This window comes from Rhinatrema bivittatum, chromosome 3 (genome assembly GCF_901001135.1).
Source record: "Rhinatrema bivittatum chromosome 3, aRhiBiv1.1, whole genome shotgun sequence".
NCBI lineage: Eukaryota > Metazoa > Chordata > Amphibia > Gymnophiona > Rhinatrematidae > Rhinatrema > Rhinatrema bivittatum.
Window position 1 is genome coordinate 69342412 of NC_042617.1, and position 72089 is coordinate 69414500.

Consider the following 72089-nt stretch of genomic DNA (forward strand, 5'->3'; position numbering starts at 1 on the left):
CTCCTACCATGTGACAGCCAATGGAACCGATAACCCCTGTCACATGGTAAGGGCAAAGGGCCATGGCACCATTTTGTTTACTGGCAGCTGACAGCCCGAGAGTGGGAGATTGCTCCCGGAACCCCCGCTGGACCACCAGGGACTTTAGGCAAGTTTTGGGGGGGTCGGGAAGGTGAGGGATTGTAATTAATTACATCTGAAGGGTTGGGGTTGGGAGTTTTTCTTTCAGATCAGGACAGCTGAAAAAAAATCGGCCCAAACCGCGGAAAATGAAATTCCCACAGCGGGCCAATAACAAAGACTGAAGCATAAGGTTCGGCCGAATCACATCTCTAGAAAAGGATAGAGATGCCTGGAAAGAGCTGCATGGCAAGCTACATGCAAGTCATTGAGTGGGTGAGAGAGAATGGATGTAACAGGCTGTTCTGAAAGGAGCTTTATTGGGAGTATAAAAGGACCAAATCTTGCATCAAATAAGAGACACACAGAAATGTAACAAATTATAAACATTATTAATAATAATAATAATAATAATAATAATGATAAAAGCTTTAAACATTATTTATAATAAAAGCAAATTTTGGGAAAAGGGCAGGACAAACTAGGGGCTAAACTATTTACTAGAGATGTGCATTCGTTTTTGCAGAATTGGAAAACTTCAATGAAATTGTCCAATTTGGCATGTTTCAGGGAGCCCGAAAAACGATCGGGATCGGGTTAGTGCGCACTAACAAAAACCAACAAAATCTAACTTTTTTTGTTAGTGTGCACTAACGGGAGTTAGCACGCACTAACGGGAGTTAGCACGTACTAACTCCCGTTAGTGCGCACTAACCCAAAAAACGATTTTTCGCGAAAAAAAAACCTGAACCGCAAAAAAACGACATTTCCTGCTGCCGCCGAAAAATGAAGTACGACACGCACACAAAAAATTATTCACATCTCTATTATTTACATAAAAAAGGGCCCAAGAACCTTGGGAGGCCAGGACCTGATTGGCCTAGGGGGCTGGTAGCTGTGGTAATCACCTGATAGCCATCGCTCAGGAGCAGCTATGAAGCCTTTTGGGTATGAGCTAGTTGCTCCACCATCTTGACCAGCTTTCTGAGGTTGGCTCTGATCCTGCTTATCTCCTCCCCCATATTCTGAATAGCTAGGCACATAGCTGTATGAGACTCTGCCTTTTAGCCTGGAAAAGATGCTCTAGCCACTGAGGCAACCTCTTTAGCCAATGAATGCTGTGCAGAATCAAGTGGGAGGTTGAGAGCTAGGTCTTTGCCTCCCTCACCCAGAAATGACTGGGCAGCCTCAGGACCTGCATCCCGAGGTCCCGGGGAAGAAATAGCAGAAGGCCCTACAAGGAGGGGACGATGGATTGGTGGGGCTATTGGCCTGGGGCCTTCCATGTGGGGAGATGAGGGGAGTGGCTGTAGTGCTACCACTGGGTCCACCACAGCTGGTGGTGGTTGTGGTGGAAGCTGCTGCAGCTGCAGAAGGGGCAGAGAGCTTGGCTTCCTCTTCCTCCTCCTCTAGCCTGGTGCTTTCTGTGAAAAAAGCAAAAAGTGTATGTGTCAATCCATCAGCTCAAATGCTCCAGGGTGTGATGTGCCTCATCATACAAGCAGTTAGAGGGCATTGCATTAGTAGGAGAGGATTCCTAGTAATGAGACACTCCCCTTCTTTATGTGTCAGGTCCTGGACCTTCTTCTTGAGGCTCTCAATCTATACAAAGAAAAAGTAACACAAAGTAGTTAGTTCAATGTAGCAGAATCAGAGATCTCAAGAAAGGTATGTTTCTATTTTTTCATTTGAATCCTTGAGTCTGTTTGATGGCTCTTAGCTCTCCCTGCAGGCTAATATAAGTGGTCTCCCACCACATGCCCAGAAATTAAACCAGAGCTGGGACAATACCAGAATAGCCAAGGTACCTTGTAGCAGGCAGTGCAGTCTTTCGGACAACCCCATTCAGATGCATTATGGTTTCAAAGGGATGAATCAGCACAGCAGATACTACACAGGATGCAAGTTTACAAGTAAGACTGTTCCAGATGCCTCCCTTCCAGAAGAGAGGCACAGGCCAGCAGTGCAAGAGGGGCCAGCAACAAAACCTCAGTTGTATCTCTGAGGATATTTCTCTTTCTTGGATCTTTACTATACTTAGGACCTTTATAATTGTCCCTATTTTTCCCAACCTTTTATTAAAGTTGTTCAAGCCTATACATTTGCTATACATGTACATAGGTCATGCCATTAATGTAATATGAAACCGTTTCAGTATCCATATTTTCCTATTGCCTCATTTCCTACCACAAGCCCATAAACCTACCCCATGACCTCCATGCCCCCAACCCACACCTACCACCCCCTATTGACACCCAACCCACAATTGCCCCACCAATAGCCCCCATTGCCCTGTCCCACCCCTAATACCCACTACCAACAAGTGCCCTACCAATTGCCTTCTTTACCCTAACCCACCCCTAACACCCTTACCTATACCCCAAACCACAATTGTCCCACCAATTGCCCCCGTTTTCCCAACCACCCCAACACCCCCTTCCCGCATTCCAAACCACAATTACCCCAATTTCTCCCTCATATCTCCTATTCATACCCATACCCCATTACTCCCAACCATCTTCCTAGTTCCCACAATTTACTTACCCACGAGGATAGGAAGACAGCCAATTAAATCAGGCCTGCAGGTCCCTCCAGGCCTGCCTCATTCACCGATTATAGCAACGAATCCCCCCAAATGAGGAAAAGCTAATGCTCTTCTCCCCCCACCAGGGTGGTGACGTTTGGCTGCTTTGCCGTGGGGGCCATCTTGGAATGAGCCTGCTCCGGAAGAACCGGAAGATTGTGTGCGCTATGAAAAAACATATGCATGTATATGGGGCCATGTGCATTTCTTTGAAAGTTATCCTCACTATATACAAAAATCTAAATAGCTAAGATCATTTGATTTTTGATGTGCTCTTTTAGTGGGGAATTTTCAAACACCCAGCATAAGGAAGTTGGCAAAAACAGGTGCACAAGTTACATCAGTTTTCAAAGCGGACTTACGTGTGTAAGTTACCTTCGAAAATTAACCTACCAAAACTACCCTAGCACATGTTACATCTGCTTTTTGGTGCACAGAGACTTTTTCCTGAAAAGTTACACGCAGACTGACAAATTATATAAAGTATATGCGTGAATCCAAATCCCTCCCTCAGTTCCACCCCAAGCAGCACCTCTGCTCAATCTGGCTGAATTTACATTGAACATGACATGTGTGGAAAGGTTTACTCTGCATGTCAATCAGGCAATTTTATTAAAGGTCATTTGAAATCTATTTGAAAATTCTCCTCTTAACTAGGACAGAGTACAGTTATAACTCCAGGACAGCAAGCTTGTCACAAGATGCTGTCTTTAATGTGTCAGCAACTGCTTTCTATGCAGAGGAGACAGGCTGCTTTTACAGAAATAGAACTAGATAACTCTGCACCAATCCTTGTTTTCGTGTTAATGAACATTTTGATAACTGCATTAAATACGTATTTATGTTTGTGGAAGAAAACCATAAAGAAAAAAAAAATCTTATTATGTATGAAGAAACAAAATGAAGTGCAAGGTCAAATTCAGCAGTTTCCCCTTTCATTAATGTTTTTGGAAAGAGTCTTTAGAATTGTGGGCTGTGGCTGGCACGATGGGGGTTTGATATGGAGATGTGACACCTCATCTCAAATCCTTTAGCCACATTTCCAAAGCTGACAAGAATGTCAGGGAGTGTGGCTGATAAGCCTCAGTCTCCTCTCCAAGCTGACTAATCATACTTGAAGGCTTGGCAAGAGATAACCAGGTTACAGAAGAGCCAAAATGACATCACATCAACTGAATTTCATATCCTATAGACACTGATGCCCATCACTATTCCAGGTTGCCAACATCCTTGAAAAACAAATGGCATTTTTAGGCTCCCATGTCTCCCCTTTTTACCCTGCACCTGTCACTCTGAGGGCAAATCAGAAAAAAAAATTGCTACTAAATGTAAAATACTATTAAATCGTGGGCACTTTGTCAGATGATGCCTTTCCCTTCTCACTACTCCCCAATCTTAAAATCCTAGTATTTGCACAACATTTCACTTCTGCGAGCCTATGATACAGGACAGTGCTGCAATTTGTCAAAATTTCATCTGACTCTGACTGCATAACATGGACTGGTGCTTTCGGTCATGGAGAGTTTTTCACATCCATAATGAATTTCAAATAATTTATTTATTCACTTCAGGAGTAAGTGGCTGGTATACAAGCCTTACAGCTGGTTTGTTGAGATAATTGATTTCCATATAGTTTAAAGATAGGGAAAAGAACATATGACAACTACAGTGGGTTTTGAGGCCATTTTGTATGCCATATCAGTTTAATTATAGCTTCAGCCTCAGCTGACATGGGTTCTTTCCTACTGGAATTAAAATACCCAAGCAATTTGAAATGTAACATTGATGAATTTTTCATGTTCCTTCCTCTTACCTTGTATCCTAGCTCAAGGCACTTTTATAGGCACACTTCTAGAGGTTTTTTTTCTCTCTCAATGGAGAGTTAACATGACATGCAAGACTATTCTGCATGACACAGATAACTCAGGGGAATAGCCACCAAGTAAATGAGATGCATTAATATCTGGGATGTGAGCTGATGCTATAAGTTCTCAGAACTTCTTGTTTAATTTATAGAAACAGATTTTTTTTCCTGAGCATAAGATTTCAAAATAGTAATCATATTCAGGAAATGAGATGTTCCCACTTCAGGTACTAATATCAATATGCAAAGGAAAATCATTAACTTAAATGTACTGCTCAACAGTGTCTCAAGCCTGTCAACAAGTTAACTTGGGTGATAAACCATGAGCTGGTTTAACTGTTGAGCTCTTAGAAACTTATATGTATTCCATTTACATAGGCATCATGGCAGTCTGGATTTTTACTATTTAATAGCAATAAAATATTTGTTTCTGCCAAATTTGGACGTATACAACAAATTCATGCACAGGGATAATCAGGGATAAACCTGTAATTAACAATCAACACCTTACTTGCTGAGAAATAGGATTGCAGGAAAGTCACACATTTGAGCCATCTTATATAAATGGAGTTTAAGGAATTGTTAAGCCTTGTTCCTGTTCTCTGCTTCAGAATGTGTTATTCATTTTTTGATGTATTTCCCTATCAAATCACATCATACACATCTGCCCATGGACAACTTTTTTTTTTTTTTTAATTTCTGCTAGTAACCCAGATGCATTAAGTCATGGGAGCACATTCTTAAGGCATGACAGCTTTTTCCATGTACATTAATTATGTCTTTGTCCAGGAAAATGCCTCCTGGAATCCCACCACACCCTTCAAATGGTCTCAAATGCTGGACTTATATTTTGAAATCATGTTAAAGGGCCCTAGAAGCCAACTTGGTCAAGTATGGAGCGCCAAAGATTTCTGATTCTATTCTTGTATCTCTTAGACACTTTCTTCCAAATCTATGCTCAAGATGCTGATCTCCATCTCACCTTTCTCCCACCTTTCTGCCAAAAGGAAACATATTCTTCTTCTTTTCTTCTCAATACTCCTGTGGAAGTATTGATTAGAGAAGAAGATTTTATTGGTGACTGAAGAGAATCTGTGATTATTGCTTTGGGAAAGATGAAATAGTGGGGTATATTCTTTAGTGGTGTGTGCCTGAAATAAAAAGCACAAGCATAAGATAGGTAATTCGAGTGTCTGTATTTCCATCCCTCCCACTCCAGCTCATTCTTTGATTTATAGGCAAGAGACAATTTCACATTAAAAATTAAGCAGGGTTTTATATAAAACACAGGATTGACCCAGCCCTTATCAAGAATTAATTATCCCCTTAGAGGTCACTACCAGATTAACAGCTTGCATACCACATCAATTCAAAGGACTCTAATTTATTCATCCTACTTCCTTATCAACCTAAACTTAACTATGAACTCAATAAAAGAGGGAGTACTATTCACAACTCCCTCTTCCAGGTCTATCCCATATCATACCACTTAGTTCAACAACTATAGAATTAACTTTCCAATCCCTCTTGTCTATTTTGCAGATACCTTTATTCATAATTGATTCATTTTAATCGCCTGTATATAACATTACTATTACTATTGTTGTTGTTTTAATGTTATTCTAATGTTATTTGTTACTAGTTATTTATTCAATTTTCTCCAAGTTCATTTCCTGTTCCATGTAAGACACTAGGGATGTGAATCGTGTCCTCGATCGTCTTAACGATCGATTTCGGCTGGGAGGGGGAGGGAATCGTATTGTTGCCGTTTGGGGGGGTAAAATATCGTGAAAAATCGTTAAAAATCGTGAAAAATCGAAAAATCGAAAAATCGAAAAACCGGCACATTAAAACCCCTAAACCCACCCCCGACCCTTTAAATTAAATCCCCCACCCTCCCGAACCCCCCCCCAAATAACTTAAATAACCTGCGGGTCCAGCGGCGGTCCGGAACGGCAGCGGTCCGGAACGGGCTCCTGCTCTGAATCTTGTCGTCTTCAGCCGGCGCCATTTTCCAAAATGGCGCCGAAAAATGGCGGCGGCCATAGACGAAAAAGATTGGACGGCAGGAGGTCCTTCCGGACCCCCGCTGAACTTTTGGCAAGTCTCGTGGGGGTCAGGAGGCCCCCCACAAGCTGGCCAAAAGTTCCTGGAGGTCCAGCGGGGGTCAGGGAGCGATTTCCCGCCGCGAATCGTTTTCGTACGGAAAATGGCGCCGGCAGGAGATCAACTGCAGGAGGTCGTTCAGCGAGGCGCCGGAACCCTCGCTGAACGACCTCCTGCAGTCGATCTCCTGCCGGCGCCATTTTCCGTACGAAAACGATTCGCGGCGGGAAATCGCTCCCTGACCCCCGCTGGACCTCCAGGAACTTTTGGCCAGCTTGTGGGGGGCCTCCTGACCCCCACGAGACTTGCCAAAAGTCCAGCGGGGGTCCAGAAGGACCTCCTGCCGTCCAATCTTTTTCGTCTATGGCCGCCGCCATTTTTCGGCGCCATTTTGGAAAATGGCGCCGGCTGAAGACGACAAGATTCAGAGCAGGAGCCCGTTCCGGACCGCTGCCGTTCCGGACCGCCGCTGGACCCGCAGGTTATTTAAGTTATTTGGGGGGGGGTTCGGGAGGGTGGGGGATTTAATTTAAAGGGTCGGGGGTGGGTTTTAGGGGGTTTTAGTGTGCCGGCTCACGATTCTAACGATTTATAACGATAAATCGTTAGAATCTGTATTGTATTGTGTTCCATAACGGTTTAAGACGATATTAAAATTATCGGACGATAATTTTAATCGTCCTAAAACGATTCACATCCCTATAAGACACACATGTTAAGTCACTCCAATGTTACATGTAAACCGAAGTGATTAGCAACATTGTTGCTAGAACTTCGGTATATAAAAAAATGTTAAATAAATAAATAATTAATTACTTAATTAATATTAAGATGAAGGCAGTAGTCCAGCAGCAAGATGGGGGCCTTAATGTTATGTTTGGTTGTCCATGGATCTGTCCCATGGACCGCTGCGCTTACCTACAGCCCCACCACCGGGGGAGGCCTCTCCATGGAAGCACAGTTTTTCCCAAGGTGGGAAAACACCTAAGGCACTCGAAAATGAGGACACCAGCAGCAGTCTATAATAGACCACTTCAGCAGTTCTCCCTCACCTTGGCAATGGGTCATCTCCTCAGGGAGTAGTGGATTACTGGATTGCCTGCATTCCTGTCTTCAGTTCCTGGTTCCTGCTTTCCTGTGGTTCCTGAGTCCATGTCTTCTGTCTGTGGTTCCCATCATCCAGCTGTTCCTGTATTTCCTCATCTGTGGTCAGTTTCTTCTCATCCGTTGTCAGCATCCCTTCATGTCCCGGTGGTTCTCATCTCCTTCCTCCTTGTCTTCATTTATACATTGATCTTCTGTCTTGATCCTGGTCCGGACTCTGATCCCGCATGAACTCCGCACACCACAACCGCTGCCTGGACACTGAACTTGTTTCTTCCTGCCTGCCTTCGACCATTGCCTGGATCCTGACACCGCATGAACTCCGCCTGCCACAATCACTGCCTGGATACCAACCTTGTTTCTTGCCGCCTGCTTTGACCACTGCCTGGACCCCGACATTGCTGTGCTTCGCTTGCTCTGATCTTAGCCTGACCCTGGTCTGTCCTTCCGCTGCCTCCTCAATATGCTGCCTCTACCTCCGCCATCTCTGCCTACTGGTGGTGGGGACTTGTGGGGCTCCTACGCGCAGGTAGCGCCAACTCCCCCTCATTTCAAGGGTCCACCATCCCAACACTTCTAGTCTTTTGCACCAAGTGTCACATGTATGATTTTTTACTAGTTGGTGAGAGGTTGTATATTTGCATCTTGTGCAAAGAGCTCCTGGCTCTCAGAGAACAAGTCCAATCTCTGGAAATTGGAGTGGCAGACCTGGAGGAGTTGAGGCAGAGAGATATATAGAAGAGACCTTGAAGGACATAATAGCCAAGTCCCAACTCCAGTCTGGCAGCTCTGGTGCTGCTTTGGAGCAGGAAGGTTACCTGCTTAGAGACCAGCACTCTGGGGTAGAGATGTGAATCGTGTCCTCGATCGTCTTAACGATCGATTTCGGCTGGGAGGGGGAGGGAATTGTATTGTTGCCGTTTGGGTGTGTAAAGTATCGTGAAAATCGTTAAAATCATGAGCCGGCACACTAAAACCCCCTAAAACCCACCCCCGACCCTTTAAATTAAATCCCCCCCCTCCCCCCCCCCCAAATGCTTTAAATTACCCTGGGGTCCAGCGGCGGTCCGTAGCTAAATCGGGGGAAGGGGGAGGGCAGGAAAACCGGCACACTAAAACCCCCTAAAACCCACCCCCGACCCTTTAAATTAAATCCCCCCCCCCCAAATGCCTTAAATTACCCTGGGGTAGAGCGGCGGTCCGAAACGGCCTCCTGCTATTGAATCGCGTCGTCTTCAGCCGGCGCCATTTTGCAAAATGGCCGCCGCAAAATGGCGGCGGCCATAGACCAACACGATTCGACTGCTGGAGATCGTTCTGGACCCCCGCTGGACTTTTGGCAAGTCTTGTGGGGGTCAGGAGGCCCCCCCAAGCTGGCCAAAAGTTCCTGGGGTCCAGCGGGGGTCCGTGAGCGATTTCCTGCCGTGAATCGTTTTCCTTACGGATAATGGCGCCGGCCATACGCGTATGGCTGGCGCCATTTTCCGTACGGAAAATGGCGCTGGCAGGAGATCGACTGCAGGAGGTTGTTCAGCGGGGGTCAGGAACCCTCGCTGAACATTTTGCAAAATGGCGCCGGCTGAAGACGACGCGATTCAATAGCAGGAGGCCGTTTCGGACCGCCGCTCTACCCCAGGGTAATTTAAGGCATTTGGGGGGGGGGATTTAATTTAAAGGGTCGGGGGTGGGTTTTAGGGGGTTTTAGTGTGCCGGTTTTTCTGCCCTCCCCCTTCCCCCGATTTAGCTACGGACCGCCGCTGGACCCCAGGGTAATTTAAGGCATTTGGGGGGGGTTCGGGAGGGTGGGGGATTTAATTTAAAGGGTCGGGGGTGGGTTTTAGGGGGTTTTAATGTGCCGGTTTTCCTGCCCTCCCCCTTCCCCCGATTTACGATTTTTTGATGATAAATCAGGGGAATTGGTATTGTATCGTGGCCCTAACGGTTTTTGACGATTTAAAATATATCGGACGATATTTTAAATCGTCAAAAAATGATTCACATCCCTACTCTGGGGTAGTAGGAAGTGATCCTGAGCAAGGACCTGCTCTCCAGATGATGCATTATCCTCTTGCACCAAAAGCAAGTCTCCCAGGACTATTGCTCAGGGTGGAAGTGTTAGGTTGGCTGTCATAATTGGTGATTCGATTATTAGGAATGTAGATATAGCTGGGTGGCTGGTGGACATGAGGATCACTTGGTAACTTGCCTGCCTGGTGTGAAAGTGGCAGACCTCACAAATCTGCTGGGGAGGAGCTTGCTGTTGTGATTCATGGGGGAACCCATGACATAGGGTGGTATGGGAGGGAATTTTTGGAAGCTAAATTTAGTCTTTTAGGTAGAAAGTTGAAATCCAGAACATCCAGGGTTGCATTTTCTGAAATGCTTCAAGGTCCACACACAGGTCCCAGAGGCAGGTAGATCTACAGCGTCTCAATGCGTGGATAAGACAATGTTGCAGGGAAGAGGAGTTCAGTTTTGTATGGAACTGGACAACCTTTTGGGGACAGGGTAGCCCTTTTCGAAAATACGGGTTCTACCTTAACCAGGGTGAAACCAGGCTGCTTACTCAAACATGTAATAAGGATTTAGAGCAGCTTTTAAACTAGAAAGGGGGGAATGCCAACAGTCACTCAGCAGGTATGGTTTGGAGGGAGGTATCTTTGAAAAATACTAATGAAATAGGAGAGTTAGGGCATCCCAACAGAGAGGTTCCAATAAAAGCAAAAGTAGTCGATGTACCTATAAGAACCACCTGAGTTAAAAGACTCCAAATAATACCTGTCAACTGATAAGTAGGTTATTAATACAAACAAGAATATAATTTAAAATGTCTTTATGCCAATGCCAGAAGTCTAAGAAGTAAGATGGGAGAAAAGGACAATAACTTTTAAACTGGAGCTTGGGCGCACACATGCACGTGTTTGTCAGCCCAGGCCCAGGCACACGGCTATTTTATAACATATGCATGTAATTGCATGCATGTTATAAAATAGCCTGGCCACGTGCACATGTGTGCTAAATTTTAAATGGGCGTGCGCCTGTGCGCACAAATCCCGCTTCTACCATGCAAGTGGGGGGATTTCCACGTGTCAACGCATTTCCCAGTTTTACTAATTTGTTCCCACTTCACCTAGTTAACAGACAGGTCCTCCAAACTCCCCCCCCCCCCCAGGTTTGATAGCCTGTACACCTCCTAGTTACCCCAGACCCTTTATACCCCTCTGAAATGGCTCATAATTTTTTTTGTCTTACATGCCATCCATAGCAGAAGGAAAGTTACACGGCAAGAGGCCTCGGCACAAGTATTTATGTGCAAATTTCTGGTTAAGTCCCAAAATGCCCATGCCCCACCCAGACCATGCCCCATCCCTTTTTTGAGATGTTCCAAGATGTATGTGCAGCGGCATTTACATATTTTCTGTGGCTTTTAAAATCCACTCGGCACGCATGATCCCGACATATTATTCGCACATCCTCTAATTTGGCCACACTTCTGTCTTCAGACACTGTGGATGTTTTAAATGATAGATTGGAAATCACCAGAAAGAGGTCTGCAATTTCTTGTTTGAGCTTTGGTCCCAGTGATTTGTTATTCTTTAGTCTGTCAACCTGGACTTTTCTAATGAGACTTCATCTTGGAGGGGGCCATAAGCCTTCTTGTAGGAGAGACCAGAACTACAAAAGCTTCCCTAAATGTCAAGGACCAGCTGACCACATAGCTCACGACAGCTATGCCACCTTCATCAGATCAGCTGAACATGATAAAGATGATCACAAATGAAGCAAGATAGCCCAATGAACTGGGTTATGCTTTCATTCTAAAATGACAGGGAAATACCAGCGTAATATTTTGTTTTGTGTCTTTTCCAATCCAAAAGTTACAAAAACAAAATGTTGTTTTCTTTCATTTTTATCATTTTAGTACATGCCCAAACAGTTCAGTATGCACTAATTTAAATCCATTAAGTATGCACTAAAACCACTTAGCACATACTACATGGATTAGTCATTTTAGTACTCAATTAGCCTATGCTAAAATGAGAAAAATGAAATAAAATTATAAAAACCTGAAAGAAAAAAAAAAAAAAGAAACCCTGAAACAAAATGCAAAACCCTGTCAATTGTGTGTGTGTGAGTGTGTGTGTGTGTGTGTGGGGGGGGGGGGTAGTAATTTTCAAAGCCATTTGCACGAATAAAACAATGCTTTTCCTGTGGAAATGGACTTTTACAACATTGCTTGCAGGTAAAAACATGCACAGAGGGCCTGTATGTGCATAATTGTATCCACAGTGTGAAGAGGTGCTCTTGTGGGCAGGGTTAGTGTGCAGTTTGTAATTACATGCATACTTTTGCAATTTCAAAAGGATGTGTGTAATTTTCCCCAAAAATACAATGTGCACACATTAGCAGGTATAAATATGTTTGAGTGGGTAGTTTTAGTGGGCAATTTTCAAATGAAAAATATGTGCTAACTTTTCTTTTGAAACTTTGTGTGAAGTCTGCAGATAAAAAGTTCTGTAACCCTAGCTAGGGTCACTAAATGCTTCTAGAAGTTTTCTGGAGGGTTCCTGCTCTGCAGGTTTTAATAGAGTTCAGTAAGAGGTCAGAGAGTTCTGCTAGTGCAGAGCTCATGCAAACTGCAGGGCTGTGAGCTTTGCAATTATCTTTCCTGTTTATTAGAGGGGTAGAGAACTGGTGCTGGAAAGAATGATGTGAGTTAGGAGATAAGGTAGTTACAAGCAGGTCTATCCAGTAAAGTGCGGCCGCGTTTACCCCGCTCCTAACCCGCATTCTACTCACTTTCCGGCCGCGTTAGCCCTTCCTGCGATCCCGAATCCCCTTTAACCTACTCCTACCGCGTCCTAAAATCCCCGGGCAACCCCTTCCGCACGCGGCATGTATATTGCATGCAAACGAGCGAATTAGCTATTCCCTAGCATCCCGTAACCCGCGCCCCGACTATCGCTATCTTTCCCTGCCATTTTGTCGCGCGTTTAACCTGCTAACTTACCGCCTACCCTTACCCCTGCGGTAGAGGCAGGGGTAAGGGTAGGCAGCAAAGCTTTCCCCCAGCCCCCGCTCACCTGCCCCGGCCGCGATCATGGGTGCCGGTCTCCGGGGCAGCCCCAGTCCTCTCCCCTCCTCCCGAAGCAAAAAAAAAAAAGCGAAAAAAATGTTGCAGCCCCCTCCGATGTCCGGAGGGGGCTGCAAAAAGTAAGTCGCTTCACTGCTTCGTACTGCCAGCCCCTTCTTCCCTCCTCCCGGAGCAAGGCTGCTTTTCGCGCCCTGCTTCGGGAGGAGGGAAGAAGAGACACTGACAGTGTGAAGCGGCGAAGCAACTTACTTTTTGCAGCCCCCATCGGACCTCTCCTGCCTCCCGCTGCGTGACTTACTTTTTTTTGCAGCCCTCCGGCCATCAGCAGGAACGGATCGTGGCTCCCCTGCCTCCCGGCGAAGATGGACGCCTGCACGGGGGAAAGCGGCCCCTGTGTGTGCAATTGGCTGCTCAAGACGTGACGTCACGATGTTTGGCGTCACGGCATGTGATGCCACGTCTTGAGCGGCCAATTGCACGCACCGGTGGTCTCTTGTGAAGATTAGCTGGCCTTCGGAGTGAGGAAACTCCCTCCAAGATGAGATTTGGGCAAGGGTCTCTCAACCTAGGTAGGTTGAGAGACCCTTGCCCAAATCTCATCTTGGAGGGAGTTTCCTCACTCCGAAGGCCAGCTAATCTTCACAAGAGACCACTGTTCTGTTCGTACGTCTCATGTAGAATGTGAAAGTGGCCCCTAACCCCCTACACCCTTATCTAATCCCCACCTCGAGTTACTAGGTCGGCCTATCCTAGGGATATAAATACGTATGTATGGGACATGCTATTATGGCCAGGTTCGCTCTCTCAATCTCTCTCTCTCTCTCTCTCCCCCCTTGAAAACCTGGTCCCCCCAGTGGTTGAATGCAGGCAATACATCAGGTTTGGCACTTATCGCAGAATATGAAGTGGTATCACAATGTGCACTAACTTGGCTCTTCGCACAGGTAAGTTTCGCAAAATGCGATAAACACTACATTATCACAAACCACACCCCTTTTGCTAACGCATGCAGTACTTACCGCATTTTGATAAATGAACCCCTAAGTGACATATGAGGTCCACCACCTTCACATCAGGTAGGCAAAATTCCAAACAATCCTCATGTCCATTAGCCACCTAGCTATCTACATTCCTAATGATTGTATCTCCAGTTATAATGGCCATCCATGCCCGTGGAGATTTATCTTCAGTATAAGAGGATTCTGCATCATCGCTTAAAGGGCAGGTCCTAGCTACAGAATAATTTCCTATCACACCAGAGTGATGATCTCCTTCTAGGTAATCTTGCTTCTCAAAGCAGCAGAGGGGCTGCTGGGCTGGAAGTAGGATTACTCTACTGTGTCCCTGAAGGTCTCCTCTATGTACCTCTCTGTCTGCCTCAGTTCTTCCAGGTTTGTCACTCTTGCCTCCAGTGATCAGACTCATTTTCTAAGAGTAGCTCTTTGCATTTACACACACATACAACCTCTCACCACAGGTAGATAATATATCATATATGTGGCACTTGGTACAAAACACTGGATAGCCTCCATCTTGCTGCTGGACTTCTGTCTACATCTTAATATTATTATGTTGTCATTTATATCTGCTAAGGGAATTGGGATGACTAATCTAATATCTCCTTAAATTTATTTGGTATATTTTATTTTATGATACTTTGTCAATGGTCAGTAAAGGGACAATAGTTAATCTGTTTCTAAAGGAAGGGTCACTCCCTTGTTTTATCTAAATCCCTAATTGACAGTTGTGAAATTTTTTCTCTTGCATTTTAATTGGAATGACAGTCTATAAATCAAAAAATGTGCTTAGGGTGGATGGGAGTTTGGAAAGGGGTGGGATAGAAACAACCATCAAGTTCTAAATTGTTGGTACCAATGATAGAAATAATTACCAAGTTTTAAATTTTAAAGGTTAGAAGATAGATGAAATTGCTAGGAAGTTGAGGGAAGGAGACGAGGGAGAGGGATTGTATATAATGTAATGTATTATTGTATTTTTCTTTTGTTTAATATTGTGTTTGTATTTTTGTTATGAATTATTGTATTTGTTGTATCAAGCATTTGTTTTTTTATTCACTTTACGGTTTCAAGAAGAAGGAGGAATATGAAATCCAAGAAAATAAATAAATAAGGGGCCAATAATCAAACTTTTTTATGTGAGTAAATTTATATTTTTCTGCATAAAAACTCCTTTTGATTGTTGGCTTTCCTTCAGTGTGGATACAAGTACATTTGTGTTGTGCCGGGAGTTGAACCCTTGGCCTAGTGCAGGATTGGTAGGCTCCCTGGTCGAACCCAGAGAGCGCCTGCCACCAGGAGGCGGAGGACAAGAGGAGACAGAGGCTAACTGGAGCTTTACCAATAGCAACCAGGGGCTCCCTCAGGTTGAGCCCTTGGATACCCGGACCGCCTGCTCTTAGGTGGGCATCGCAGGATCTCCTTGAGAGAAAGTTCAGAGGTGTGCCCACCAGGATCAAGGGTGCGTGGTCGATGTTTAGGCTAGAAGTCCGAAGTGCCAGAGAAGGCCAGAATAAAGTCTCTGAATGTATGGCAAGGATCAAGGCCAGAGTCAAGGTAGCATAGTCAATCAAAGCAGGGGTTAATACCAGTGGTCAGTCTGTGGATAGTCGGCCAAAGCAGGGGTCAATACCAGTGGTCAATCTGTGGATAGTCAGCCAAAGCAGGGGTCAGGTTCCAGGCAGCAGTCAGACGTGGTCAGTGGTCAGGTAGAGGTCAGCTCCAGGCAGCGTGCAGACGTGGTCAGTGGACAGGCAGAGGTTAATTCCAGGCAGCGTGCAGACCTGGTCAGTGGACAGGCACACGTCAGTTTCAGGCAGTGTACAGACATGGTCTAGGAAATAGGCAAAGGTCAAATCCAGGCGGCGATCAACGTAGTCAGGAACAGGCAGAGGTCAGTACCGAGAAGACAGTCCAAGAGGTACTACCTGGGGAGACGAAGGAACAGGAGGACGCTGAAACAGGAGGACACTGGAACAGGAGGACACTGAAACAGGAGGACGCTGGAACAGAAGGACACTGGAACAGGACTGGAACGAGACTGGAACAGGACTGGAACAAGGCTGGAATGAGACTGGAACAAACACTGGAAACACAAAGGCAAACGAGAAATCACAGCGTGAAGGACCCGATTGCCAAGGCGAGGAAGTGCAGGCAGGCACTTCCTTTTGAACAACTTTCAATCAGGGCGTGCCACGGAGCTGGGATCCACTCCTGGTCTTTTAAGGAGCCGGGAGGTCTGTGCGCGTGCGCCTAGGGGCGGGACCAATGCCACGAAGGACGCCGAGCCCGCCATGAGGCATGGCTGGAGGTGGAAGGCCCGGCGACCGCCACCGCGGGACGCCGAGGCCTGGCTGAGCTCGCTGCTGAAGCAGGGGAGGATGAGCCGGGACCCATGGGAGTCTTGGTGAGGTGAGTAGGCCCGGACGCGGGCCGAGTATGGACGGGACGCGGAACAATTTGCTGTTCACCGTGCAAATACTTTACCTCCTCTCAACGCCAATAAAGGGACAGGGACAGGCCGGAGGGGACAAAGTATACACATATATTGCATATTTAAATCTGCACACGTACTTTCTGGCTCGTGCTTTTTATTTGTTCCAATGTATAATTTTCTCTGTGTTTCATGCAGGAATATAAAAAAACCCCACATTTATATGCATACAGTAGCGTTCTGAACATTGTCCAGTCTCAGTGTGCATAAAAGTTCACAGCATTTGTACGTTTACTTGATGTGTTTGCTGCCCACCCCCCAGATCCTCCCTCTAGTCCTATTCATAATTAATTTACTAGCCATTCCCTATTATTTAGTAGGTACAAGAGAAAAAGTGCATGTTAAAAATTCCAAGAGTATTCACCTTTTTGAGATTAGCACATATGCTGTATTGTTGGTATAAGTTTTGTGCATTAGAATTTCTGGAACATACATATATTTCTTGCTTTTGTCAAAGTAACAAATATTTTGAAAGACATGCATTTGAGGCTTTCTTTAACTCTTAAGGATAACGTGTCACATATTATTCACACTTATAGCAAAAGCTGCACCCAGAGTTACAAAAACGTGGTTATTTATTCTTCGTCCCTAATGATTGAACCTTCAAATTAAATATATGCTTGCATACTCTGCCTATATTAAGAATAAAACGTTTTTGTTTTCTTTAACTCAGCACTGTTATGCAGCGAATACCTACTGACACTGACACAAGTATAATAGCAAACCAGAAACTCTAAGAGCTGCTAAACATAAATGGATACAATAGAGCCACAGTATAGGCAGTTCATAGAAAAAGTTCTTACGGGAACTCAGTCTATTTTTGAACACTGCATAATTGAAATTAATTAAAGGAATTCACAGGATGGGCAAACACACCCACATTTTTATGTTAATATAATTGGCCAAACAAGGTCAATAAAGTATATGTGTACATAATGCGGACTCCTGACTTTTCATGAATGTGCTGCCAATTTTGCCCTGGATTTTCTCCAGCAGTAAAACTGCAGGCACTAAGCAAGCTTCCTCCCCGACCATTCTATGTGATAAATTCCACTAAGCAGTTTTGCTCTGTTTTCAATCATGCAGCCCCTTTAAATTAATTTATATTTTATTACTGGCTTCCCTGTCCTGGTAGAAGTATTTGGAGCCTGGCAAAGGATAGTCTGTGGCAAACAGTCTGTGGCAAACAGTCTGTGGCAAACAGTCTGTGGCAAACAGTCTGTGGCAAACAGAACACAGCTTGTGACAAAGAATGAGAATCCTCATAAATTCCTCTAAAGGGTTAGCATAGGCTCTAGGGTTTGATAAAATGACTCCTATGTTTGATGCTTGCGTGTTCCTTACAGTCAAAGTTATATTCTAAAAAATAAAATGAAAAATCTAGTCTGAAAAATATTTTTAACCTGTAATTGTTCACGTAACTTTTCCTTTAAGATTTATGCAAATAAAGCTGTTTCTACATCATTTATTGGACAGGGACATGGAAATACATTCTAGCACATACTTGGGCCAATTCACTAAAGGTTGCTAACAGTTATCTTGTGCACTAAATCAGTTTTTCATCATAATATGCTGTTCAGATAAAGCCAGGGATGGTAACTTTTAAACAGTCATTCGGGCACAAATGGGCGCACGTTTGCTGGCTCGTGCCCAGCGATGCAGCTATATTATAACATACACACTATATGCGCGACCCATAGTATGCAAATCTAACTCATACACATTCATTGTGGAAATCTTGAAAACCTGACTGACTAGGTATGCCTCCAGGAGAGGTTTGGGAAACACTGATTTAAACCTTTAAGATATTTTAAAGTTTGTATCATATCTCCACTGTTCCTCCTCTCCTCCAGAATATACATATTTAGGAGCAATACAACAAGTATCACATTGTAGGGATGTGCAGAGGGACGCCATCTGTTGCATTCGGGATTTGTATTCATCGGGGGGCAAATACATTGGCAATGGATGGCCGATGCCATCTTGTGCTCCTACCATGTGACAGGGGCTGACCAATGGCACCGGTAGCCTCTGTGACATAGTAGGTCAAAGGCTATCGGCGCCATTTTTAATACCGGCAGCAGAGGGTGTGAGTGCAGGAGATGGCTCCCGAACCCCCCACTGGACCACCAAGGAGTTTTGGTAAGTCTTGGGGGGCTCAGGAGGGTGGTGGCTTGTTTAAATTGGCTCCTTTAGACGGCTGAATAATTCGGCAAAGATTCGTTGTATTCGTGGGGAATCGCGATACGTTTCGCTTCCCCACGAATACAATGAATATGGCCCTATATGTTGTGGATTACAAATATGTAGGAAATGAATGCACACCCCTATCACATTGTCTAACACTGATTAAGGAGTGACTTATGGCACAGAAACTTATCTTACTAAAAGAAGATAGAAAGATGATTTCTGTCTCATTACTCCCCTATTTTGTTTCCTTCCAGTCTGTCTTTTGATTGACATGAGATTAAGATCTCTAACAAGGTGCATGCATCAGAAGAGGACCAGAAGGCTCATCTGCATACCATTCCCAGCAGCCTCTGAGAGAGGACTCCAGAGGTCACAGCAAGCGATCCAGGCTTCAAATTCCACAGTCCCAGTTTCCACAGGCCCTGCACCCCTTTCAGCAGAAGAGGACCCGAAGGATCATCTGCATATTGTTCCCAGCAGCCCCGGGAGAGGAATGCAGAGGTCACAGTGATCTATTCAGGCTTTGAACTCCATAGCCCCAGGTTCCAGAGGCCCCACACCACTTGCAGCAGAAGAGGACTAAAATCACATGCTGGCACCTCGTTCTTCCTTGCTATACCTTACCTGTTTGCTAGACCTTATCTGTTTGTATTTGGTTTTATATGTTTTGATTTTATAACATAATTGTATTTGGTAGGAGTAATTTGTTACAGATTTTATAAAGAAAGAATTTGATTCAAAACAAGAGTCAATAAGTTGGGTAACTAGGAAGATATAGGTATATTAATTGTAATGTTTGTTTAAGGTCATTGCCAGACAAATATAAAATAAATCTATAAACTAAAAGCACTTTAGGTTAGCTTTACATCCCTACTCCCTTAGACATTTTATTTGTATTAATTTATTTTTTATTAAATTTATTCAAATAACCAGAAGGAAAAAATAAAACAAAATAGCACAGGGTAATAATATTGTTAACAAAGAAATCTTCAGAAAAAGATACCTAATTCACCCATTGATCACAATTAAGTCCTGAGGACCCTTAGAAATTATAACTCAATAACAAATCAACAAAATTATGATGCAGGAAGTAGTCCAGCATCAAGAGGGAGGCTTTCCAGACTTTTGTACTGAGTGGCACATGTATGATTATCGCTCAGCTGGTGAGAGGTTTTATGTGTGCACTAAGTGCAAAGAGCTCCAAGCCCTCAGAGAACAAATTTGATCTCTGGAGGCTAGAGTGGGAGACCTGCAGGAGCTAAGTGAGACAGAGAGGTATATAGAGGAGACCTTCAGGACATAGTAGAGAACTCCCACCTCCAATCTGGTAGCCCCTGTGCTGCCTTGGAGAATAAAGGTAACCTAGAAGGAGAACCTAGGCTTGATGACGCAGGAAGCAATCCTGTAGCTAGGACCTGCCCTCAAAATGATGTAGTATCCTCCTGCATCAAGGATAAGTCTCCAGGAGCACATGCCCAGGAGGGAAGGGTTAAGACAGCCATTATAGTTGGTGATTAAATTATTAGGAAGGTTTATAGCTGGGTGGCTGGTAGACATGAGGATCGCTTTGTAACTTGCCTACTTGGTGCGAAGGTGGTGGACCTCATGCATCACGTAGATAGGATTTTAGATGCTGGGGAGGAGCCGGCTATCTTGGAATATGTGGGTTCCAATGACATAGGAAAGTGCAGGAGAGAGGGAGGTTGTGAAAGCCAAATTTAGGGTTTTAGGTAGAAAGCTGAAATCCAGCACTTCTAGGGTAGCATTCTCTGAAATGATGCAGAACCCCAGAATCAGGCAGAACTCCAGAGTCTCAATGTGTGGATGAGACAATGGTGCAGGGAAGAGGGTATTAGGTTTTTTAGGAACTGACTTCATTTTGGGGAAGGGGAGACCTTTTCTGAAAGGATGGACTCCACTTTAACCAGAGTGGAATCAGGCTGCTGGTACTAACCTTTAAAAAGGAGATAGCGTAGCTTTTAAACTAGATGTACATGCCTCGCTTAATTTGTTTATAAGTTCTTTTGCATATTTAACCCTAACTTGAATGCAAAAAGTTGTAATTCTGCTGTTGACTCTCTTCCTTTGTATTTTGCATATTACCCAGTTAGCCCCTCCCTTGTTCATTGTAATTTCCCTTCTCAGTTACTTGTAAACCGACATGATGTGTCCTACGAATGCCGGTATAAAAAAAGTGTTAAATAAAAAATAAATAAAATAAAATGATGGAGGAAAGCCGACAGCCACTTACAAGCACATGGTTCAGAATGATGTATCTTTGAAGAATACTAAGAAAGCACGGAAAATAGAGCATCCCAGTAGAGAGGTTACAGTAAATTCCAAAGGGGATCAGGTGTCTTTAAGTAAAGTTCAGAAAGATTCCAAATTTTCCCTGTCAACTAATGAGCAGGTTGTTAATACAAGGAAAAAAATTACTTTGAGATGTCTGCACACAAATGCTAGAAGCTTAAAAAATAAGATGGGAAAGTTAGAGTGTATAGTACTGGATGAAGAGTTAGATAATATAATTGGCATCTCAGTCCTGGAGGAAGGAGGATAACCAATGGGACACTTTGATATCAGGGAATAAATTATCTTGAAATGATAGGATGGATAAAATTAGTGGAGAGGTGGCACAATATGTTAAAGAGAGCATTGAGTCAAACAGGATGAAAGTTATACAGGAATCAAAAAGCAATGTTGAAACTTTATGAATAGAAATTTCAGGTGAAAAAGGGACAGAATGAATTGAAAGACAATGAAGTGCTAAAAGAAATTAGGAGTGCTAACAAAATCAGCAGTGCAGTAATAATGGGGGTTTTCAATTACCTCTGTCTTGACAAGGTGAATGTTACATGAGGACATTCTAGAGAGGTAAATTTCCTAGATGAAATAAATGACTGCTTTATGGAAAAACTGGTACAAATACAAACAAGAGGGGAAACTATTTTAGGCCTAGTCCTTAGTGAAACACAGGATTAGGTGCGAGAGGTAACAATGTTGGAGCCACTTGGCAGCAGTGATCACTAGGGATGTGCATTCGTTTGCAAAGAAATAGGAAATAAAGATGATATTTCCTATTTCTTTGCATTTCGGGGGCTGACAAAATGAAAGGAAAACCCACGAAATTTCATGTGATTTTCCTATTGTTTTTTTGGGGGGGAGAAAGGGTACATTTAAAAAAAAACAAAACAAAAAACCCCAAACCCACCCCAACCCTGAAAATGTAATTAACTACAACCCCCCCCCCCAAGTCTTGCTGAAAGTCTCTGGTGGTCCAGTGGGGGTCCCGGGAGTGATCTCCCCCTCTCAGGCCGTCAGCTGCCAGTAATAAAAATGGCGCCGGTGGCCCTTTGCCCTTACCATGTGACAGGGGCTACCAGTGCCATTGGTCGGCCCCTGTCACATGGTAGGAGCAATGGATGGCCCGCGTCATTTTTTAAGATGGCGCTGGCCATCCATTGCTCCTACCATGTGACAGAGGCCAGCCAATGGCACTGATAGCTCCTGTCAGATGGTAAGGGCAAAGGGCCACTGGCGCCATTTTGATTACTGGCAGCTGACGGCCCGGGAGGGGAGATAGCACCCAGAACCCCCGCTGGACCACCAGGTACTTTTGGCAAGTCTTGGGGGGGGGGGGGGTCGGGAGGGTGGGGGGTTGTAGTTAATTAAACTTTCGGGGTGGCCGGAAAAAAAATCGGCCCGAACTGCGGGAAAACGAAATTTCCTGCGGCGGGCCAATAACGAAGGCCAAACCAAAAGGTTCGGCCGAATCACATCTCCAGTGATCACAACATTATCAAATTTGACTTAATAACTGGAAGGAGTACAAAAAAGAAATCTTCTGTGACACCATTTAACTTTCAAAAAAGTGATTATGCTAAAATGAGAAAAATAGTTAGGCAAAACTGAAAGGAGTAACTGCAAAGGTTAAGAGTTCAGCTCAGGCATGGACGTTGTTTAAAAATACCATCTTGGAAGCCCAGACTAGATGGATTCCAAGCATTAGAAAAGGTTGATGAAAGGCTAAATGACTACAAGCATAATTAAAAGGTGAGCTGAGAGAGGCTTAACCCAGACTGTTGCAACCATCTGTCACCAGTGGAAGGGGTGGGGGTGCGGGGGGAAGCAACAGCAGCACACACTCATGTATAAAGAGTACCATAGAGACCAGATGTGGAGTAAATTGGCCACAGCTTTATTACAACAATAACAATATAGAACCACAACTATGTACCCAAGCCATAACATAGATAAGCTGTCAGAGCGCCCCATTTCAGTGCAGACAGCATGCCACATTTGGCCCGGGACTCACCACAACCAAGCAAGGCCCTGCCTTCTGGGAGGTAACCATTTCCAGGGTGTTTCGGTCACCCACCTCGTCCAAGCAAGGTGACTGCCCAATCGAAGGTTGGGGGGCATCTAGTCTGCTGCCACACCAGGGCCAGTGCGCCCTGGTGACAGACAGCCCCTCATCGCATGAAAGCAAATAGAATGCTAGGGATTATCAGGAAAGGAATGGAGAATAAAACAGAGAATATCATAATAACTCAGTATTGCTGCATGGCGCAACCTCATCTTGACTGAGTACTATGTGCACTTCTGGCAACCACATCTCAAAAAGGATATAGCAGAATTAGAAAAGGTACAGAGAAGGGTGACCAAAATGATAAAAGGGATATAATAATTCCCCTATGAAGATAGGCTAAAGAGATTAGGATACTTCAGTTTAGAGAAGAGATGGCTGAGGGGAGATATGATAGAGGTCTATAAAATAATGAGTGAAATGGAACGAATAAACATTAATCGGTTGTTAACTCTTTTGAAAAGTACAAAGACCAGGGGATACACAATGAAGTTACTTGGTAATACATTTAAAACTAATAAGAGAAAATATGTTTTTACTCAACGCATAATTAAGCTCTGGAATTCATTGCCAGAGGATGTGGTGAAAGCTATTAGTGTGGCTGCATTAAAAAAAGGGTTGGACAAGTTCCTGGAGGAAAAGTCCATTCCTCAACCTGGACTCAGACAACCTCAACTAGCATCCAGAACTCCTCATCCAGACATCAGTCAACCTCAATCAGCATACAGCACTCCTCATCCAGACATCAGTCAACCTCAACTAGCATCCAACACTCCTCAACCTGGACTCAGACAACCTCAATCAGCATCCAGCACTCCTCATCCAGACATCAGTCAACCTCAATCAGCATCCAGCACTCCTCATCCAGACATCAGTCAACCTCAACTAGCATCCAACACTCCTCAACCTGGACTCAGACAACCTCAATCAGCATCCAGCACTCCTCATCCAGACATCAGTCAACCTCAATCAGCATCCAGCACTCCTCATCCAGACATCAGTCAACCTCAATCAGCATCCAGCACTCCTCATTCAGACATCAGTCAACCTCAACTAGCATCCAACACTCCTCAACCTGGACTCAGACAACCTCAATCAGCATCCAGCACTCCTCATCCAGACATCAGTCAACCTCAACTAGCATCCAGCACTCCTTAACCTGGACTCAGACAACCTCATTCAGCATCCAGCATTCAACACCTGGACCTCACTCAACTTCTAGCACTGACACTCTTAAGATGGAGAAACCAACTAACCTTCATCACCAAAATAGACACAGGCACTTAATAAACATCCCACTAATAAAAAATAACAAAAACTTACTTTGCATCACCTTCCTCCTCATCAATGCACAATCATTAACCAAAAAAATCATGTTAATATCTGATATTCTCCAAGAAAAAAACCCTGACTTCATCGCCATTACAGAAACCTGGTTCAAAAACACCGATCAAGCCTTACTGAACCAACTTGACAACAACGCCTATGACACTTTCTCAATCCCTCGCAATTACCGAAGAGGAGGCGGTCTTCTCCTTCTTATCAAAAAACATCTTTCAATGAAAATGATCCCACATAACCTCCCAAAACAATTTGAAGTAGCACTATTCGACTCTCCAAACCTACAAATTTGCCTTGTCTATTGCCCTCCTAAACTTCTCGATAGTAACATCTCTCCACTCCTTGAGTTCCTTATTACCTACATTAACTTGAAAAAACCTACAATCATTCTTGGCGACTTCAACCTCCATATAGATACCAACCCAAGATCTCAAAACTGCCAAACCTTTCTAGACATGCTCTCAAGCTTAAATTGCTTCCTACAAGTGCACAACCCCACACACAAAGCAGGTCACACATTGGACCTAATATTCACTAATAACTACTTCTCAAATACCTCAATTTTCCATAGTCCAGTTCCCTGGTCTGATCACCATCTACTACTATGTAAGACTCAAATAAATTTCAATTTAACTAACACTAAGGATACACAAAATTTCTTCAAATACCGACCTCCATTTCAATCTGATCTTCTCCTACAAGAACTGGGTCATCAGCTGGCTAAACTCGACCTTTCTAACATAAATAACGCTATCCAATCCTGGCATCAAATTACCGAAGAAACCGCCAACAACATTAACCCAGAGAAAATCAAACGTTTAAAGAATAAAAGAGAACACAAAAACCCTTGGTGTAACACCACTCTAAAAAACATGAAAACGGCCCTCAGGAAAATCGAAAAAGAATGGCAAAAAAACAAACAGCCCTTATTACAGCAGAAATACCGCACACAACTAGCCGCCTACAAAAAAACTATTCAGAATACGAAACGTGATTATTACGGTAAAAAAATAAATAACTCCACCAACAAATCTAAATCCCTATTCAATTTAGTAAACAACATCATCGCCGAAAACAACAACCCCAATACAACTGTAACCAAAAATTTGAGCCAAGACTTAGCCATCTTCTTCAAGAACAAAATTTCAAAAATTACTGATGCCTTCAACACCCCATCTATCATAGAAAAGCAAACATTAACAAACATAAGTCGTTGGCTTGAATTCAATCCTATCTCCAACATGGAAACAGAGAAAATGCTGAAAAAAATAAACCCCGCACGTCATGACATGGACACCATCCCGACCAGAGCGTTAAAGGAAATCGCTCATCCCATTGCCCCAACAATAGCAGCAATCATCAACAAATCTCTTATAGAGGGCGAGCTTCCTACCAAATTAAAAATTGCTACAATCACGCCACTACTAAAGAAAAAAAACCTGAACCCAGAAGATTTAAACAATTACCGCCCAATTTCAAACTTACCCCTCTTTGCTAAACTAACAGAGAAGGCGGTTCTGAAACAACTAAACGAACATCTTGACGACCACAATATACTATTTCCTACACAACATGGTTTTAGGAAAAACCTCAGTACAGAAACCCTTCTACTCAATCTTTCTGATACCTTACTAAGAGGCTTCGATAACAAACTAGATCACCTTCTGATCCTCCTTGATCTGTCAGCAGCCTTTGACACAGTGGACCACAAAAGGCTTATTTCTAGCCTGGAATCCATCGGTCTCGTTGGAAAAACCCTTAACTGGTTTACCTCTTTCCTTAATAACAGGTTTTTCAAAGTCTCCTACAACAGCATTTCATCAGAGGCCATACCTCTGGAAACAGGAGTTTCTCAAGGGTCGGCTTTATCACCTATTCTCTTTAATATCTACCTTCTACCTTTATGCCAACTCCTTTCAAGCCTTAACATCATTTTCTATATGTATGCTGATGACATACAACTGTTCATTCCTATAACTTCGTCTTTAGAAGACGCAATGTCAAAAGCAGCTTCATACCTCGATGCAATACGAAAATTGCTGAACAACCTAAGATTATGCTTAAATATGAGCAAAACAGAATGTATTTTAATGACAAGAAAAACCTCTGGTACAACATCCACTCCACCCTTCCAATTCGACAACATTCAAATTCATCTTAAAGACAACGTTAAAGACCTTGGTATTTGGCTAGATAATGAACTAAATTACAAAAAACACATCACAACAAGAACAAGAGAAGGCTTCCACAAAATTCAAATTCTCAAACACCTAAAACCACTGCTTCACCCCCAGGACTTCAGAACCGTTCTTCAAGCCCTCATCTTCTCCAGTTTGGACTACTGCAACTCCCTTCTAATTGGCCTTCCTAAATCAACCTTAAGACCACTGCAGTTACTCCAAAATGCAGCTGCCAGAATTCTGACTGGCAAAAGAAAATCCGACCACATATCCCCAGTACTCTACAACTTACAATGGTTATCGGTTGAAAAAAGAATAGAGTACAAAATCCTCACAATCCTACACAAGACAATTCATAAAGTAGATTACACTGCCCTGGACAATATTATACATTTACATAATTCATCACGTACAACAAGGTCAACATATAAAAGTCAGCTGGATGTTCCTTCACAAGCCAAATTATCCTCCACAAGAAATAGAGCCATCTCCATCGTCGGCCCAAAATTATGGAACTCATTACCTCATCACCTCAATTCGCAAGTAAACGTTAAATCTTTTAAAAAAGAACTTAAAGCCTGGCTACTTTCACAGTCCTGCAATGGTTGCTCACCTAATGACAGCAGAACATAAATCTTTGATTTCATCCTCTGTACGTTCCATTCTACGTGAGCAATCCCCCTCCTACGACGACCGCCCTGACTCACAGAAACCTTTCTCGCTTTTGTTACGGTATCAACCGTCCCCCTACAAGATTTTTTATACAATCATATTTCTAATATTTAATGTATTTATTGACCATTACTAAGTTATTGTTCTGATTCAATTTTTTACTGTTATACTGTTATGGATTTAAATGTAACTGGTTTGTTATAATGTAAACCAGAGTGAAGGCAATGTCTGCTATACCTCGGTATATAAACGAATGCTAAATAAATAAATATTATTAAGGGAGAGTTGCAGAAATCCACTGCTTATTCTTAGGATAAGCAGCTTGGAATCGATCTACCCCTTGGGATCTTGCCCTGGTACTTGTGATCTCGCTTGGCCACTGTTGGAAACAGGATACAGGCTTAAGGGACCTTTGGTCTGACCTAGTATGCCAAATCTAATGTTCCTATGTTCTTATATTCTTACTTGGGAGCCATATTGGATACATCACTCTCTTTCAAACCTCAGATCAGTATTGTAGTTCGTAATGCTTTCTATTTTGTTTCCTTTCTGTATGCATGCAAAGTTTATATGCCCATAAAATTGGATTTCTAATCATAAACACAAGTTTATTTGCTTAAATATGTATTTATGAATGTAAAGAATGAAACAAAAGAAAAAAAAAAACAAATAAAATATTTTCTATGCATACTTCTACCCCGATCCATGCCTCCTTCTCCCAGCATCTGCCCCCTGCCTTTTCCCCCAGCACTTTCTCCCTTCCTCCAGCATCCTCTCCCCTGCCTCCTTTCCCCTTCCCCCAGCATCCTCTCTCTTCCCTGTTAGTCCCAATCTCTGCATCTTAAGCAGTCAGGCACCTAGATCTCCCTAAATGAAAATGTTCCTTTGCTGAGCTCCTTTTAGGTCCCTATTTTTACTAGATTCCTAGAAAGCAAGCAGGACTAGGAGCAGGGTAAGGTTGTGGAAAATAATATTCAGACTCTAGCACTGATTTTATATAGAAACATGGAAATATAGAAACATGATGGCAGAAAAAGACCATACGCCTATCTAGTCTTTCCATCCACACCAACTGCTCAGCTCTACGATCTATATATTAGGGATGTGCAGAGCAAAAGTTTAAGTTCATATGTCCATATGTCCAAAGGGGGTCCCATTTGCGGTCAATATGGACATAAACAGAATTCAATGAGTTGAGTATATGCCCATATGTGCAAATAAAAATTTAAACCCCTCACCCTCCTTAATCCCCCCCCCCCCCAAGACTTACCACAACTCCCTGGTGGTCCAGCGGGGTCAGGACGCCATTTCTGACCAACTTTGCAAGGAGCATGTGACGTCGGCGTCACGTCGGAGTGACGCGGCGTCACGTGATTCCCCGCGGGTTCGCGCCGGAACGCTCGTTCGGCCCAAAAGGAACTTTTGGCCAGCTTGGGGGGGCCTCCTGACACCCCCAAGCTGGCCAAAAGTTCCTTTTGGGCCGAACGAGGGTGCCGGAGGGAACTCGCGGGGAATCACGTGACGCCGCGTCACGCCGACGTCACGTGATTCCCCACGGGGTCGCTTCCGGGATCCTCGTTCGGCCCAAAAGGAACTTTTGGCCAGCTTGGGGGGGCCTCCTGACCCCCCCAAGCTGGCCAAAAGTTCCTTTTGGGCCGAACGAGCGTTCCGGCGCGAACCCGCGGGGAATCACGTGACGCCGCGTCACTCCGACGTGGCGCCGACGTCACATAGCTATGTTGAATAAGTTGTAAATCCGATCGTTTATGTCCTATCACTTTTTTAAGTTAAAAAAAAAAAAAAGTAGCGTTTTACATTTATGTTCAATACGAATGCACACCCCTACTATATATAGCTCTCTGCTTCAACGGCAGGGGAGAAAGTCTTCAAGCATATCCAGCATAGCTCTCTGCTTCAACGGCAGGGGAGAAAGACTGACACTTCACTTTCAAAGCATATCCAGCATAACTCTCTGCTTCAACGGCAGGGGGAATGAAGAAAAGTAGATCTATATACAGACAACCAACAAGGATTGAATTACATAGTCGGGGTAAACAAGCATGGGTGTAGCTTGCTTATTGTGGCGGTTACTACCCCTAACTAATTAAGCTAGATATTTCATTTAGATGCAGCTCCAACACTGCTCTCTACGTTAATGGTGGGGGTGGAAGGGAAATAGAACCAAAAGGTTACTAAGAGCCAAGAGAAACAGATAAGTATGAAAAAAAAGAGAGTGTGAAACTTGCTGGGCAGACTGGATGGGCCGTTTGGTCTTATTCTGCCGTCATTTCTATATTTCTATGTTTCTATACCATTTTCTCAGCTGCTAGGCACTTAAATGTAAGTGCCTAAATAGTAGATCTAGATTTTAGGTGCCTTAAATTTAGGTGAATTTTCAGCCAAAAGAGACACTATGTTCAGACAGCCAATGAGCAGTTAAGTTATCCTGGTAAGGTTTTCAGGATAACTTTACTTGGATATTCAGTGGAAAGTAGCCAGTTATGCATTCTGCTGAATACGAAGTCCAAATTACCTAGATAACTTCAGGTCTGCTCTCCAGTATAACCAGACTTACTTGGATAACTTACCCAGATAATGCTGAATGTCAGCATTAGGGGTGTGCATTCGGATTGACCGCATTAGTAAAACGCAACTCATATTTTTTTTTTACTTAAAAAATTGATTCGACATAAACGATCGGATTTCCCACATATCGAACATAGATATGTTCGATATGTGGGAAATCGCGATTGTTGAGCCAAAATAAAAATATAAACCCCCTCACCCTCCTTAATCCCCCCCCCCCCGACTTACCACAACTCCCTGGTGATGGAGCGAGGAGTGAGGACGCCATTTCTGCAATCCTTGGCGAGAAGCATGTGACGTCGGCGGCACGTCGAGTGACGCCGGCGTCACGTGATTCCCGGCTCGTTCGCGCCGGACGGCTCGTTCGGCCCAAAAAGAACTTTTGGCCAGCTTGGGGGGGTCAGGAGGCCCCCCCAAGCTGGCCAAAAGTTCTTTTTGGGCCGAACGAGCCGTCCGGCGCGAACGAGCCGGGAATCACGTGGCGCCGCGTCACTCAGACGCGACGTCACGTGATTCCCGGCAAGTTCGCGCCGGACGGCTCGTTCGGCCCAAAAAGAACTTTTGGCCAGCTTGAGGGGGTCAGGAGGCCCCCCCCCAAGCTGGCCAAAAGTTCTTTTTGGGCCGAACGAGCCGTCCGGCGCGAACGAGCCGGGAATCACGTGGCGCCGCGTCACTCAGACGCGACGTCACGTGATTCCCGGCAAGTTCGCGCCGGACGGCTCGTTCGGCCCAAAAAGAACTTTTGGCCAGCTTGAGGGGGTCAGGAGGCCCCCCCCCCAAGCTGGCCAAAAGTTCTTTTTGGGCCGAACGAGCCGTCCGGCGCGAACTTGCCGGGAATCACGTGACGTCGGCGTCACGTGATTCCCGGCTCGTTCGCGCCGGACGGCTCGTTCGGCCCAAAAAGAACTTTTGGCCAGCTTGAGGGGGTCAGGAGGCCCCCCCAAGCTGGCCAAAAGTTCTTTTTGGGCCGAACGAGCCGTCCGGCGCGAACTTGCCGGGAATCACGTGACGCCGCGTCTGAGTGACGCGGCGCCACGTGATTCCTGGCAAGTTCGCGCCGGACGGCTCGTTCGGCCCAAAAAGAACTTTTGGCCAGCTTGAGGGGGTCAGGAGGCCCCCCCAAGCTGGCCAAAAGTTCTTTTTGGGCCGAACGAGCCGTCCGGCGCGAACGAGCCGGGAATCACGTGACGCCGCGTCACTCGACGTGCCACCGACGTCACATGCTTCTCGCCAAGGATTGCAGAAATGACGTCCTCACTCCTCGCTCCATCACCAGGGAGTTGTGGTAAGTCTGGGGGGGGGATTAAGGAGGGTGAGGGGGTTTAAATTTTTTTTTTGCACATATGTACATATACCCAACTCATTGGATTTTTTTAATGTCCATATTGGCCGCAAGTGGGACCCCCTTTCGGACATAAAAAATATGAACATAAAATTTTGCTCTGCACATCCCTAGTCAGCATTATGCAGCTAAGTTTTCTGGGTAAGTTATCCCAACCCCAGAACTCCCCCAGAACATGGTACGTTTTCCCAACCCCAGAACACCCCCAGAACATGGTACGTTTTATCCATGTAAAAACTTACCCAGATAAATCTGCAGGGTCATTGTGACAGGAAATTCAAATCTCATGGACTGTCCATCTAAGTCCTGAACTAAGCCGTACAAACCATTTGAATATGGAATCCCAAGGTAACTAATTTCAACTGAAAATGTACCTATCTTTATGTTTCTAAAACTGAGGCCTTTGAAAATTGATCCCTTAGTGAAATTTTGGGGGATAGTTTTCAACTTACCGGTAGATTGTAAGCCCATTGGGGATAGGGAAATACCTACAGTACGTGAATGTAATCAGGTTTGAAATGTCGAAAAGCAGCATATAAATAAAACAAATAAATAAATGGGGGTTGTGTGTAAAAAATCAGCCTATATTTATGTAAGTAGCTGCAGTGTGCAGTAAGTGAATTTTCAGAAGGGAGGAGTATGCACATACTGTTGCTGCTCTACAGAAAAATATACATGTACAAAGAGCATGTTTCATGGGAATTCCAGGAAGGGACTTGGAAGTACGCACAAAAGGGCAACCAAAAAAATAAAGGAGATGGAACAGTTCCCCTATAGGGAAAGACTAAACAGGTTAGGGATCTTCAGCCTGGAGAAGAGACAGCAGAGAGGAGATGTGATAGAGGTCTATAAAATCTTAAGTGGGATGGAACAGGTAAATAGGGAATGGTTATTTACCTTTTCCAATAGTACTAGAAGTAGGGAGTCACTCCATGAAGCTATAAGGTAGCACATTTAAAACAAAGAGAAAGTATTTTTTTTCATTCAGCACACAGAGTACATACCTGTTAATCAAGTCATTTATATTTAATCTGACTTCTCTTTTGTCTGCAATTTTTGGGTGGCATGGAGGAGTAGCCTAGTGGATAGAGCAGCAGGCTACAAAGCAGAGTTCAAATCCCACTCCTTCTGACCTTGGTCAAGTCAGTTTACTTTCCATTGTCTCAGATACAAACATCAAGCTTCATTAGGTCATTTGCTATATTAAAAAAATATAGCTTTTCACGTTAAATGACCTAACACAGAGATAACATGAAGTATTTCAAATACCTAATGTTATTTTAGACCTGGCCTCATGCATACTCCAGCACTACCCCCGTGGATGGCATCATTACTGTTGGATCTAGAGGGAATATATGATTAAAATCCCAATTGTAGTGAATCATTGAGGCTGACAAGGCCAGGACTATGCAGGTAGAAATAAAGTTTAAGTTCCTCTTTCTTCTATATGATTAAATAATGCAGAAACTGCTAAAGGCTGGACACATGATATATTTTATTTTATTTTATTTATTTAAAAAGTTTATATACCGACATTCATAGACATATCACATCGGTTTACAGGTAACAGGGGAATAATATTTTGAACCGAGAGGGAAAGATAAAGTTACATGTAACAGGGATATAGAAGAACTTGGGAGAATAGGAGAAAATAAAGGGTCAGGTGACCTAGGAGAGGATTTTTCAAGAGATAGGACAATAACTATAATACAATTGCTTGTAGACTTCAGGGGGAGGAGGAGTTAGAAGGGGAGTGTGGCATGGCAGAGGGAGATAGTTCAAGTGTAGGCTTGTTCAAAAGCCAAGTCTTTAGCTTTTTTTGGAAGGTGGCAGTGCAGTGTTCCTGGCAGAGTTCAGATGGCATAGAGTTCCAAAATGTTGGTCCCGCTAAGGATAGCGCACATTTTTTGGTGGATATGAGTTGGGTGAGATTATGAACGGTAGTGGCTAAGGATCCTTTGTAAGCATTTCTGGAGGGTCTGTTGGAGGTGTGGTATTGGAGGAAGTCGTTAAGCCAATGAATGTTTTGGTTGTGCAAGGTTTTGTGGATAATTGTAAGGCTCTTAGGGAGGATTCTGGATGTGATCGGAAGCCAATGGAGGTCTTTGAGGATCGGAGTGATGTGGTCTGATCTGCGTGAGTTAGTTAGTATTCTCGCTGCCGCATTTTGCAGCATTTGGAGAGGTTTGATAGAAGTTGCTGGAAGGCCTAAGAGAAGAGAGTTGCAGTAGTCGATCTTTGTGAAGAGGGTAGCTTGGAGGACTGTTCAGAAGTCATTGTGGTGTAGTAAAGGTCTTAGTTTATTTAGTACCTGTAATTTGTAAAAACAGTCTTTGTTCGTGTTGTTAATGTGTTTTTGGGGACTGAGATGGTTATCGAGAGTGAAGCCTAAATCTCTGACATGTTGGGAGAAAAAGAAAGGGTGCAATGAGGGAGGTGGGTTAAGGTGAGCTGGGGAGATAAAGAGGAGCTCTGTTTTTGATGTATTTAAGGCCAGCTTGAGGTTGGTGAGGAGGGAGTTGACTGAGGAAAGGCAGTTGGTCCAGGTTTTGAGAGCATTGGACACTGAATCTGTGACAGGGATGAGTATCTGTACATCATCAGCATAGATAAAATGAGTAAGACCAAGGTCGGCAAGAAGTTGGCATAAGGGCAGAAGGTAAATATTGAAAAGGGTAGGGGAGAGGGAAGATCCTTGTGGTACGCCATGTGTTAGATTAATGGGGTTCGAATCATGGTTACCAATTTTAACTTTGTAATGACGATTGATTAGGAAAGATGCAAACCAACTCAGGGCTGTTCCTGAGATACCTATGTCGGTAAGTCGATCAATAAGGATATTATGGCTGACAGTGTCAAACACTGAGGAAATGTCTAGCAAGGCGAGGATAAATGATTGGCCCTTGTCCATACCTTTAAGGATGGAATCAGTTAGGGATAATAAAAGGGTTTCTGTATTGAAGAATTTCCTGAAGCCAAATTGAGATGGGTATAGGAGGTTATGTTTTTCAAGGTGATCTATAAGCTGTAAGTTGACTACTCTCTCCAAAAGTTTAGCCAGGAATGGAAGGTTAAATATTGATCTAAAGTTTTCCGGGTCCAAAGTGTCTAGGTTCGGTTTCTTTAAGATGGGTTTGAGGATGGCTTGTTTCAGAGCAGAGGGGACCTGTCCTAGGGTGAGTGAACAGTTAATAATTTCTGATAAGCATTTGGTGATTGTGTCAGGAATGGTAAGGAGGGCTTTCGTAGGGATAAAGTCCTCAGGGTGAGTAGAGGGTTTCATTTTCTTTAGTAGTGTTGATATCTCAGAAATGGAGGTAGTGTCGAAGGAGTCTAGGGAGATGCAAGTGTTTTTGTGTCTGGTATAGGGAGGGGGAGGGGAGGGGGGAACTTTGCGATGAGGTTACTGATTTTTATATGGAAAAAGGTTGCTAGTTCATTGCATATAGAGGTCTGAAGCTTACACGTCCTCCATATCAGAACACGTCCCATTATTGTAAATTTAAAAAAACACTCTTTAAAAATACAGCAAAGCCCTGCATCCCTGCACCTCCCCAAACCCAATCCTTCACAAGAAAATCCAGCCCTGGGAGGCTGGGTAACCCCCCCACCAACATAGCCCCCACCCCAGATCCCTCTTTTAGGGAAAAATTGCCTTGATGGTCCAGTGGCCTGCCCAACCTCTATCCCCCTGTCTCCCCTTCCACATAAAAAGTCACCCTGCTGGTTTAGTGGACCCCAATCCCAACTCCTCACCCTTTCCTGCCTCCTGGATCACCAAATGTCATTGGTGATCCAATGAGGGAACTGGAGGATTCCCTAGGCTCTGAGCCCAGGTGGTGGCCATTTTCCAAAATAACATCACCCAGCCTTTGCCAGGGTGTCATTATATGTGGAAAGGGAGGGTCCAGAGGAGGGGGTGGGACAGGCCACTGGACCACGAGGACCATTTTTTTCCCCTAAAATGAGAGAGTCTGGGAGGGGCTAGGCTTGGGGGTGAGGGTCACAGCCTCCTGGGGCTGGATTTTCTTATATAGAAGCAGGGTTGGGTGGTTACTTTTTTATTTATGACAGGCCGCATTTAAGGGTGGTGAATGTTTTTACATTACTTGGTTAAGTGTTCTCAGGGCTCAGCAGCCACTTTAAGCAATTGTTGCCCCACAGTTCCGGTGCCACCATTGCACATTTTTGGTGGAGGATTTCGGTGCTACAATATTTTTCCCCATGGGAAACTACTGTGGCCCATGGTGATTCCCATGAGGAAAAATATTGCAGGAGTCACAAAACTTCAGGGTCATTTACTGTTGTTACGCGTGCCGCCCGTGGCAGCCCCACCTCTTCCGATGGGCTCCAGCTGCTGGCTCCTCTGAGCTGGTGGTGGTGGGCTGCCAGCTCCTACCTAGAGTTCTCTCCGGCCCTGCCACATTGCCCAGTGTTGCCGACCAGGATGTCCCTGTTCATCGGGCCTCTCCACGTGGCCCACAGAGAGATGACGCCACCAGCGACGTGCCCCTTCCTAGGAGCACGCGCTCGCATCAGTGATTCTTTTAAAGGGCTCGCGGCGGGAACCTGGCCACGGACCCATATGATGATGTCATACCCTTCAGCATATAAAAGCTCAGGCTTCGCTTCATAGCATTGCTTTGCAACAGGTCTCCTCATACTCCAAGTACTCACTGCTATTCCTTGGATCATCTTATTGTGTGTTCCTGTCTTCCTGTGGTTCACGGTTCCTGTTCTCCTAGTTCCTGTTCATCTATGTGTTGGATTGATTCCTTGGACTTGACCTTTGCTACGCCTGACTACTCTTCTGCTTCTCTCCATACCTGCCTTCTCCGTGCCCTGACCACTGCCTTGCCTGACTACGCCTGCCTTCTCCGCACCCTGACCACTGCCTTGGCTGACTACATTTGCCTGCTCCATATCGTGACTCTTGCTTGGACTGACTATACCTGCCTTCTCCGTGCCCTGACCCTCGCTTTGTACAACTACGCTACAGACTCTCCTTCATCCAGAGTTCTTTGTTGCTTGCCACAACTACCATTCACAGCCGGCTCCAAATCTAGCCTGTCAGTGACGCCTCTCCTCACCTATCCTCTGGATGAGGACTTTCAAGGCTCAGGCCTTCCTTTGCTTGGGTGCCTTCAGTTCCCTATTGTTCCTTTGGCACCTGAGCTCTTGTACCGAATCCAGTCCAGGATAGAACTACGCCATCTACCAACTGCTGTCTCTGGGCTGTACAACTACTCACCTCTTGCTAACATCGAGGCCCACCTAAGTCCTGCCGGCCCTGGCACCCAAAGGCTCAACCCTAGGGGAACGAGGGTTGGTATAGGTGAAGCTCCAGCGGCCTCTCTCTTCAGCCTACTCCACCTGCTGACAGTGGGGACCCATAGGTCCTCACCTACAGGTTGCGTCAACCTCACCTCAGCCCAAGGATCCACCTCCAATGCAACAGGTTGGAAAGGCCATGGACTTGTTGGAGCTGCATGCCTTCCAGGCCATAACAGACCTAGCATCTAAGGTACAAGAACAACAGCAGTTCCTTGAAGCATTGGCTGCTTCCATTGGATACCTTCATACCCAGCTTAATGATCTTCCCGCTGAGCCCGTCTCTGCTCCGGCTCCTCCTCCTCCACAGCCACCTCCATCGATGCCTCAAGCCTTGTAGGCACTTCCAGTGCCTCCACACTTCAATGGCGACTCCAGACTCTGCAGAGGGTTCATAAACCAATGCTACATGCAATTTTCTCTTCAACCTTCCGTCTTCCAGGACGAGCTGACTAAAGTTACGTTTATCCTGAACTGCCTAGAAGGGAAAGCATTGACCTGGGCTTCTCCCCTGTGGGAATGCTCGGATTCCTTGTTAAAGGAACTGGCTCAGTTTGTGGCTGTCTTTAGACAGACATTTGATGATCTTGGGTGACATGCCGAGGCAAGCACCAGTTTATTACATCTTCGTCAAGGACAACAAAGTCTATTTGGTTACACTATTGAGTTTCGAACTTTGGCTACAGAGCTCACCTGGCAGGAAGACTGCATCCGAGCTAGCTACCTGGACGGATTCTCTCCACAGCTAAAAGATGAGTTGGCTGCATGGGAGCTCCCTTCCTCTTTGGAGGACCTTATAGACTTGGCAGGCCGAATTGACCACCGTCTTCAAGAGCATCACTGGGAAAGTCAGTCACCCAAGAGACCTTCGCGGGTTCACTCACACTCACCACCGATTACCAATCCTGCAGTGAAGTTTGAGTGTTAAAGCGAAAGAACCTATGCAGTTGGATCGCGGGTGACTGACACCAAAAGAGCGCCTCCGGCGGAGACAAACAGGTCTATGTCTGTATTGTGAGCACCTGGCCACCATCTACAGACCTGCCCTATCTGTCCGGGAAACTCCTTGGCCTGAGTTCAAACTTTTCTGGTCGCTCAATTATTAGTACCAGTCACTTTAATTTGGGACTCCCGGGCCTTCCCGGTTCTTGCTTTGATAGATTCCAGAGCAGGAGGTAATTTTATCCTTAAGGATCTTGTACAGCTTTTGGGTATAAAAACCCATTTACTAGATACGTCTTTGTGCATCGTTTCTATCTATGGAGAGCCGCTACCACGGAACCTGTCCAGTTACGCACTGGGGCCTTAGATCTTGAGGAACTTGAATTACTAGTATTGGATAATTCCATCCACCCTATAGTACTTGGACTCCCCTGGCTACAGAAGCATTCTCCTCAATTCAACTGGGCTTCACTGCAACTAATAGAGTGGGGTCCCGCTTGCCACCAGTCCTGCCTCCAAAAGGTGATACCATTTGCAGTGGTTCCCCTGGATACTACGTCCTCTGGCATACCCGCTCCATACACTGCTTTTGAGGACGTGTTCTCTAAGCAGAAAGCTGATCTCCTTCTGCCTCTTCGAAAGTTTGACTGTCCAATTGATCTCCTTCCTGGAACTACGCCTTCTCGTGGACACACCTATCCTTTGTCTTGACCCAAGACAAAGTCAATGACTGAGTATATTCAGGAGAATCTTGCCAAAGGATTTATTCGTCCATCAACATCTCCTGCTGGGGCGGGATTCTTTTTCATGACCAAGAAAGATGGGTCACTTAGGCCATGTATTGAGTACCTCAGCCTAAATCCATCACTCGTAAAGTTAAATATCCATTACCGCTGATTTCTGAATTGTTCGACCGTCTCCAAGGTGCCTCCATCTTCACAAAGCTGGATTTACGCGGGGCATATAACCTGGTGAGGATTCGTCCCGATGATATATGGAAAACTGCTTTTAACACCAGGGACGTTCACTACGAATAGTTGGTGATGCCCTTTGGCCTCTGTAATGTGCCCGCAGTATTCCAATGAATGATGAATGAGATTTTTAGAGACCTGTTGTACACTAAAGTCGTGGCTTATCTGGACGATATCCTCATTTTTTCCAGAGATCTTGACACTCATTGCGCCGACGTACGAACTGTCCCCCAGCGTCTTTTTGAAAACCATCTGTTTGCGAAATTGGACAAATGTCTCTTTGAAAAGTCCAGCCTGCCTTTCCTGGATTACATAATCTCCCAACAAGGCTTCCCCGTGGACCCCGCTAAATTAAAGGGAATCAGGGATTGGCCACAGCCAGTGGGACTCAAAGCGCTACATCACTTCTTAGGATTTCTCAACTATTACCGTCACTTTATCCCTCACTATTCAACACTGGCCACTCCATTGACAGCCTTCACCCATAAAGGCCAAAATACATGAGATTGGCCACCTGAAGCCATCGCCGCCTTCCATTGTCTGAAAGAAGCCTTTCAGAAGGGGTCCTGTTTACTTGCTTAACTTGCGCGTGCCGGCGGGCTGCCGGTACGCCATCCCCTGGCCCGGGGGCTGGTTCGGAGGCCTTGATCACGCTCCCAGAACACCCCCGGGCCAGCACTACGCCCACGTCCCCGCCCCCGGAACGCCCCCGAATGCTGCGCTGCCCCCGACACGCCCCCCAAGCAAAGCCCCCGGAACGTACGCACATCCCGGGGCTCTGTGCATGCCTATGCAACATAGGTGCGCCGGCGCGCAAGTCCCCTGTGCGCATAAATCCAGCTGGATTTACACACGCAGGGCTTTTAAAATCTGCCCCTATATCTTTATTATGCAGCTTGTATGGTTCACCAGAGGTGGTAGTATAGAGTGGATTAGATAGCAACAGTCTATGATCCTCAGCGGAGGAGACCCTTCCCACAATGGTGGTGTAAGGCCCCAATGCAGATATCCAGTGAGGTGCTGTAGGAGAGACAGACTGGCAGATGTTATACACACTCCCTTGTAGCTGAGTAGAGTTCCCAATAGCAGTAGAGAGAGAGAGGATAGGTAACAACAGTCTGTGATCCTCAGCAGAGGAGTCCCGTTCCACAATGGTGGTGTAGGGCCCGATGCATATAGACAACAAGGAGCTGTAGATGAACAGACTCGAAGTAGTACTCACTCTCTGTAGCTGAAAGTGTTCCCGCAGGTAGAAGAATTAGTAGCAGACACCAGGATAGACACACAGACCCTTGAGGAGCAAGTATCTGGATTCAGGATAGGCACCTGGAAATAAGCAAAGGGCCCCCGAGGAGCAGGTACCCAAGTTAGTAGAACCCCAGAGGGTGAAGATAGCTTCCAGCAGCAGCAGAAGCGGCTGAGCAGCTTCAGACCGGAACAAATCCAATCTGTTGCTAACTCGGCGAGAGTCAGGAAATGGGCAACCCTTTGTAGTCGGAAGCAATGGCGTCACTCGAAGGGGACGCCCCCGAGGATCGCGCCAACACTGCTACAAGACGTGAGGCGTGCGCGCGCATGCCCTAGGAGGCCTCAGGTCAACATGGCGGGACGCTGCGTCAAAGCCGCTCTGGGGACGCTGGAGGGTGCGGCAAGGAGACGCTATGGACGCCATTCTCCCGAGGCTGGTGGAGAAGGCTGAAATAGAGGTGAGGCATGTCGGGCGAAGCTGTCTGAGACCGAAGGACACAACAGCATGTCTACTAAAATCCCCCCACTTACGTGGCAGAAATGGCATTTGCACACATAGGCACGCAACCACTTAAAATTGTACACATATGTGCACATGGTCCGCCTATTTTATACCATGCATGCATATAAACGCATATGTTATAAAATGGCTGCATCCCTGGGCATGAGCTGACGAACCCGCGCACATGTGCGCCTATGCTCCTGTTTAAAAGTTATCGTAATTAAATTTAATGGGAAATGAATGAAACAAATGAAATGAATAAACAGAGGTCTTTTTTGTGTTTGAAACTAATGAAATGAGTGGAGGTGATTTATGAAACAAATGAACAAAGTAAAACAAAAGTTTTGCCTCTGCACATCCCTATATTTATCTATTGTTAGAGATACAGGACAGGTGTAACCCAGGTTTCTGTTTGGGCATGAGAAGGATCAATGGCATTCTTCTCTATAGGGGAGAAGTTTGTTCTTCAAGGTCTTACTAGCAGGAACTGGAAACAAGTTACTTTTGACTCCCCTTGAATAAGACACTAATACAGTTTGACTGTTTCCAAAACTAGCCTCTTTACTTCAACCATGATTTAGAATATAAGAGGTTTATAAAAATGTTTACAATCTATCGATTGGATAACTTCTTACCTGCTTTTTCATCATTACAGTTGCTCAACAGTGTTGTTAAATCAAGACGATAACTATGGTCTGGCATCCATAGATCACATTCCCAGCACAGCATTACTACTGGAAGCTCCTGTATGTCTCCTCTCAGTGAGTAGTATGCTGGTATCCTAGAGATTCTACCAGCTGAATGTCTCTGTCTGTTGTTTCCATTCAATTAGAACATATGAACATAAGATTTGCCATATTGGGTCTGACAAATGGTCCATCAAGCCAAGTAACCTGTTTCCAACAGTGGCCAATTCAGGTCACTAGTACCTGGCAGGAGCACAAAAAGTCAATAGATTCCATGCTACTTATCCCAGCGATAAGCAGTGGGTTTCTCCAAATCCATCTTAGTAATGGCTTATGGATTTTTCTTCCAGGAATTTGTCCAAACTTTTTTTAAACCCAGCTAAACTAATAGTTTTCACCACATCCTTTGGCAACAAATTCCAGAGTTTGCTTATACAATAAGTATAAAAATATTTTCTTCTATTTGTTTTAAATATATCACCTAGTAACTTCATTAAATGTCCCCTTATTTTTATACTTTTTGTAAGAGTAGAGTACTGATTGGCATTTACCTGTTCCACTCCCACTTATTATTTTATAGACCTCTATCATATCTCCCCTTGGCCATCTCTTTTCTAAGCTGAAGAGCCCTGACCTCTTTAACCTTTCTTCACAGGGGAATTGTTCCATCCAATTTATCATTTTGGTTGCCCTTTTCTGTACTTTTTATAATTCTGCTATATCCTTTTTGAGATGTGGTGACCATAACTGCACACAATACTAGAGATGTGAATCGTGTCCTCGATCGTCTTAACGATCGATTTCGGCTGGGAGGGGGAGGGAATCGTATTGTTGCCGTTTGGGTGTGTAAAGTATCGTGAAAATCGTTAAAATCGTGAGCTGGCACACTAAAACCCCCTAAAACCCACCCCCGACCCTTTAAATTAAATCCCCCACCCTCCCGAACCCCCCCCCCCAAATGCCTTAAATTGCCTGGGGGTCCAGCGGCACACTAAAACACAGCAACTAAAACCCCCTAAAACCCACCCCGACCCTTTAAATTAAATCCCCCCCCAAATGCCTTAAATTACCTGGGGGTCCGTAGCGGCGGTCCATAGCTTAAATTACCTCCGTAGCGGCGGTCCGTAGCTAAATCGGGGGAAGGGGGAGAGCAGGAAAACCGGCACACTAAATCGTGTAGTCTTCAGCCGGCGCCATTTTGCAAAATGGCCGCCGCAAAATGGCGGCGGCCATAGACCAAAACGATTCGACGCAGGAGGTCGTACCGGACCCCCGCTGGACTTTTGGCAAGTCTTGGGGGGGGGTCAGGAGGCCCCCCAAGCTGGCCAAAAGTTCCTGGGGGTCCAGCGGGGGTCAAGGAGCGATTTCCTGCCGCGAATCGTTTTCCGTACGAAAAATGGCGCCGGCAGGAGATCGACTGCAGGAGGTCGTTCAGCGAGGGTTCCTGAAAATGGCGCCGGCCATACGCGTATGGCCGGCGCCATTTTCCGTACGGAAAATGGCGCCGGCAGGAGATCGACTGCAGGAGGTCGTTCAGTGAGGGTTCCTGACCCCCGCTGAACGACCTCCTGCAGTCGATCTCCTGCCGGTGCCATTTTCCGTACGGAAAATGATTCGCGGCAGGAAATCGCTCCTAGACCCCCGCTGGACCCCCAGGAACTTTTGGCCAGCTTGGGGGGGGCCTCCTGACCCCCACAAGACTTGCCAAAAGTCCAGCGGGGGTCCGGAACGACCTCCTGCGTCGAATCATTTTGGTCTATGGCCGCCGCCATTTTGCGGTGGCCATTTTGCAAAATGGCGCCGGCTGAAGACTACACGATTTAGTGTGCCGGTTTTCCTGCTCTCCCCTTCCCCCGATTTAGCTACGGACCGCCGCTACGGAGGTAATTTAAGCTATGGACCGCCGCTACGGACCCCCAGGTAATTTAAGGCATTTGGGGGGGGGTTCGGGGGGGGGGGGGGGATTTAATTTAAAGGGTCGGGGTGGGTTTTAGGGGGTTTTAGTGTGCCGTGTTTTAGTGTGCCGCTGGACCCCCAGGTAAGTTAAGGCATTTGGGGGGGGGGGGTTCGGGAGGGTGGGGGATTTAATTTAAAGGGTCGGGGGTGGGTTTTAGGGTGTTTTAGTGTGCCGGTTTTCCTGCCCTCCCCCTTCCCCCGATTTACGATTTTTTGACGATAAATCGGGGGAATTGGTATTGTATCGTGGCCCTAACGATTTTTGACGATTTAAAATATATCGGACGATATTTTAAATCGTCAAAAAACGATTCACATCCCTACACAATACTCAAGATGTGGTTGCATCATGGAGCGATACAGAGGTATTATGATATTCTCTGTTATATTATCTGTTCCTTTCCTAATAATTCCTAGTATTCTATTTGTTTTCTTGGCTGCTGCTGCACACTGAGCAGAGGATTTCAACATATTATCCATGATGATGCCTAGATCCTTCTCCTAGGAGGTGACTCCCAATGTGGAATCTTGCCTTGTGTAGCTATAAATTGGGGTTCTCTTCCCTACATGCATCACTTTGCATGTGTCCACATTAAATGTCATCTGTTATTTGAATACCTAGTATCCCAGTCTCACAAGGTCCTCTTGCGATTTCTCACAATCCTCATTAATTTAACAGCTTTGAATAATTTTGTATCATCAACAAATTTGATCACCTCTAGGCCATTTATAAATATGTTAAAAAGCAGTGGTCCCAGTACAGATCCTTTGGGCACTCCACTATTCATCTTTATCCATTGAAAAAATTGACCATTTAGCTCTATTCAAGTCACAGAAATTGCTTTTAAATGTGGCCAAAACTGAATGGTTGCTTGTGGGGGGTGATGGGGGAGGGGGTTATATGATTCACTGGCTCTGAATATTAATATAGTTGTAGTTAAAAGTAGTAAAATTAAGGATTTAGGGAAGATCATAGGTAATTTGTTTAATTTGGACCTCCATAGTAACATAGTAACATATACTCCTGGGGGAATTCTGCGCAAAAAAATTGAAAATTCTGCGCACATAATTTTAAACTTCTGTGCACAAAACCTGGAAATTCCACAAAATTCTGCATACTTTATATTGGTCCAAATAACACAATCTTTAAGTAATTAGTTTAAAATGTAATACAGAAAAAAAGATATTACTTAAAGATGCAGAATTTTAAATATTTTGTAAGAATGTCCCTTCCACCTTTTCTTCTCCTGCTCCCCTGGCCAGTCTCCTTTCACTTTGCCTTTTCAGGCCCTCCAAATCTTCCACCTTCCACTATCTCTCCTGTTCCCCGCTAGGCTCAACCCCTTCCACTCTATCTCCACTCCCAGAGTTTGACCCTTCCCTCAGTACTGCCCCTCACATAGGTTCCCTCTGTCCCTCTCTCTCACTCGCTCAAACACACACACACACACCCACACAGGCTCATTTTTTCTCTCATGCATACACCCTCACACAGGCTACCTATCTCTCTCACACACATCCCTGCATATTGGCTCCCTCTCTCTCTCTCACATTCACACACACACACGCATCCCTTCACACAGGCTGCTTCTCTCACAAACAGCCTCACTCCCACACTCCCAATCGCTCACACATATACACATTCCTTCACAATCTCTTCACATAGAATCCCTCTCTATGGCACACACACACACACACACACACCCTCATGCTTTCTCGCTCTCTCTCTCTCTCACACACACACACACACACCCCCTCATTCATACTTTCTCGTGCTCTCTCTCACACACACACACACACACACACACACACACACCCCTACACAGAGGCTCGCAGTCTTATACACACACCTTTACACACGGTATTGTAGTCTCTCACACAAACAACCTCTACACACAGACTCACTTTCACCAGGGCCTACTCCATCTTTCCCACGAGTGGGATGGGCTCCGCTTGCGGCACGCTAGGACTTGCACCATCTTTGCCGCGGGTGAGATGGGCTCCACTCACAGCAAGCCGGGATCTGTACCATCTTTCCGCGAGTGGGATGCAGTTCACTCACGGCATGCCGGGGCCTTCTCCCTCTTTGCCGTGACACGGCAAGCAGTGGCCTTCTCCTTCCTCACTGCGACACGGCATGCGGGGGCCGGCTCTTTCTTCACTGTGAGCTGGATGGATCTGCTTGCGGCATGCCATGGCCTTCTCTTTCTTTGCCAAAAGTGGAATGGATCCACTTGTGGCACACTGGGTCTGCTCCATCTTCACCACCGCGGCACGCCAGAGCCTGTTCCAAATTCTGCGCAGAAAATGGAATTTCTGTGCAGGAGGGGAATTCTGTGCAAATTCTGCACTCTGCAGTAGGAAGAATTCCGCCAGGAGTAAACATAGAAATGATTAGGGATGTGAATCGTTTTAGGACGATTAAAATTATCGTCCGATAATTTTAATATCATCTTAAACCGTTATGGAACACAATACAATAGAGATTCTAACGATTTATCGTTATAAATCGTTAGAATCGTGAGCCGGCACACTAAAACCCCCTAAAACCCACCCCCGACCCTTTAAATTAAATCCCCCCACCCTCCCGAACCCCCCCCCCAAATGACTTAAATAACCTGCGGGTCCAGCAGCGGTCCGGAACGGCAGCGGTCCGGAATGGGCTCCTGCTACTGAATCTTGTTGTCTTCAGCCGGCGCCATTTTCCAAAATGGCGGCGGCCATAGACGAACACGATTGGACGGCAGGAGGTCCTTCCGGACCCCCGCTGGACTTTTGGCAAGTCTTGTGGGGGTCAGGAGGCCCCCCCCAAGCTGGCCAAAAGTTCCTGGAGGTCCAGCGGGGGTCAGGGAGCGATTTCCCGCCGCGAATCGTTTTCGTACGGAAAATGGCGCCGGCAGGAGATCGACTGCAGGAGGTCGTTCAGCGAGGGTTCCGGCGCCTCGCTGAACGACCTCCTGCAGTCGATCTCCTGCCGGCGCCATTTTCCGTACGAAAACGATTCGCGGCGGGAAATCGCTCCCTGACCCCCGCTGGACCTCCAGGAACTTTTGGCCAGCTTGGGGGGGGCCTCCTGACCCCCACAAGACTTGCCAAAAGTCCAGCGGGGGTCCGGAAGGACCTCCTGCCGTCCAATCGTGTTCGTCTATGGCCGCCGCCATTTTTCGGCGCCATTTTGGAAAATGGCGCCGGCTGAAGACAACAAGATTCAGTAGCAGGAGCCCGTTCCGGACCGCTGCCGTTCCGGACCGCCGCTGGACCCGCAGGTTATTTAAGTCATTTGGGGGGGGGTTCGGGAGGGTGGGGGATTTAATTTAAAGGGTCGGGGGTGGGTTGTAGGGGGTTTTAATGTGCCGGTTTTGCGATTTTACGTTTTTTCGATTTTTTACGATTTTTCACGATATTTTACCCCCCCAAACGGCAACAATACGATTCCCTCCCCCTCCCAGCCGAAATCGATCGTTAAGACGATCGAGGACACGATTCACATCTCTAGAAATGATGGCAGAAAAGAACCAAAGTAGTCCATCCAGTTTGCCTAGCAAGCTTCTTCTGGTAGTATCTGTCTCACTGTGCAGGTTACCCTATGTTTCTCTTAAGAGTAGCAACTGCTGCTCCATACAGTTATCCCCAAGCCTTATGATAACCCATAAAAATGTAGTGAAAGCAACATTTTTACTGGGTGATGAACCTTCTCGAACATTCAGACAGTGCTGCTTGATGTGCTTTGCTTATGGACTTGGCCATAGAAACAGTCCTGAATTTTTTTCCCTCATGACTGCGCATCAGATACCCGGATCATAAAAGCAGGGGTCCTCGTTGGTTGCTGTCTGAAGCCAATTCCCTTTTTCCCCTCGATGTTGAAGCACCATTTTTCTACAATAACACAGAGGTCTTTTTTTAGACTCAGACAGTTGACGAAGTTCAGTTTTAGACTTCTCGGTTTTTTAATTGGTGGATTAAGCCCTGATTTGTCCTCTATTTGCTATTGTAATGTATTGTTGGTGGGACTCCCTAAAAAACGCATTCAGTGCCTAGAGGTGGTGCAAAATGTGGTAGCCCAATTTATGATTGCCCTTGAAGTGCAAGCACTTCTCTGCTATTATATCATCTACACTGGCTGCCAGTTGAGAAGCAATTCCCAATTTTAGATAATGACCTTGATGTTCAAAGCCTTATGAGGTGTGGGAGCAAAATATTTACAGGAAAGGGTTAGGAGCTACACATGTTCCTATCCGTAGTCTACATTCTATGAATTAGGTTTTGCACCAGCTTCCATCAAGGCAGGAGGTACGCAAAATGATACAAAGGAGGAGGATGTTGTCAATAATATATCTGAAACTTTAGGAACTCAGCACCTCTGAACATGAGAATGGAGTCAAATTATTTAGTATATAGAAAAAAAGGCAAAAGCATGGCTATTTCCAATCCATTATTGCTTTGTGATGACTGATAGTTACCTGATAGGAATAATAGCTATGACAGCTCTTATTGTTATTTTATAAGGTTCATTTGGATTTTATTTATTTAGAACTTTGGTTTTATTTTGTGATTTTATTGCTGTATTTTAATGATGTACATAACTCTGACCAGAATGGAATGTGAATCAACAGTATAAAAGAATTATGAATAGAAGAGTTTTAACCATTTTTTCCAGTACTGATATCAGGCTCACCAGTAGACAGTTTCCCAGATCACCCTGGGAACCCTTTTAAAAACTGGCATTACATTGGCCACTCTCCAATCTTTAGGAACCATAGATGATTTCCATGATAGTTTACAGATTACTAATAGCAGTGTTATGTTCTGTGTGTCTTGAACTAGTAGTGGGCCCTTGGGTCGTGGGGCGTGAAGACTCCACCCACAGGGAGGAGCCCTGTGGGCACTCACCACAACAGGCATGGTCTCAGCAATGATGGACAACAGAGGAAATAACTTTATTATACAGCAATGTAGATCTGAAGAGCGGAGAAAAGAGTTAGTACTGTAGCTGGTCAGTCCAGTAGTAATCCGCAGCACGGAATGGTCCGGTGAATACCTTCTCTAGGCTTAGCTTGTGCTGGCAATCCCGGTAGTGGTCCACAGCGCGGGGTAGGCTGGAAGCCGCTGGTATAGTAACACAAGACAAGAGGGATCTGGTAGTGGCCCTCAGCAAGGTAACACAAGAATCCATGCCACGAAGGTAGTGTACTCACACCGGTACTGTAGAAGCAGATGGAGATCAAGCACCGAGGATGACTGGAACAGGAACAGCCGGAGTCATCTGAGGACAATGCAGGAACTCACTGAAATAGACAGAGAATTGCTCTCCGAGGAACGAATAGCCCTGAGTGCAGCAAGGCCCCCGAGGAGCGGGTACCTAGGTCACCCGAAGTCAGTGAGGCGAAGTCCCAGAGAGATGGAACTAGCAGGACGAGATTCCTTGCTAGCTCGTATTGTGAGAAGTCAGCTGAGCTTAAGTATGGTAAGCATATAACGTCATGCGGTGGGGACACCCCCGAGGTTCCCGCCATGACGCATTCAAGAAGGGAGCAGGCACGCGTGCGCGTGCCTTAGGTAACCACAGATGTAAGATGGTCGCCGGGAGCGCCCGCGCCATCCCTGGCACGCCATGAGGGTCGGCGTGTAGAAGCAGAGGACGCCATTCTCCCCAGAATCGGAGCTGCATCTAGAAAGGAGGTGAGCAGCAAAGGTTGCAACCGCCTGCAACCGATGAGCGCAACAAGTAGGTCTGCAATTTCTTTTTTCAGTTCTTTCAGCATTCTGGGATGTATACCATCTGGTCCAGGTGATTTGCTACTCTTTAGTTTGTCAATTTGCCCTAGTAAATCTTCCAGGTTCACAGAGATTTGTTTCAGTTCTTCTTTATCATCACCTTTAAATATCACTTCTGGCATGGGTATCTGCCTTTGATCTTTCTCAGTAAAAACCAAAGAAAAGAATTTATTTAATCTCTCCATTATGTCCTTGTCCTCCCTTAGTGCTCCTTTTACTCCTCAGTCAACTAATAGTCCAACTGACTCCCTTGCAGTCTTTTTGCTTCAAATGTACCTGAAAAAGGTTTTATTATGAGTTTTTGCTCCAGAGAAAGTTTATTTTCAAATTCTGTCTTTGCCTTCCTTATCAATGCTTTGCATCTCACTCTCACTTGTTATTCAAGTCATGTAAAAGTTATAAGTATTTTTCTTCTCTCAGAATTAGGGGGTTTAAATAATTCCTCATTCAGTCATATCTTACAGTACATCCACTTTAGGGATGTACTGTACCATCCCATTCCTCTGTTAGGGCATGGATTTTACATCTGTTAGTAAGATAATGAGGTTATAGGCCTTACATAGGCAATTATAAAGCAACAAGAAAGAAAATATTTTGCCTCAAATGATATTTGAATATTAAATTGTTGAGGCAAAGTAAACCAAAACCAAAACTTTTGGAAGTTTTGATTATTATTTTTTTTTTTACTATAGAGATACCCATAAGTTTGAAGGGAAGCTTTCTATATTTTATTATGCTTTTCTTAAAGTGGGGGGCGGGAATCCAGACAGAAGCAAAACAGTGTCTTGGTGGGAACAGCAAATTACCGTGTCATACCACGTCCTCTGTGCATTTCAGTATACAGCCTACATTGCCCTTGTCAAAGTAAGAGCCACCATAAACCGAAAGAAAATTTTAAGAGACAGAAGACATTTGGAAGGATTCAGTAAATGCTAGAGTCTTATTCTTGCAGACAGTAATATGAATGGGCAAGGACTTTGTTCTCAGTGTAACAGGAATTTTCAAAAGAGACCTGAGGAAAATTAGGCATAGAAGGAGAGAAGACTTTTAGAGGACCCCTTAAAAGCAGGTACCCAAACATCATCTGACAGTTCAAGTAGGCAGACATCAAATCAAGTTTAGAGCAGAATCACTTCAATAGAACTGTAGACTAGATATTTTCTGGCTCTTGTCCTGTCATTTGCCCCTTCTTTTGTTGTTAATTGACACTTTTCACCATCTCTTCCCTCTAGTCAAGAGAGCAGACAGGTCATTCTCAGAGCAGATGGTCCCCTTTACCACGGAGACTGATTATATTGCATCTGTGGTGTGCCCAATGTGCAATTACATGTTCTAAAAGGAAATCTTTTCAAAATTTACTCTAAAGGGTACAGTATTATATTATTTTAAAAAGAAAAGGTGACAACAGGATTATAACGCTGATAATGAGGTTTTCTACTAAAGTACTTTTTTTTTTTTCTATTAGTGGTATAGATTACATGCACCAGACCGTGATCATATGTAAGAGCTTTAAACAGGTTTAAGCTCGGGTAATCTGATGGGTGACATGTTTTTGCCTGCTAATATTCCTGCTAGTGCAGTGGTATAATCATTCATCAAGCTTTCCACTTAGGATTTTGCCTTAGCATGACCACCGGATTTGGATAGGGTACAGATTGTGTCATGGAAGTTCAAGGTTAGAGAGGTTTGTGAAAAAAAGAATAGTCTCAGCAGTAAAACATTACAGATCACCAAACAAGTACTACCATAAAACTAAAAGTGCATCTTTTTTTTTTTGGTGACCAAAATGGAATGTGTTTGGGTTTTTTTTTATTCTGAGACCAGAGAGAAAGGAAGAAAGAAGGAAAGTATCTTGTGGCCAGTTGCAACGCTGTGCAGTCTTAATGATCACACATCTACTAAACTTACCCATACAAAATTACACCTGCTAATTTGTGTTGAGAGTTTTATGGGGAAATTTGATCACATGTAGCTCCTCTTCTGGTATTATCTGAGAAGGCAAGGTTAAGTCCCTGTACAGGCCAACATTCCTGGGTGGGTGTTCAACTTAAATTTTACTGCATATCTTCCAATGCAATTATTTGACACCATACAAATTTAATTCTGATTACATCCATGTTCAAAAGGTTTCTCCAAAACACTCTTACCATTGAATCCTGAAATATACTTTCCCACTAAAGCATAGAATGGCAAGCATCCCAGGTGGACTTGGGTCTCCTAGATGTAGTGGAAGCCCAGGTGTACTTCAGATCCTTAAACTTTCAAATCTCTTCTCTTCACCTGGGGAAGAGAGACCGCGGAGGTCTACAAATAACAGTTCTTACTCTCATTTCTCCTCCACAGATTTGAGATTTTACAGAATGAAGCTCCATGCAGTATGGAAAAAATAACTCTTCTCTTTTCCCCACTCTTGGGTACACAGGGCAGCAGCACACTACCTCCCAAAGCAAAAGGAAATGGCTCCCCACAAACACTCAATTACTAGAACAGAATCACCCTGTCCCATCCACTGCTTCTCTCATCCTAATCATTCCCAGAGACAGGGGGATTTTCCCTCCTTTAGCAAGGACCAGCGGATCCAGGGAAAAATAAACACCAAAAAGTCAAAGTCAAAAAATCCTCAGCGCTTTACAAAATTGAGGCAACATCTCTAGCCAGGTTATGGATCAGAAAAGTAATTGTCTCCTTCCTGACCCTGGGGACAGTAGGTCATGAGGCCTAGCCAACCAGAAAATGGGACCAAAGGAGAAAATCACAGCTTGCACTTACAATTTTAATTCGAAACGCCATGTTCATCTCCCACTCTGTTGGCATTTGAGCATCTAGTCAACCTCACAGGGATGTTGTAGAGCACAGTAAACTCCTCTCCTTTCCTAAACAGGGCCATCTAGTAGAGATTCCAAGGGGGTCTTCACACACAAACCTTTGAAAATAGAAAATTATGTATATACTGTAAGTCCAATCCCTTCCCCAAGAAACAAGAAGGTAGGCGATCTATAAAAGCTGTGAGGAAAAACAAAAGGAGATCGATGCCAAATGTCTTTTGCAAGTATTTATTCTGGTGGAGACGTGTTAAAAATTGCCCAACTCAGGCCGAGTTTCGCCACTCCTAAAGTGGCTGCCTCAGGGGCTAAAATCAAATCACAAAACATGAAAATTAATAAAACAAATCTAAAAATAATTAGAATAATAAACAACTTCAATCATTTAAACTGAACATACATATACAGACATGTTAAAAGATAAATATTAAAATAGTGACATAAAACAGGAACCAAAAAAGAACAATCATGCAACATCAACCTTCATTTATTTGAATTAAGGTTAAAATTTACCTATCTCTGTAAAAAGCCCACCATATTACAAAACAATAAAAACTATGAGATTTAATGAATCATAAAAGAAATTACTTAAAAAATATTTTAAAAATTCAAAACTGTATTAATATTCTGATTCATCAATCTCTAATGTCCCATATGAATTTAAATATCTCGGTCCAAATGTGTGTTTGAGGTAACAACTATTAATATTTAAATACATATGGGACATCAGAGATTGATGAATCAGAATATTAATACAGTTTTGAATTTTTAAAATATTTTTAAATTAATTTTTTATGATTCATTAAATCTCATAGTTTTTATTGTTTTTTAATATGGTGGGCTTTTTACAGAGATAGGTAAATTTTAACCTTAATTCAAATAAATGAAGGTTGATGTTGCATGATTGCTCTTTTTTGGTTCCTGTTTTATGTCACTATTTTAATATTTATCTTTTAACATGTCTGTATATGTTTGTTCAGTTTAAATGATTGAAGTTGTTTATTATTCTAATTATTTTTAGATTTGTTTTATTAATTTTCATGTTTTGTGATTTGATTTTAGCCCCTGAGGCAGCCACTTTAGGAGTGGCCAATCCCTTCCCCAGCCTTGCATCTGGGAATGGATCTACGCAATTGCGGATAAACTTACATGCGTACAGGACACATACACCTAAGTTTACTTGCAGATCAGGTGGGAAATTTTATTATAAGCCATTTCTATAGATGAAGCACTGATTTAAGTGCAGAAATAACTTTGAAAATAACCCTCTCTAGGGTCAACACAGAAAGGAAATATATCCCCTTTTATCCAAATAAAAAGAAAGAAAAATATAGATCAGTGTTCCTTCTAGGTCTCACCTGAAGGAACTATTATCTTTTAGGTAAATAATAAAGCTTTATATGTATATTTGTGATGTGATTCATTTGAAATGAATGAAGAAAATGGGACAAATGAGACTGTTTTTGGTTCATTTCAAATAAACAAAAGATGAATAAAAACACATTTTCATGCTTTTTTATTTTCACAAAATAGTGCGCACTATTTGAAAATAGTATACACTATTTGCCAAAAATGAAAAAAAATACAAAGATTAATTTAAAAATTAAAAATTAAAAGCCCAGAAAATGAAAAAAAATTCCTGAATAATGAATTCTAAAAACAGAAATGAAAAAATTAAGTGTGTACATCCCTAATGTGTATACTGAATAGCAGATCACTTATTAATAGAAACATTGGTGCTCTTGATTATCTGTAGTATCCACAGAATACAGTATATTCAATGCCATGATATTGTAATTAAGGGACTGGCAAGATTCTATAAGGAAGGAATAAGGGGAGTATATTGGTGGCTCTTTGAGCAGGAAAAAAGTGAAGATGAAACTCCACAAACAGCAAAATTAAGAGGTAGCAATCAGAAAAGACAAACATATGATAGTAAGAAAATTGCCTCAGGAATTAAAAACAAAAGCTTCCAATCTAAAAGCTGGAGACAGTGATCAGAATACACATAAGCAGAGAAACAGCCAGATAGTGATGTGTCTGATGCATAAAGGAAACAAATGGAATCAAAGATAAAATGCCAATTTCTACTATGGGAACATTTCCTACTTTGATGCAAAAGCTAATATAGCAAATGTAAGGCTATTTGCTTTGTGCAAAATCTAAGCTACACCAGTCATGTATTTTGTCTAGATAAAAATCACTCTGGTCCTATATACTGTATATAAGAACCATGTTCCTCATTAGCACAGTGCTTCATATGTCTAGTAGCACTTTAAAATGATAAATGTGGTAAGTAGTAGTAGTAGTAGTAGTAGTAGTCGTCGTCGTCGCACAGATGATCCTGCTATTCAGTGAGAGTTCACAAGGAATTTTATGGGGTTGATAAACCTAAATTCAGGACTTGGAACTTTTCCAGCTGCAATGTATTCACTGATGTCCCAAACCCGCTTTGCACTCCATTCAGAATAGAGTAATAAATTGTGGGGGGCAGTTTTGAAACTAAGGGAGTCATTTTGTAAAACTTATCGCGTGCAATGAGCCGCTATTGCACGCGAAAAGTCCCTTTTTGCATGCAACAGCTTGCTAGGGGCAGAGCCGGGGCGGAGTCGAGGCGGACTCCGCGATTTCTTCGCTGGCGGCGATAAGGTAAGCCACGTTATCGTCGCCAGTAGCGCGCCCAATAGCACCACCTTTCCACGGTGGCGCTATTGGGTGCAAAAGCCGGCAGCAATAACTCCGCGGTGGTGCGATGGCTGCCGGCTTTCGCAGGCCCGCCACCCCTTAGCCCTCTGCCCCCGTTTTCGCTGGATTCACCATTCTGCGATAGAATGGTGAATCCAGGCCTAAATGCACGCTTGCAGAACTGTGAGTAAATTGTACTTATGGGCCTGCAAACAAATTTTCAAAGGGAAACTCCCCAGGGAGTTTTCTTTGAAAATACAGGCCAGTAGGAAAATGGACTTGCACACCTGTGCTTTAAAGCAAACTATGACACCAAAGTAAATGCAGGGATTTAAAATGAATTCCCCGTATTTTCTTTCCCTTGCCAGACCTAACCCTGCACTTATTTCACCACGTAAAAAGTTTTGAATATTGCCCCCCTTAATTAGTATATAATCAAAAACATATTTTTAACAGTGGGAAGTAAAGTAACATCATGAAATAAAGAGAAAGAACTGCAAACATACCCTGATCAGATGCTTTCTGCTTAGTTTACGCCTGTCCGGCTCTGAGTGGTGTAACTTGTAATTAGTCCCGACCAGCAGTTGTGTGGTTCCAAAGTATTGTGGATTAAAGAGAAACTCTAGAATTCTCAGAACCTGACAAGTTGCAACCTGAAAAGCTACACTTAGCCCATTAAAGATTTTTTTTCACACTGACATTTTACTGCAGCTGGGGAAATATGCTGCCTAGCCATTTATCATTTTTCAGAGCATGGATGATGGGAAAAAAGAGGTTGCTAGGAAGAACAAAATAAAAAATGGATTGCCTGCTTAGAGGTGAGCCAAACAATGCTGGAAAACGTACTTCGTTGAATGTCAGAAAATGTCACTTGAGAAGCCATTTTAAGCTGCCATAACAGCCTCAGAAACCAACAAAGAGTAGCAAAAGTAGGCAAAATGAGCTGGGCGGCCCCACTTCTACATGAATAAGCAATCAGCACTCTCAGAAGTTACACCAGAAAGTTGTTAAACTTGATAGATGAAGCTTTTTTTTTTTTTTTCCTCAAGCTACACCGACGTGCACTTTGCTACAAAAGACGCTGGACAGTTTGGAGCTGAAAAGAGATGCCATTCTCAAACACGGTCAGCTTTAACCCTTTACTGTTCATATCCTTGCAGTTCACTATTAGAACAATGAACATGTGCTTACCGTGCTTTAGCTTAGTGATATCTCAAGGGTGCACTTTTTGGACCGGGTGACATCTTGTAATGTTTTGCTTTTGTTTACTTTTTTCTCAGGCTTCTCTTGCTGTTAGTAGTAACTTCTCGGGATATGGAGCTCATGGGCAGGGGCCTGGATAGTGATTTTTTTTTTTCCAATATGTGTTAGCGTCTTCTAGAAATCAGAATCGGGAAAAATCTGAATTTTCTCTTTTCTTTTCTGGAAGGAGCCATCTGCAAACTGCCCCTTTCTTATCTACCCAAAGGCTTGGGAAGAAAATGTGATTGCACACTAGTTCTCATTTAACTTTCTTTCAAATGATTTGGAAATGTTTTCCTTTTTGGTTTAAAACACACTTAAGTAAGTGCATTAAAACCCAATTGGGAAGACATTTTAAACTCTTTTGAGAGCAACTCAAATGAGAACTGTTCTGGATATTTTCTGCATACCTAATCTGGGTCTCTATTTGGTAAATTTGGGAGGTGCATAAAGATTAGGGGTGTGCATCGATAAAACCTTTGGTTCATTTGTTTTTCCTGCATTTTTTTTTGTTTCATTAGGTTTTCATTTTGCTTTTTAAATTGTTTGCTTAGTGTGTACTATTTTGAGTTAGTGCAAACTAAATAAAAAATTGCACACTCTAACTCAAAATAGTATTCACTATGAGGGGAATTTTAAGACCCGCACTCATGCGCACATGTGTACGCATTTACCGGCTCGCGTACATGGACGCCGCAATTTTATAATATATGCGCATATATGCCTGTGTACATGCACCTGTTATAAAATTGGCTATACACGCGCACGTCTCGATCGTATAAGTGGGGAGTGGGGATTTTAGTAGATACGCACGCCAGCGCAATTACCTGTTTCCCCAGTTCATTCCCAGTTCTCCCCAATAAAGGAGAGGACTTCCTAAACCCCCTAGCTAACTTGCCTTCCTTTTACTCTATCAACCCTGACCCTTAAAACCCCACTGACTAACATAGTTTGTGTTATTTTATTGCTTACACACTGTCCATAGCAGAAATGAAGTTGCGTGGTAGGGGACCCCGGTGCACGCTTGTGCACATAAATACTTATGCGCACATTTCATGTAACAGACTCAGCCCGCCCATGTCCAGCCCAGACCCCACCCCTTTTTTGACCTTTTTGATTTGTGTGTGTACCAGGAGATACACGCATACTTGCGCAGTTTTTAAAGTCCGCACGGTGCATGCTGAGATGAGTCGTGCGTATTATCTCGCAGCATTGGCACACAGAGGGCTTTTAAAATCCACCAGTTGGTGAGTTGTACTAGCGCACATTAACTCAAATAGTGTGTAATAATCATGAAAGCGTGAAATTTTGTGAATTTTTTTTAATTGTTTTGGTTTACAAATGATATGAAATGAAATAGACAAAGTCATTTGACATTGCTATTTCACTAAAAACAAAAGCAAATCCCTGGTAAAAATGTATGTACTGGAAAAACATCTCTGCAGGACAGAGTCGGATAACGCTGAAGATCTTTTTTGCAGAACCAGAAAACATGTCACAGGACAAATAAATCCGAGCATTTGTCTGTTTATCCAGCTCAGGGCAGAATTGAAGCCCATGTGTTTATCTGGATTTGTTTTAAGACAGTAGACCTTTCATATTTGTTACTCAGCTTACTGAATGAACCATGTCTCACCTCAAACACTCCTGCCCCACTTCCTCCCTCTCCCCTCCCCTCTAGATCTTTCTCGTTAGTAGGCAAACAGAAATTAGAAGTATGAAGCTCAAATCATCCATTTAGAGGCTGAAAAAGAGCTATTCATAGCTATTCAGGAGGGGCCATTGAATATCTTAAATTGTATTCTGAGATCAAAAATGCAGGAGGCCAAATAAAAGCAAATTTTCCATTAATAAGTTTATATTGAGGCATTTGGGGTTGACCAGGCTCTGAGAAGCATGAGGCTTATTATACCCTTTTGGACATACAGGGGCAGATTTTAAAAACCCTATGTGCGCCGAGCCTATTTTGAATAGGCCCGGCAAAGCGCGCAAGCCCTGGGACGTGCATATGTCCCGGGGCATGGGTGGTCCAGGGTGGGGCAGGGGTGTGGCCAGAGGCCTCCGTAGGGCCTCTAGGCCGGGGGATCGCACGCCGGCTGAGTGCTGGCGCGCGCAACCTACACCTGCCCGGAGGCAGGTGCAACTTGCATAACAAAGGTATAGGGGGGTTTTAGGTAGGGTTGGGGGGGCGGGTTAGGTAGGAAAAGGAAGGGGAAGGTGGGGGGGGGGGGCGGAAGGAAAGTTCCCTCCGAGGCCGCTCCGGGGTTGGAGCGCGCAAGGGAACCCCTTGCGTGCTCCAAAATCTTTCAAGCCTAGGCTTGAAAGATTCTGCTATGGATATCTTGTCCATTTCCTCCAATGGAAATAAATGAGTAGAGGTGCTCTTAGTGTCATGGAGGTATAGCTCAGAAGCATATTTGTTATATCTATGCTAAGTGGAAAAGAAAGCATAATTCTCTTCCTTCTTATTTTATAAAGTATGCCGATGATTGTAATAAATAAATCCTCATCAGTTTATCGAGCTCTGAATTACCATACTTGAGGTGGAGCAACTCATTATATGTTTGCAGGCATATGGTGCTGCTGCTCTTTGCTGAACTGAGAACTTATGTACTTAGCATTGTGCTCATAGCTATAAAAGGAAAATCCCTTTATTATATCAGGCCAGTGCTGCCAGATCCTTCTGATCCAATATTGGGATATATACTTTGGAGAATATGGTACCTTCAAATTAAAAGTGGTGACAAAATTACCCCAAATTGGCACCTTCTTAGATCTCTTTTCTAAAATAGTTCCAAGGGAAGGTGAAAGAGTGAAAGGAAACAAGGCAGTATGGTCTAGCTCCACTGATTTTCCATTGCAGGAAACAAAAGTAAAGTTTTCATTTTTTTTTCTCCCATAGAATTTAATGGGAGTTGGAAGGCCCACAGAGTTACTTTTACTCTGGGCAAGAGTAAGTGGAGGCATTTGGTTGTTGAATAAATGTTGTATAAACGTTGGGATGGCTACCCCTGGTGAGCCAGTTCAGGGGCTTAAGGGATTAGTGGAGTGTCTGTGGTGGCTTTGCCTTCTGTGTGCCCCCCAATTTTTTTCTTGCAGTGCCAAATAAATATTCATTTAATCTGAATACTCCCTAAATAAACCCTTTCATTGCAGTTTGTATTAGCAGTAATATAATAGATGATGGTAGGAAAAAAAACAAACCGGACCCATCCAGTCCACCCAGGTATTCTTTCCCTCACTGCTAAGGATCTATCTCAGCTGCCAGTCATACAGCGTGATCACTTGTAAGATGCCATTCCTTATCCAAGGCAGTTCCAAAGTCCAAATATCTGCGCTTTTCACCAAATGGAGGCCTAAAACATTGGAGGTGAGTTGACCCCTCGTTGTATTAAAGAAATAGACTGAAGGGATGCGCGAGAGATGGAGAATGAAAAACTGTTGCACACTGAAATCTGAATTCAGAAGAACCCTTTCACACACTGGCTTTTCCTTATGTCTGAATGCATGGTCATCTGGGCAGAATGCATAGGCCACGAGGTTCCTATCTGAGGGCAACTAGTATGTTATACGTTCTAAACATATATCTTTGAAGGCGTGACCCGGTTTTTCCCCTTTTTGTGTATACCGAGTCAGGCTAGATGCCTGGTCGCCCTTAAATCCCACAGAGGGAAAGAGCTCTGTGAGTGGGACCCTGCAGAGCAGGGGATAGTCTTGAGGGTGGGACCAGCTGGGGCAGAATAATGGTGTAAGCCCAGCTGGTTTTAGGAGGCTTCCGTACCTCCAGGAGAGGCAGCTCCTGTAAATCTAATCTGACCAAATCCAAGGGAGTGGGAAGTGTACTGCAAAGGTAGGCGGTCATTCTTATCGTTGAAGTACTGTTAAAGTGAAAGTGAATTTGAAAAGGCTGGAGTCAGTGTGGTTTTCTGCTCCAGCCAGTGTGATTTGCTCAGTCACCTTCACATATGGTGTCAGATCAGGGATTTTTTTTCTAAAGCTTGGCACAGAAAAACACCCAAGTAACTAAGAGAGGACTGTGATTGGAGTTAGTTACGTGGCCTGCCAAGAGGTTGGAGGCAAAGCTCTGCTCAAGAAGTAGGCAGCCAGAGTTTGTGTGGCTCAGGGAGCACACAGAAATAAAGAGGAAAATTTTGTCTAGCCTTATGTAAGAACAGGGGCTGGCACAGAAGAACAGTGCTGCTAGGATTTCAGAGCACCGAAAGTAAAAACCTGCTGGCTCATAGAAGACACAGAAGAAAAAAACCTGAAAACTGCCTTTAAAGCAGAGAGAGGTCTGTGGGGCCTGGAGGCAGGGTTAGGCTCTTTCTTTACAGACTAAGGAGAAAAGCTCCAACTGAAGTTAGGACTGCTACACAGTGTAGTTAGAGCCGGTGTGGCAGGGTTTTTATTTTTAACTTTTTTTTTTTTTAAGGAGAAAAAAAAGAGAAAGAAAAGCAGTTGTACACTGTAGCTAGAACATGGTGTGGCCCTGGAAAAAGATACCAGAGTTTACTGTGAGTGCTGTGGGGGGGGGGGGGGGGGGGAGGGCAGGGTGTGCCCCTCCTGAAGTAAGTAAGGAGGGGCAGCTCATAGAAGCATGGGCAGTACTAACGAAAACCTGGTTTGGATCCAGTGGGTGTACTGCAGTACAGGTGAAAGAAGAAAGAGAAGCCAGAGGGCTTAAAAGGAGTGCACAGCCATGTACTTCTGTGCAATGGGAGTTCCCCAGCCTCAAGAACCAGGTGAGGAGGAGAAACTAAGACTGGAGGTGTGCCTGATGGAATGGCCGGCCAGGGGACTCACTCCCAGATGCCATAGATGCATAGAGAGAGAAAATAAAGCTGAAATAAAGGCAATGGCTGCAGGTTTGGATCAAGTGCTAAGTGAGATGTGGCAATTCACTGTTGAGGAGCCAAGGGGCATTGGTACACTTGGAGATACCACTGGGAGCCAAGAACCAGGTACTATGGAAAGCCTGAAGAGAGGGGCTGCAGAAACTCCTGAGAAAGGTGCCATGGAGATCTACAGCAAGCTGGGTGAGTTGTGGCAATGGCCTGAGAGAGGGGTCACAGAGAGCCAGGAATGCAGCAGGAAGAAGCCTGAGAAAGGTGCTGCAGAGAAGCCTGAACTCAGCACTACAGAAAGTCTAGAGGAAGGCACTGTAGGGTGCCAAAACACTGAAAAGAGCCCTAGAGAGGGCAACACAGTCTGTCCAGAAGGGGGCAGTACTGAGTGTTCTTCGAGAGGCAGTATCAAGTATCAGCATGGCGGAGCCTGAGAGAGGTGTTTCCAAGGGACGAATTGAAGGGGCTGCAGAGGCCATGGAGTCCTCAGCAAGAGGGATTACTGAGAAGCTAGAAGGAGGTGCTGCTGTGGAGAGCCCAGAAAGAGGGGCCAGGGAGAATCCTGAGAAAGGGAGTGTAGAGACCACAGTGAGAAGGGCTACAGACAAGCCAATGCATGGCACTGACAAGGAGTCAGTGAGAGCTGTGGTGGAGTCATCAGAGGGCACAGATTGTGATTGTGCAGAGGAGGCCCAAGTCATCACAGAGAAAAGTGAAGAGAACTCACTACAAGTCCCAAAGCCAGTTCAAAGCATTTTGCTAGGGTGGAATTTGAACCTGAAGCCAGCAGTGGATTCAAATAAAGGACTAAGGGTGCACACTGGGTGAGGGCCACAGTGGGTGGTACTAATAAAGTTGTCTGGGGGTGAGTCTGACCCTAGATATCCGACCCCAAGCCTAGCTGGTAGAAGGCCAGATGAAGGGGAGTGGGGTGTGTAGCACATCCCTGAATGGGATGCAAGGGGAAGTAGAAACACTCAGACCAACGGGTCCAAGTTGAGGGGGTGGGATATGTGTGACCCTGTTTTCCCCCTTTTTGTGTATGCAGGGCGAGGCTAGATGGCTGCTTCACTTTAAATCTCACAGAGGGAAAGAGCTCTGTGGGCGGGACCCTGCAGGGCAGGGGTAAGTCCTGAGGGCAGGACCAGCTGGGGAAGAATAAGAGTGTAAGCCCAGCTGGTTTCAGGAGGTTCCCGTGCCTCCAGGAGAGACAGCTCCTGTAAATCTATTCTAATCAAATCCAAGGGCGTGAGAAGTGTACCGCAAAGGTAGGCAGTCGTTGCTAAAGAACAGTTAAACTGAATAAAGTGAAGCAATTTGAAAAGGCTGGAGTCAGTGTGGTTTTCTGCTTCAGCCAAAGTGATATGCTCGGTCACTCTCACAATATCAAATCAATATAACCATTCATTTCAGCAGCAGCAGCAAAGAATTTCTTCAGTTAATACTTAGGGACAGCAGCTTTCAAACTGATGCGTGTGCACCCACTCGTGCACATACTTCGCACCGTGCCCAGAGACGCAGCCATTTTATAACATATGCATGCGTATGTGAGCATGTTATAAAGTAGCCTGACCTTGTGCATATATGGGCCAAAAGTTAAGTGGGCGTGCGACGCACATGTGTGTGCAAATCCCACGTTTACCGCATAAATCAGGGGATTTTAAAAGCGGTGCACACTGACACAATTCCCAGTTTTCCCAGTTCATCCCCAGTTCACTCAATTAAGAGAGAGGTCCTCCAACCTCCCCTTGTTTAATAGCCTTCACTCCCCCCCCCCCCCCCTCCATTAGCCCCGTCCCTTAAAACCCCACAGAACTACCTGGTTTTCTTTAATTTTTAACTTACACATCATCTATTGCAGAAGTAAGGTTTTGCAGCAGGGGACCTCAGCACATACCAGGTCACATAAGTATTTATGCGCATGTCTCGGGTTCATGCCCCAAAACACTCATGCCCCATCCAGACCAAGCCCCTTTTGGAAAACTTTCGAGATGTGAGTGCTGCGAGAGATACACGTTTCTCGGTGACTTTTAAAATGTGCTCTGCGTGCGTGAGCGTGACTTATTTGCAGCATCCTCTAATTAATGCATGAACTAGGCTTTTAAAATTCACCTCTCAGGCTATAAGTATGCACATCAAGTGAAGTTGCCTCAGATCCTTCTGATGGTAAAGTAGTCACATTTTTAACCAACCTTCTTTTACCACGATGAATTTGAGCTAGTTGAAGCCTCAGTCTTTTGACAAGTTAGCTATGTTAATTAAAGCTATGGGTAGCTCAAATGTCACCATTGGAATGCTGAGGTGGGTGGCATTAGAGAGCGAGTGCAAGGATTTTCAGATGGATAAACATGGCATGTTCCAGAGGTACTCAGGGTATTAGCATCATTACAAATAGAAAACCTATCCACCTTCCATACAATAACCTCTTGCTGAGAAACAGAAAAAAAAAAATCACATTGCAGTTAGACTATTGACAATAAAATAAATACCTCCTTGTAGCATTCATCTATGCTACTGAGTTATCTTATATAGATATGACTGGATTGAAACGTCCTTTTCTTTTTGCTATAATTGATTAATATCCATTTATGTCATATAGTTCTGGTTCTATTCCTAAACTTCAGAGTCATTGCTGGTACAGTATCTGATTGTTCTGGCATGATTTCTGAGAATCAGTTCTTTAATTTCATGACACATTGTGTTTGCAGACTAAACAGCAGCTGCATTAGAATTATATGAATCAATGATACTGTGACTGAGAATAAGTCTAGATAAGTGTTTGCGTAAGTATGGAATTGTAGGCACTGTATTAGAGTGGTTTACTTCCTTTTTAACTAATAGAAGGCAAAAAAATCTCATATAGTGGGGAATGTTCTGTCTGGTATAACATGACAGTAGGGGTGCCGCAGGGGTCTGTTTTATCCCCAATGCTGTTTAATATATATTTGAGTCCACTGGGGAAATTGTTATCAGCAATGGGTTCATTTACAAGTGTTATGTGGATGATGTACAATTCTTTATCCCTAGTGTGATACCAGGTTAAATTCCATCAATGTATGGAAACTATTAAGGAGTAATTGATGAAAAATTAATTACTACTAAATTGTGACAATGGATGGGGAGATGTGCAACCTATTTTAAATATACATTTTGAGAGTCATAAATTGACAGTGACAGATGAGACTTGTAATCTGGATATAATCCTGGACTCTGCAGTGACGTTAAAGGAACAGGTTAAAAAAGTAGCCCAGATGGACTTTTTTAAGCTTAAAGTTTTAAGACCATTGAGAAATGTTTTATTATTTGATGATTTTAGATTGATAGTCCAGTCTTTAGTCATAAACTATTTGGACTACTGCAATGCTATTTATGTTGGAATGCCAGCTTATTTGTTAAAAATACTCCAGCTGATGCAAAATGCTGCAGTCAGGGTGATATTTAATTTACCAATGGAGGGTTTTTCCACTGAGCCATATATGCAGAGATTACATTGGTTGCCCATATCGTACAGAGTCCAATTTAAGATGTATACAATCAAACATAAAGCAATCATTATGGAATTGTATAGGTTGGCTAGTAAACTTGTTAAATACGTACCTACTCATACATTGCATTCTGCCTTATATCAGATTCAGAAAGTTACTGAAAGCTGAGCTATTTAGAACGGCATATGGTGGGGGAGAAGATTGAGGTTTGAGAATTGATGTAGGAGAAGTGTAATGAGTTTATGTCTCTGCTGATGTTATTGTTTATTTTAATTACTTTTTGTTTTAATGTCTGCTTTGTGTTATGCTCGGTATACTGTGGACCCTTGCCCCGGAGAAAGAGAAACACCCACCTGAGGAACCAGGTGCCCCACGACTCCGGATGGTGGACGTCTCGGTACTGCTACCCCTCAGTACCCGTCGCAGTCCTCGGCAGGCTGGGTACAGGCCAGAAGAGTCAGAAGTAAGTCCAAGTTCCAGGCAGGGGTATAGTGGAGTTCCCAGGAAGTACTGTAAACTCCAATCTAGGATTCCAGCAGACAAGGTAAATCCGAAGCAGTCCGAGGTCCAGGCAGGCAGCAGGCAACGAGGTCAAAAGGCAGTCAGAGGTCCAGGCAGGTAGCAGGTAAACAAGGTCAAAGGCAATCCAAGGTTCAGGCAGGCGGCAGGCAAACAATATCAAAGGCAGTCCAGGTATCAGGCAGGCGGCAGGCAAAACAAGATCAAGGCAGTCCAGGTATCAGGCAGGCGGCAGGCAAAACAAGATCAAGGCAGTCCAGGTATCAGGCAGGCGGCAGGCAAAACAAGATCAAGGCAGTCCAGGTATCAGGCAGGCGGCAGGCAAAAACAGAGTCAAGACCAGGCAGGAGACAGCAGGAAAACCGGACCGAACAACACTGGGACCTGTTGAAAAGGCGTCTGAATCACCGCGGAGGAGGTTTAAATCTCCCTCCCCTCCGACGTCATCTCCGGGGCCGACCTCGTTTCCGCGGCCCGGCCCCTTTAAGAGGCGGGGCCAGCCGCGGCTCCTTCGATGCTGTCTTCGGGCTGCAGGACGCCATTACGCCGCGACCCGTGCCCTGCCGACCGCTAGTGGAGGAGTCCCGGGTGACCTGCGGGGAACAGGTAGGGAGACCCGATCGTGTGCAATCGCGATCGGGTCTCACAACACTTTGATTTTATAATTGTGTAATTGTAATCTGTTTTGAGGAATAGAAGATGTTTTAAATAAATAAATCATATAGACATTATTATCGGGTAAAATTATTGACCTGTTTACCTTCTATATTTGATATTTTAAATATTTGGAGCCATATGTTCGGCACAATATAGTCACTGTATCAAAATGCTCATTCTCGTGCTTTGTATTTATAGCAAATAAACAATGAAATTACTTCTTTATAAGATTCAGAGCTAACATACTAACATAAGAAACATATTTTTTGGCATTTTGTTGAATATCTGTACCAAAGTGGACAACTAATTTTAGATGCATGTTATGCCCATCGGTCGCAGATGGCTGCGACTGCTGTTCCTCACCTCTTTCTTCACATTCCCGACTCCATTGGGAAGACTTGCAGCCTCAGCCAGCCTGCCTACCACTCCCAGGCCTCCCAGGGTGGCACGGAGGCCGCCGACCACCATCTTGCCTTCGGAATCACTTAGGCGCTTGTGCGCGCACACGGGCCAGTCTCTTGCTAATTCTGCTTCGCTCACTGAAGGACCCTTCATTCCAGCTTCTACTTCCATGGCGTGAGACGTCCAGAGTACCCGCTCCTAGGGGGCCTCTCCTTTGTCTCTGGCTATCCATTCCTTGGAGGGCCTAACGCCTTGGACTTCTATCTGCCTCATTCCCTGGGGCTTCCCTGGAACCATCGCTACTCCAGCCGTGAGTACTCCGCTCTGCGGACCATTACTTCTCTACTGAGGACCTCTCCGGTGTACCCCGCTCTGCGGACCATTACCATCTCTACCAAGGATCCTCTCTGGTGTACTCCACTCCATTACCATACCTACTGAGGACCTCTCCGGAGTACCCCACTCCACGGACCATTACCATGTCTACAGAGGACTTCATTGTTGTACCCCACTCTGCGGACCATTACCATCTGTTCTAAGGTACCCTCCTTGGGCATCTCCCATTCCACTGACTAGTGGTACCTCAGTGTCTGAGAGACTTTCTCTGGCACCCCTGCTCCACGAGTAGTGCTGCTCTTTCTCTTTAATAAAGACTCTAGACTTGAACTGTGTCTGACGTCAACTGAGACCTTGCCTCCCAACAGTGAGGCTCACGGGGCTCTGCCCCGTGGGCGGTACCATCTCTCACCTCAGCCCAGGGCCCACACACCCACCAATCCTAACAATGCAAAATTAAAACATTAACAAAGAATAGAAGGATTCCTGAAATGTTGAATCCAAACTCCTAATGAGAAAAACTGATTTTACCATTCAAATTCTGGGAAGTAGTCCATATGCATTTTTGATGCAGGAGTAATCCCAAACCCCAAGGTTTGAGCTGAAAGAATCAAACTCCTCACGGAGACAAGCTGATTTAGTTCATCCCTCTCCCAGTTTCATCAGGCAAGTCTTGAGAAACACTTTTTACTTTTCTCCTGTTTAGAGGAGAACTCCATGTCAATATCCACTGCATGGAAAACTCCAATAATGCATTCTGGTGTCACCTTGAGTGTCACATATATGATTTTTTACCTGCCGGTGAGAGATTGTATGTGTGCACTCGGTGCAAAGAGCTCCTGGCTCTCAGGGAACGAGTCCGATCTCTGGAGGCTAGAGTAGCAGACTTGAAAGAGCTGAGGCAGACAGAGAGGTACATTGATGAGACCTTCAGGGACATAATAGTCAAGTCCCAAATCCAGTCTGGCAGCCCCTGTGCTGCCTCGGATCAGAAAGGATCAGTAGGAGAACATCACTCTGGTGTAGCAGGAAGTGATCCTGTAGCAAGGACCTGATCTCCAGGTGATATATTGTCCTCTCGCACTGAGGACAAGTCTCCTAGGCCTGCTGCCCAGGAGGGAAGGGTTAGGCCGGCCATCATAGTTGGTGATTCGATTATTAGAAATGTAGATAGAAGGGTGGCTGGTGGACGAGAGGACTGCCTGGTAACTTGCCTGCCTGGTGCAAAGGTGGCAGACCTCACGCATCACCTAGATAGGATTATAGACAGTGCTGGGGAGGAGCCGGCTGTCGTGGTACATTTATTTATTTTTTATTTATTTAAAAGAATTTATATACCACAAATTAAACAGGATCTGTCTGGCTAAGCAGTTTACAAAAATAAACATACATAATAAATATGCAACATACACAAAATAATGGGAGATTTCAATTACCCCAATATTGACTGGGTAAATGTAACATCAGGACTTGATAGAGACATAAAGTTCCTGGATGTAATAAATGACTGCTTCATGGAGCAATTGGTTCAGGAACCAACAAGAGAGGGAGCTATTTTAGATTTAATTCTTAGTGGAACGCAGGATTTGGTGAGAGAGGTAACGGTGGTGGGGCCACTTGGCAACAGTGCCTATATGTACATGTGGGCACCAACAACATAGGAAAATGTGGACTCCAACGACATAGGAAAATGTGGGAGAGAGGTTCTGGAAGCCAAATTTAGGATTTTAGCTAGGAAGCTGAAATCCAGAACCTCCAGGGTGGCATTCTCTGAAATGCTTCCTGTTTCCACGTGCAGGTCCCCAGAGGCAGGCAGAGCTCCAGAGTTTCAATGTGTGGATGAGACGATGGTGCAGGGAAGAGGTATTCAGCTTTGTAAGGAACTGGGGAAACATTTGGGGAAAGGGGAGACATTTCCGAAAGGATGGGCTCCACCTTAACCAGAGTTGAACCAAGCTGCTGGCACTAACTTTCAAAAAGGAGATAGAGCAGCTTTTAAACTAGAACAAGGGGGAAAGCCGACAGTCACTCAACAGTGCATGGTTTGGAGAAATGTATCCTTGAAATATACTAATGAAACAGGAGAGTTAGGGCATCCCAACAGAGAAGTTCTATTAAAAGCAAACATAGTCCATGTGCCTATATGTAAAAAATCACTGAAGCTAATGATTTCTGAATTATCCCTAACAACTGAAAAGCAGGTTGTTAATACAAACAAAAAACACACTTTGAAATGTCTGTATGCCAATGCCAAAAGTCTAAGAAGTAAGATGGGAGAGTTAAGAGTGTATAGCAGCAAATGATGACATTGACATAATTGGCATCACAGAGACTTGGTGGAAGGAGGATAACCAATGGGACAGTGCTATATCAGGGTACAAATTATATCGCAATGATAGGGAGGATCAACTTGGTGGGGGTGTGGCACTTTATGTCCGGGAGGGTATGGAGTCCAACAGGATAAAGATCGTACAAGAGACTAAATGCTCAGTAGAATCTATATGGGTAGAAAATGAAATCCCATGTGTGTTGGGTAAGAGTATAGTGATAGGAGTATACTACCGTCCACCTGGACAAAATGCTCAGACAGATGATGAAATGCAAAGAGAAATCAGGGAAGCTAACCAATTTGGCAGTGCAATAATAATGGGAGATTTCAATTACCCCAATATTGATTGAGAAAATGTAACATCAGGACTTGATAGAGACATAAAGTTCCTGGATGTAATAAATGACTGCTTCATGGAGCAATTGCTTCAGGAACCAAAAAGAGAGGGAGCTATTTTAGATTTAATTCTTAGTGGAATGCAGGATTTGGGGAGAGAGGTAATGGTGGTAGGGCCACTTGGCAACAGTGATCATAACATGATCAAATTTAAACTAATAACTGGAAGGGGGACAATAAGTAAATCTGCAGTTCTAACACTAAACTTTCAAAAGGGAAACTTTGATAAAATGAGGAAAATAGTTAGAAAAAAACTGAAAGGTGCAGCTGCAAAGGTTAAAAGTGTTCAAAGGCATGGACATTGTTTAAAAATACAATCCTAGAGATGCAGTCCATATGTATTCCACACATTAAAAAAGGTGGATGGAAGGCAAAACGATTACCATCATGGTTAAAAGGTGAGGTGAAAGAGGCCATTTTAGCCAAAAAAAATCCTTCAAAATTGGAAGACGGATCCATCTGAAGAAAATAGGATAAAACATAAGCATTGACAAGTTAAGTGTAAAACATTGATAAGACAGGCGAAGAGAGAATTTGAAATGAAGTTGGCCATAGAGGCAAAAACTCATAATAAGAACATTTTAAAATATATCCGAAGCAAGAAACCTGTGAGGGAGTAGGTTGGACCATTAGATGACCGAGGGGTTAAAGGGGCTTTTAGGAAAGATAAGGCCATTGCAGAAAGACTAAATGAATTCTTTGCTTCCGTGTTTACTAATGAGGATGTTGGGGAGATACCAGTTCTGGAGATGGTTTTCAGGGGTGATGAGTCAGATGAACTGAACAAAATCACTGTGAACCTGGAAGATGTAGTAGACCAGATTGACAAACTAAAGAGTAGCAAATCACCTTGACCGGATGGTATGCATCCTAGGGTATTGAAGGAACTAAAAAATAAAATTTATGATCTATTAGTTAAAATTTGTAACCTATCATTAAAATCATCCATTGTACCTGAAAACTGGAGGCTGGCCAATGTAACCCCAATATTTAAAAAAGGCTCCAGGGCAATCCGGGTAACTATAGACCAGTGAGCCTGACTTCAGTGCCGGGAAAAATAGTGGAAACTATTCTCAAGATCAAAATCGTAGAGCATATAGAAAGACATGGTTTAATGGAACACAGTCAACATGGATTTACCCAAGGGAAGTCTTGCCTAACAAATGTGCTTCATTTTTTTGAAGGGGTTAATAAACATGTGGATAAAGATGAACCAGTAGATGTAGTGTATTTGGATTTTCAGAAGGCGTTTGACAAAGTCCCTTATGAGTGGCTTCTAAGAAAACTAAAAAGTCATGGAATAGGAGGCAATGTCCTTTCGTAGATTACAAACTGGTTAGAAGAAAGGAAACAGAGAGTAGGATTAAATGGTCAATTTTCTCAGTGGAAAAGGATAAACAGTGGAGTGCCTCAGGGATCTGTACTTGGACCGGTGCTTTTCAATATATGTATAAATGATCTGGAAAGGAATACGACGAGTGAGGTTATCAAATTTGCGGATGATACAAAATTATTCAGAGTAGTTAAATCACAAGTGGATTGTAATACATTACAGGAGGACCTTGCAAGACTGGAAGATTGAGCATCCAAATGGCAGATGAAATTTAATGTGGACAAGTGCAAGGTGTTGCATATAGGGAAAAATAACCCTTGCTGTAGTTACACGATGTTAGGTTCCATATTAGGAGCTACCACCCAGGAAAAAGATCTAGGCATCATAGTGGATAATACTTTAAAATCTTTGGCTCAGTGTGCTGCAGCAGTCAAAAAAGCAAACAGAATGTTAGGAATTATTAGGAAGGGAATGGTTAATAAAATGGAAAATGTCATAATGCCTCTATATCGCTCCATGGTGAGACCGCACCTTGAATACTGTGTATAATTCTGGTCGCCGCATCTCAAAAAAGATATAAATGCGATGGAGAAGGTACAGAGAAGGGCAACCAAAATGATAAAGTGGATGGAACAGCTCCCCTATGAGGAAAGGCTGAAGAGGTCAGGGCTATTCAGCTTGGAGAAGAGACGGCTGAGGGGGGATATGATAGAGGTCTTTAAGATCATGAGAGGTCTTGAACGAGTAGATGTGAATCGGTTATTTACACTTTCGACTAGGAGCATTCCATGAAGTTAGCAAGTAGCACATTTAAGACTAATCGGAGAAAGTTCTTTTTCACTCAATGCACAATTAAGCTCTGGAATTTGTTGCCAGAGGATGTGGTTAGTGCAGTTAGTGTAGCTGGGTTCAAAAAAGGTTTGGATAAGTTCTTGGAGGAGAAGTCCATTAATTGCTATTAATCAAGTTTACTTAGGGAATAGCCACTGCTATTAATTGCATCAGTAGCATGGGATCTTCTTAGTGTTTAGGTAATTGCCAGGTTCTTGTGGCCTGGTTTGGCCTCTGTTGGAAACAGGATGCTGGGCTTGATGGACCCTTGGTCTGAACCAGCATGGCAATTTCTTATGTTCTTATGTTCTTATATTATTTAGAAAGCTGTGCACTAAAACTCACATTAAATAAGTTTTAGTATGTGTGTTGGCAAAAATTTAACATGTACACTAAAATGTCACTTAATAGGTGATTGACTGAATTTTAACATGTAGGAACAAAGAAATACCCCTCCATAGTATTTACACAGTATTAGCATGCATGGGTTTTGTTTTTTTTTTTAACTTTTATTTGTCATTTTCCAGAGAAAACAATTACAACATAAGTTTATACCACCATGGAATGAACTAGTTTTCCCTAAAAGAACCACCCTATATCCAGGAGAAATCAAAAAACATAATGTGATAAAGTTGCTTATCCAGCCTGACTGCTAAGTCCGTGATGATCTGTTGAAGCCATATACCTGATGGTCATCCTTAGCAGACATGACATCAGATCTACGTCCCAGTGTTACCGCAAGGCCAGGATGGGATTCTTTGCATTATCATTCAGAAATATAAGATACGCCCACCAGATCCCCATGAAAAAAGTGTAATTCTTTGATGATATTCTGCAGGCCGTTATATGTTCAAAAGTCACCAATTTGTGTAGTTTTAACTTCCAATAAGTAAAAGATGGATTTTCTGCTACCGTCCAATGCTCAAGGATCAATTTCTTCACTAATAAAAATGCTTTTTGCAAAAAACTCCTTTGGATTTTCATTACTGTGGGATTTAACTCTTCAAAATTTTCGAACAGACAGATGAAGGGGGATCTCGGCACATTACAATGTACCAATCCACTCAATAAACTAAGAGCATCCTGCCAAAACTTACTTATTTTTACACAATCCCAAAAGTTGTGATGCAATGTGCCAGGGGCCATACCACACTTCATACAGAGGTTAGAGACAACTAATTTAGCTTTAAAGGCCCAGGTGGTGGGTACAAACATGCGTCATAAGAACTTGAAATGCGATTCACGCAGTAATACATTTTCAGAGATATCATGGAGGTGTCCAAAACAATCTTTTAACAATTTATAGGAAATCGGATTCTCCAGCTCAGTATTCCATGTGAAAACCAATGCGTGCAGGTCATTTGGAACTTTTATCCCTCTTAAAGCTTTATTGATAGAGGCACAAGACAACTTCCGAGGGCAAAACAAAAAATTTGTCTACTGGGTGGGACTGAATGGAATGAGAGCGCTTAAAAAGATCTGCTTCAATAAAATGTTTAATTTGTAAGTAAACACAGAATTCTTTATGGGACAAATCAAACTCAGTTTTGAGGTCACTGAAACAGTGCACCTTTCCCGTATCTGTGTGAATGAACTGCCTTAAATATGAAAGGCCTTTCTTGGCCCACGCATAGGGGATGGAATTCTTCAGGCCAGGCAAAAGCCTCGGATGCCCGGCAACTGACAGAACCAGGGTGACCTCCTAGGACACCCTCAATTTAAGGCATAGTGCTTTCC

At 44.1% G+C, this 72089-nt stretch overlaps 1 long non-coding RNA gene across 1 annotated transcript; it reads right to left on the minus strand.

Moving 5' to 3' along the window:
* Positions 1–1533: 1533 nt before the first annotated feature.
* Positions 1534–54867, minus strand: LOC115088500. Its single transcript, XR_003855795.1, has 4 exons — positions 54485–54867; positions 51241–51394; positions 2665–2869; positions 1534–1722 (listed from the first exon to the last, which is right to left on the minus strand). It is a non-coding gene; the product is annotated as an uncharacterized LOC115088500 (long non-coding RNA).
* Between the last annotated feature and the right edge of the window lie 17222 nt (positions 54868–72089).